Genomic DNA, 72089 nt, shown 5'->3' on the forward strand with positions numbered 1-72089 from the left:
CGAGGCAGTTTCGACCTGCCACACCTTGCTCACTGCACCGCTAGATTCTTCTCAAAGCATAATCGTCGTCAGCGGTGAAACAGATATATCCATGTTGTAAACTGACTGAATGGCTCGCTGTATACCAGACACCAGAAGCTATGAGATGACTATGGATTTCATTCACTGTGCCTTGTGAGTGTATGTGTGACATTTGCAGCTGAGTCTAGTATAATCTCATAACGCAGCTGGACAGGTGAGAAAAATCATGCACAGAAACGAAGACATCTTCAACTAAACATTTCATCCACAGTTATCCCAGCCTGTGGCTCCAACCAGGGCTGGAGGTTTTTTTGGGGGTTCTGAGGAAGAGGCAAATCTAGTCCAAGGTTATTATAAATGAGCTTCATTTGTCTAAAATCTAAGAACATCAACTTACAGGAGCACCTCCAAGCTACAGAGACATCTGCAGGCATAAAATGTACAGTATTTCAGGTGACTCAATGGGAAAAACAGCCTGCCAGTGGTCTGAGGGTGAATGTGTTAGGTGTTTGCGAACTACGTTTGTTTACTGCCTTCTCAGTAAATCAGATCTAATTAGCAAGAATTAGAGTAAGGGCCTGATCCAGAACAGCCAGCCCCAGCCCTGGATTTCAGGGCTGTAAGGCACACCTGTGATGCTCAGTGCTGGCTCAGTGTCAGTTCGTGCTGAAGCCGCGCCGGCTGGAGGTCTGCTGCATGCCACCCAGAGCAATGGGTGAGCTCCGGGTCGCAGAGAGGTGAGTGGGGGTGCATGGAGGCATTCCAGGGTGGGGGGATGACAGAGAAGACAGGGCAAGGGGAGGAAGAGGAGGGAGAAGGGGGTGGGACTGGTGGATCATAACACCCCCAAATCCAGAATCAAGTGTCAGTCCTCCCAACACTTTGGTGCATTTTGGCACTGCTCCTCTAGGTGCCGGACAGCTCAGGATTGGGCTGCCCATGAAAATTGTATATATTACTGCAAATATAAACTATTGCCCTGGTTCTCATCGCTTAGAAGCATCTTATCAAACAGGTACAGCCAACTAATTGGCTGAACTGTCACAACAAGGAATGTTCCCTTTGGGAACATTTGGGAGAAGAGCTATCAAGATGATCCAGCTAATTTGATACATGTGAAGCAGAAACGTAGCCGTGGGGTCTACATGCATCTTCCCATCTCATTCTCATAAAATCGGGCAGATGCAGCTGCAGTTCAGGTCATTGTTTTGAGTCCAGCTTCTCATGCTTCTCATGGGAACAGCTCAGTGGGAAAGCAGACAGTGTCTCCCAGGGGATGGGAGACACACAGAAGATAGCTGACAGGCATACAAGATGGCTGCTAGACCTTGCACTGGTTGTCACAACAGGTAACAAGAAACTATTTACCTCATCCTCCCTCCTTAAAAACAATATCCAAAAGTCATATTCACCAACACATCACTCCACACGCTGGGCAAGGAGGATGTAAAACGAGCTTGCGGATTAACTCTCTACTGCCACTTTTCTGGAACAGAGTCCTTCTGGGGATCAGACGGCTTATCTCTCACCGAATGCCAACTGGTCCATGTTACACCAATCATCACCATGACCGATCCTTTCAGTAAGGCAGAAGGAACTCCCTTCCAGTCTCAGAATCCAATTAGCTAGGGCTTTCGGAAAGAATGAAAACCTGACTCCTAACAATGAAGTATCATCTATCTATCCACCCATCCTTTACATGTGTCAACTCAGTGTTCTTCAACCTTGGGTTCGGGACCACTATGGGGTCGTGAAGCCACAGTTGTGGGATCGCGGCAACTTACAGGAATGGAAAAGGTTGAAGACCATTGGACTAGAGCACCATCAGGTAAAAGGGGAGGCAACTGGTGCACCCTTTCAGGTACCAGGAGATTGTGTCCCAGTCCTGTTCTGGTCCTTAGCAATTGTGCTAAAAGTGCTTTCACTAGTGCCAGGCTTCATGGTAACTTTCTCTGCTCTCTCAAATGAGAATATTTATTTACAGTGAATAGTGCTGGGAGGGTGCAACAGGGGAGGGGGGTGGGTAGTGATAGGGACAGGGTGAGGGTGGATAGGGCACCAGGAAGGGGGTGGGAGCAATGGTGCGTCCCTAGTCTCATTGGGGTTGTGGCACAACAAAGGTTGAAGCCCATTGCCTTAACTCATGGCCTATGACCCTGTTATCCAAGATTTTGCTTTTTCATCACGAGATGTTACCTTAAATTGCCCTATTTTTTTTGCAGTTTTGCAAGAGGAACAAGTCTGCTCGTTGTGAAACACAGAGACGTTTTTGCAGTGCTTTAGTGGTAGAAAGATTTAGGGGCACATCTTGCAGAAGAGACTTTGAAGTGGATTTATCTGCTTGAGTATGAATTGCAAGGTTTCCCTTTGCCTGTATATGTTCAACTTTATAAAGATTTACATGCTTTCTGAAGAAGACGGTCAGCACTTTACAAGTGAGTAGAGCTTATTCCAAATCTCTCTCTCTTTCAAAAACAAATAGCATAAAATAAAATTAAAAAAAAAACCCCTAATAAACCGAAGTGCTTTTGTCTTAAAGGTAAAATTATACTTTATGCTTGCAAAGAGAAAGGAATGGGCTCAAGGTCGTCAAACTTGTTTTAGATCGTGGGCCAAATACCATTCATGGCGCACACTGGAGGCTGGAAGTGAGCAGCCATTAAGCAGATGATGGCCAGAAATCAGTGCTTTGTTCTCACATAGAAACTCATTAGCTGCAATTGACAGAAAAAGATACAAACCTTGTTCATAATTTCAAGGTATGAGGGAGCCCAATTACTATGGGAGCAAGATAAATTGCTTCCGGGGGCCACATCCGGCCTACAAACCTTATGTTTGTTGCCCCTAGACTAGGTAAATGAACAATGGTCCCATTTCAAAATGTTTCAAGTAAGATAATTCCTACTGAATTCAGTGAAAAAAACAAATGTTTTGTTACCCTGCAGTTGCCTGATCTTGTCTGATCTTGGAAGCTAAGCAAGGTCAGGTCTGGTTAGTACTTGGATGGGAGACCAACTGGGAATACCAGGGGCTGTAGGCTTATGCCATAGTCTTTCGAGACTGAAGGTTGCCAACCATTTTCCTGAAGATTTGTAAAACTTAAGAATACATTGCCAAAATCCACAAGTTATCCTGCACAACCCGGTTGCAGATATGCTCTTGCGCAACTCCCCTTAAGTTTGGAGGTGGTCAGTGAATCAGGCCCAACATCTTTCAGTTGCTGCATTATGAAATGCTGCAATTGGCATAATTAAAAGCTCACTTCAGCTATTAATAAAGGGGAGATATCCCTTCATTTACAAAGACATTCTATCAAATGAGGCTGTACAGTGTGGATGCTAAAATACTGTGGATTGTGGCGAGGTTCTTAGCCGTCTCCAATACTAATTATGCACCAAAGTTCTCCTCAGTCAATTACTGTCACTATTGCATTCGAATCAGCCCAATCCTATTGGTTTTAACACTGGCAGAATGAGCATTTTGACAGTGTGTGAAGGTGTGCACTGCTGGAGTGCCAGGGGAAAGATTGGAGCCTTCCCCCACATCACCAAGGACCTGCTGATGCAGCTATGGCAGTGGGACAGGTGGGACATGTTTGTTACCTTACCTTGGGACTGCATTGTGGCTAGGTCAGTGCTGGAAAGTTGGTTAGGACTGCACCCTAAGGGCGCAATCCTAACTATATATTAGGCTGGCACAAGGGATGCTTGCACCTCCTTGAGAGTTGGCTGGACCAACATGGGGACACACGCTGGCCCACAGAGGCTGCATCCAGCCTCCACGCTGATCTGGGGAGGGAGGATTGCATCAGCCGAGCTCAGCTGACACAGGGGTCTTGGGGAGGGTGGGAAGGAGGAGGGAGGGAGGCATTCTGGAGCTGGAGGAGGATGGGTGGAGGGCATTCCGCGTGCGGATGGGGAATGGGAAGCATGGCTGGGACCCAGCAACTGGGACCCACATGTAGTGACTCGAAGCCGCTCTGTTCTCCTCGGACTTGCGCCACCTCCTGAAGAGGCCACCTCTCCTGTAGAGGCCACCCTGAAGAGGAGACCCATTAGGGCTGTGGTGGCTTACCCAAAGTAAGGGGAAAGGTCTCCCTTTGCCTCCGGCTGAGCCACTTCTGGCCCCAGTCTTGCGCTGGATACAGCACAGGTCTCCTGACCTGCCTGTTCCAGCACAAGATAGGATTGCGATGCATTATGTCAAGAGCCAAAGCTTTACTGCAACTCTATGATGTACGTGCTAAAGAAACATGTCTGTGTTCCTCTGCTCAGTCAATGTTGCTGTTTTGTGTCTGGATATGAGGGAAAATAGAGGTTGGTATACAGATGGGAAAGGAATTAATGGGGTACAATGTGCTCTTATGACTAAAACGTCTTCTCTCTTTCTCATCTTGCTTGCCATTCACAATAAACCAACTTATGCTGATTACATAATGATTGATGAAAGACACAACAGTCATCTCTGTACACAGACATAGGGCAAGGATCCTGCACATGCCGGATCTTGTCTGATCTCGGAAGCTAAGCAGGGTCAGGCCTGGTTAGTACTTGGATGGGAGACCAACTGGGAATACCAGGGGCTGTAGGCTTATGCCATAGTCTTTCGAGACTGAAGGTTGCCCACCATGAGGACCACCAGTTAGATACAGAAAAAGTGCCCCCTTCTCAATTTACAGAGGCTCGAAAAGGAGACAGTAGTACCAAGGCCAGTCCAAGAAGTCCTGACACCTGAGCTAGCATGACAGTGCTGTCCCCTGACCTGGTAATATGCCAGTCTTTTCTCCTCTCACTCTCCAATGTTCTGGGCCAGCACTCCTCCCCTCCACATTTTCTCTTTCTCCCCCTCTTCCAAAGCAGGGGGTGGAAGGAGAAGGAAGAGTTTCCCATTTTCTGATTTTGACCTTTTCCCTCAGATGCCAACTCCACGTCAATACATTTGGTTAACCATGACTTAGCCAGTCCGATGCACACTTTCATGGGAGCAAACCCCACTGGACATAATGGGATTTACTTTTGAGTAGACCCCATTTCGGATTGGGCTGTTAGGCCCCAATCCCATCCAACTTTCCAGCACCGGTGCAGCTACAATACTGCCCTGAGGTAAGGGAACAAATGTTCTCATACCTTGAGGAGGCCTCTGTGACTGCCCCACCACAGAATGCAGCACATGCCCCATTAGCACAGCTGCACCGGCACTGGAAAATTGGATAGAAAGATAGGAACCTCAGAAAGGTTCAAGCAGCACTGATCTTTTTTGGATGCACCAGTGAGTACCAAAAAAGCTTGCTGAAGTCAATAATGGGATTGGAGAATGGGGACACATAAACCCTGCTCTGGAAAATCAGCTTCACACCATGTAGCCTTGGCTTCAAAAGAATATTTCCGAGTACCCACACCAAGAATCAAAGGCTAATTTATTCTTTTTTTAGTCTTCTTAAGGGAGTAGAATTAATATTTTTTCATTGAGCATTATGAATAGGAAATGACATTCAAAGTAAAACATACTTAAGTCTTTAGCTTGGTCTTAATTAGTGTCCCTTATGACTGGAAGCACACGGCAATAACCTGCAATTTATAGCATTTGCATACCAATGCATTCTTAACTTTATGAAAGCACTGAGCATCCTTAAAAATACATCAGTGTGTCGCATTCTCGGCTTGTAATGCTATCAGCCTCATTTCAGCTTATTCCATGTACACTGCAAATGGAATCTGACATGTCAAAATAAAATGAACGTCTTACTTATATTTTTCTTCACTAGTCCCTTATACGTGCCAGAGACGTGAATTAGCTCTCCATAAAATGGGGAATTGTTCCAATTTAATATATAATATAAAATCTAATATAACCATGCACACCACCCTGAGCTCCTTGGAGGAAGGGCAGTATAAAAATGTGAAAATAAATAAACAAAAATAAAATAAAATGATGGGTTCTAGCCAAAGAAAGTGAATCACAACTAATGGCCCAATTCTATCTCCCACTAGCCCAGACCATGCAGCACCACCAATGCGCACCAAAAGCTATGGCTGGGGTAGGGACCAGACAGCCCAGGAGAGGTAGGCCTTAGGCAAAACTGGTCTCCAACAGGTCTTCTCTGACCTACACCATTTTGTAGGTGTGAGGCCTCCCTGTGGGGGGGGAGGGGAGGTGACTGGCCAGCATGGCCATTCCGAGGGGGACCCCCTTGTGGAGGCCTCAGACTAGTTCACCAGAAGCAAAGGGGGGGTTGTGTCACCCATTCCGCCCTTTTTGGGTTGGCAGCTTTTGCCTGGGTCAGGAGCAGGGGCTGCTGTCAGCACATCCTCCTGCCTGCTCTCCCAACTCCCAACTGCCTTGTCATCTCTGGCCTCCTGGTTTATGTAGGGCAGGCTGTAGAGATGTATGTAGAGATGGCTGGGGAGGCTGCTGTCTCTGCCTTGGTCTCTGCCTCTGGGGGGTGGGCTGGCCCTGCCCACCTGTGACTTAACAGGAACTCATGAATGTAAAGAACTCGACCAGATTAAACCGCCACCACAAATCCACCTTACCATCTCTTCCCTTCTCTGTCCAACAAACCACACTGTCAGTTGCCCAGGTAAGCTCTTCCCCACCTGTAGACTCTGAGGGAGCATTACCCCAGCCGGCCATGGACATCACAATTCCCCAGCATCTTATTTTAACTGGCAGAAGGGATGTCATTAATTGGCATTAAGTGGCATTCTTCTGGCTACTCCAGAGCACATGAGCACACCGGAAAGCTCTGACCTTTCTGGTGGCATTCCAACAGCGCACCCTTTGGCGCACTGCCAGATTCCCGATCACCCAATTAAAGAGGTGGTCGGAGTTTGTTTTGCCTGACCAGGGCACAAGAGTCCAGTCCCTCCCCAAGGGGGAGGTGAAGGGGACTGGGTCGGGTAGCCACAGCGGACCTTTAAAAGGGGGGCAAGACCCAGCCCTCTTGCTCCTTGTGCACGTGGGCACCGTGGGAATACCCGCCCGCCCGCCCTAGAGGCAGTCTGAGTTTAACTGGTCGCCGTTTGGGGCCGGGTAGGAATTTTTTGCTGCCTGCCAAGATTGGCCAAGGGGCAGGCAGTTTTTTCACCTACCCCAGACTGTTATGGGCCAGGGGGTTACACCCCCCCCTGTTTGCAAGCTGCCATTGGTCACTTTAAGAGGGCAGGTGGTGCGGGTTAGAAGGCGTGAATGGGACTTTGGCATGCACCTTCAGGCGGCATAGGCAGGGCAGAACCCTATTTCAGTCTTCAGCGGCTTGGCGGCACAAGGACGTGGACGGGGCCCTGGACGGGACCGCGGGGCACACCTCAGAGGCTCAGTGGCTCGGGGTGGTGCAGTCTGCGGTCCAGCTGCCTTCCCCTTAAGGGACAGACATGGATGAGATGCGCCGTCCCTGCGGTGGGGCGCGACTCGGAGTCGGGTGCATGGGGCAGAGGTTTCTGGTACCGCCCAGAGGTCCCTCCCCGCACCACAGGGGCTTTCGCTGCCTCGGATACTGCAGGTCTCAGCCTTTGCTCCTCTTGTTTATGTACACTAAAGTGGCCCTTTCTCCCATATCTGTTGTCTCGAGTGTTCATTGGACAGTGCGGAAACAACACTTGTTACTGCTGATGCTGACTGCTTTATGGCCATAGAATTGGGCCAGTTGGTCTTTGAAACGCAGTCTTATAATTTCCATTCACAAAACCCACTCTAGTGTGTGATAATTCCAATAGCACAAAGGTTTAAAAAAATTGCACAGATCTGTTAATGTGGCTTGTACAGCGTTTGTTCAGAATTATCACTCCTGTGCATTCTGTCTGTGCAAACGTAATTGAACTTTAATGCAAGAGTTAAAAATATGTGTTTTCATTTCAAATTATGTAAGTAATCTCAAACTACACAGTAGCTTTTATGGGGAATCAGTTTTTAATTATGCTAGATAAATGACTGCAATACTTCCTTCTTAAGAATTTCATTTTCTCAGATGGAAATCAAATTATATGTAAGGAACAATTTGTGATTTAAAAAAAAGTCCTCTCAGTGTGCTAATATAAAATTCAAGTTCTTTGAATGCTTCTAATAAGTGTTCCATATGAAAATAGTTATGCGTGGAAAAAGCATATTTTATGACATATTATGGCATCTTAAATATAGCTAACTTTAAAATATAATAATATAGCTTAAATGTTTATTGCTTGAAGAGAATACAGTATCATCAAAGGTGCACGCATTCCCCCAAATCTGACATTCGTTTTATTGAAGAGAATTATTTATGCCAGCAATGCAAATTTTGGAAATCAAAGGCGGAAAAAGCATTTTATGTAAATGGTAAAACTCACATCCCATTTTAAGTACACGGGCTCTTAATTCCAAATGCAGCCCAACTGGCAAAGCAGTTAAAACTTAGCACCTGAATTTGTGTTCCAATGCTAAGCTTACCTTGCGCCAGACAAGCACATGCCCTGCTGGTGCTTACTGTCGCAAAAGTGCCATTAAGTACTTTGTGAAAATACAGCTTCCACCAGCACTGACAGGAAAGCCAAAGCCTTCCCACTGGTGTGCATAGGGTCAGAGCTGGGGGATGGGTGGGAGGAAGGGAGAGGTGGAATGGGGCAAGGAGAGGATGGTGACAAGGATGGGGTGGGCAGGTTGGGACCAGGAGGGGATGAGATCAGCAGCACTGGCACATGCCTATCCATACTGCCTTCCCAGGCCTGAACTGCCTTGCACAGATCAATACAGACTTGCACCAGTGATATTGCTGGTGCAGGTCTGAGTTGACTCAATGCAGCTGCTGGGGCTTACTAAGGGGCAAGGGGAAAAATATGATTGGAGCTTTACTTGTGGTAAGGGGAAAAATATCCCTTACCCCAAGGAGGCCTCCTGCTGACTCTTAAGCTTCTTTGGATGCAGTGCAGGCCATGTAGCCTGGTTGGGCCAATGTAGCTTAGGATTGGGCTATAAGCTATTTTCAAATAGGTTATTCAGGAAGGTCTACTTCAAATATATCTGACTGAATCTCATGTTGCACCTGAATAGGCGGAATTTCATGCGGAATCTGCAGATCATGTGGGAAATTTCCATGAGAATGCTGTACCACTCTAAGTAAATGCTGGTGCAACAGCTGGACTTTTCGAAGGGTGCAAGCCAAACCCTGCGTTTGACTGGCCAGCCTGGGAGAGTCACAAACGTGCTGTACAGCATGTTTGCGCCTCCTCAGGAGGAAGCCAGGCCAGCGCTCCCAGAAGCGACAACCTGCGGAGGCCGATGGAGGCCCCCGCGTTGGCTTCCTCCCCGCTCCTTGGGTCAGCTCGTGGTAGGCGTGGGGGAGGCGTGGGGGAGGCGGGGATGGGGAGGGAGGGAGGTGTTCCTGGGTGGGGGGAGGGAAGGCGATGGGCGGCCCTGGGGGCGGGCACACGAGGAGCCAAAGGTGGGGCTGGGATCCGGCACTTATGCCGGATCCCAAACCCATTCCTGGGGAGAATGGAACGGTTTCAAGCCGCTCCGCTCTCTCGGACTTGTGCCACCTCAGGAGGTGGCGCAAGTCTAAAGAGACCCATTGGGGCCAGCAGCCCTTACCCAGGGGTAAGGGGAAGAGTTTCTCCTTGCCTCTGGCTAAGGCGCTGTTACATGAAAATCCCCTTTTTCCTTTTAGTTGTGATTTTCTTTCTATATCTGGTTATGTTACTATGGACTAAAATATCATGCAGGCTAAACTTCTCCCAGCACACATGCCACATTTCCAGAATCAAGTCAAGTCACAAGCTCATGGTTACACAACCACCACCACCCCACAGTCACACATTATGGGAGGAAGTCTGGCATCTTAAATCATTGTTTAAGTGTCTCCTACATTACTGTATTCATTGTATTGTTTTAACCCAATCACTGTTTAAGTACTGTATGCAAACTTGAACTGCCTGCTTGTGTTGCTGATTCATTGTATTGTTTAAGTTCCCCCATCTAGGAAGCCAGCCATTAGACCCCATTGAATTTTGCTGATAACTGACATCCTGATCCTCTTTCAATGTTTTACACACTCCAAGCACCCTGCTGTGTGGTAGTAATCCAGCTACCATCCAGCTCAGCACTGTCTGCAAACCCCTTTTAAGTGAGGGCTTCCTCCCACATGTGCTCTCTCTCTCTCTCCAAGGACCAACACATCTGTGTTGTGTCAGAGGGTCCTCTACACAGGACCCCCCCCCCCAGCTGCTCTACAGGAAAGGTAACTATATTGCACCTGGAACTCTTTCCCTTCTTCCCCTCCCCTTTTTCTCCCCTTCTCTCCCCATCTTTAGTTAGCAGCTGGAGATGGCAAATCAGGAACCCCTAAAATCCTTCCCTACAACCTTTCCTTTTTCTAATTTCCTCAGATGCACCAAATACTCTTTACACGCAACCACCATGAAAGCTAGGTACACTAGATTCAAGTACTAGGACCAAGAAACATATACTTACTCATTTCTCCATGTGCATTATGTTTACCTTTGTGCTTTTGTAATAAAACTATAATCTTTTATTAATAGTTATCTTTCTCTCAGTCTCTTCTTTAAGCAAAAGGGAATTTCTCTGCATTACACCGTCTTGTTATCCAGCCTACGACCCTAAGGTTCCAATAAGGGCAGTGTAATAATTCCCCTAAACAAAACAGCCCTTTTGGTTACAGCACTGCTGTCCACAATCCAGCGCTAGATACAGCACAAGCCTCCTGGCTTGCCTGTTCCAGCATAATTTAGGATTGACCTCTAAATCTTGTTAAGGCCTAATGTGAAAAGGAAAGCTTTAAGAAATAAGTTTCAGGGATGGATCATGAGACTTTGAAGATCATTTGGTGCAGCAATGGATTTGGAGGAAGAGCACACAGCACTCAAGCCCACCCCATTCCTCTCCTCCACACTTTCTCTCCTGCTTTGCCCTCCTCTTCATTTTCCAATTCAAGGAGTGGAAAGAGCACAGGCTAGTGCATCTGTGGTATACTTGTAAATGTAGTTGGTACACTGCAGCATTTGGAGTACCACCTTGCTACCAGGCAGTAGCGTGCTACAGGGGGGTGCATGTTGCGCTGCAGGCACCGCAACATCTATGTTGGCCCCTCCCACTCGCTGTTGGAGCAATGGCTGCATGCAGGAAACACTGTTTGGTTCAGTGAGCACTTGCGTATTGTGGGAATAGGAGTGCTGCTAACACAACTCACTGCAGTGCCTGCAGTACTTCCCACACCACCCCTTGTAGCTTTGCTGCTGCTGCCAGGATGGCACATATGGCCTCATATGTAGATGACGATGATGCATAGTGTGCAACAGATAATTGCTTCATGCGTTCATTCTACTCCTTTTATTATCTGATCAATTAGAAGAGAAAAATAACTCTTCTCCTTTCCCATGACTCCTGCCTTTCCCATGACTCTCCTGCCGTTCCCATGACTCCTGCCTTTCCCATGACTCTCTGTGCACTGCTTAAGGAGCTAAAATGTAAGAATGAGTGCTGTTGGCATGGGTCACTCCAAACTCTTAAGAATGATTTGGGGCCCATCATTTCCCTTACAAAAGATTTCAAGAAAGCATTAAAGCTGCAACGCTATTAAAAGACTGGGAAAGGACCAAGAGCAATCTATCCGCCTCCACATTTGTCCTGAGTGAGATGTCCATGGAGGTATGTGGAGAGGAGACAGGTTCTGGTTCTCTTGTAAAATGTTCATGGTTAGACCAGAACTGAAACACTATAATTTTAAGAACATTCCGTTTCAGTAAGGGATTAGAGTTAGTTGGAAATAATTGCAGTCATTTTGGATTAAGTTCCAGGGCCATTGTATCTCCTCTGTGTATTACTTGCAAAAGACTACTCAAAGTGATGTCTAAAATCTGTTGAAGGGCATTATTATCTAAATAAAGCCTATTTCTGCTTCTGCTGGGATTTTTTTTTTTTTTTTTCCAAATTCTTCATTTCCTAATTTATAATCCTTTGCCCTACTTCTGTGTGAAGTCTCTAGTTTGGCCTCTTGAAGTCCACTTGATGAAGACATTTACAGACATATCGTTGGTAGTTGCTGAACAAATGTTCTGCATCCCATACTTCGTACAAAGCCCAACAACCACACTCAGAGTTGACGAATGATCTTTGGAAAGGCATTTTGCTGTTAGCAATGAGGATAGAAAGATTAGCTGGCTGCTTAAAAATTGCTGGATTTTTGAGTAGTTTTGTTATGAGAGTTGATGGTGGAAAGTTCATTGAGACTTGCCTTGAGCCTTTTGGATGTGGTGGAGAAGACGTGCAAATTTAGGCCCGATCCTATGCAGGGGTAGCACCAGTGGCCGTCGCGCTACCCCAGCAACCCCCATCACAAAAAGTGCCATAAGGCACTTCTGCACCGGTAGTAAGCCCGCTGGGCTGGTGCTGAAGCCAGTGCTGAGAAGATGATGCTGAAGTAGCTCTAGTGAGGTTTTGGGGGGAGGGCAAGGGAAGGGCAAGGCAGGGTGGAGACAGAACTGGGCAGAGGGAGGGCAGGCCAGAGGGAGGATCAGGCCCGGGAGGGGGATAGGAATGGTGTCAGACTCTGCCACTGAATCCTGTGCTCCCTCCCTAACCAGAAAGCCCAACATGGGCCTCCTCAGTTCTGTGCCAGCTAAATAATAGCTGGCACAGCTCCGAGGAGACCTATTGCCACCGGCTGTGTTGTAGTCGGAGTAAGGGAGCAAATGTTCTCTTACCCCACAGAGACCCTGGCAGCTGCCCCACCCCCATAGGATGCAATGGCAGTCATTTCATGATCATTGCTCCTCTGGGTGTCGCCGAGGCTTAGGATTGGGCTGCCCAAATGTAGTTTTAAAACCTGGTGTCACGAAGAAAGCAGAAGTTATGTTCTAGATGTGTAAACACTAGTTGATAACGCTTGTTAGCCTACAATGGAGAACTCTAAATATGATCCAAGGCTAAAGTTTGATTTTAAAAACACTTCACATGTCCTGGGGCCCTGTCCTGGCATTGAAAACAGCTTCCAGGGTTGAGCCCAGTTAAGTCCTAGCTTCTTCTGCACAGTAGAGGTGAAATAACGACACATCCTAGCCCATCTTTGTGGTGGCACTGTGGTGTCAATGCTGGTCCAGAACTTAGAAGACATTGGGCCCAATCCTATCCAACTTTCCAGCTCCGGTGTAGCCACAATGCAGCTATGTGGTAAGGGAACACATGTTCCCACACCATGAGGAGGCCCCAGTGACTGCCCCTCCACCACAGGGTGCAGCACACACTCCACTGGTGCGACTGCACCGACACTGGAAAATTGGATAGGACTGGGCCCATTATTGTCTCAATTATATAGAAGATGAGACAATATAATCAGTGGCGTTGCGAGGGGTGTGTGGGCTGCACCGGGTGACACTCATGGAGGGGGGTGGTGCCAGAATTGGCCAACATTTTCAAATTTTTGTGTTTCTGAATAATACCATCATGTTATAAATCATTGGATGTGTAATTTCATACAGAATGCAATGGAACAAACCATGTTGAAATATCTCTATTCTATCAAAAGGTATAGCAAAAAAATAAAACAACACCCCCAAAAAACAGCAAGTGGGGGGCGATGGCATTGCCCCACCCTCTGCATGGGAGGAGGTCCATCATGGGGATGACACATGGGCTTCCAGGTGATGCAACCCCTAGTGATGCCACTGAATATAATCGACCTTCTTTGGAACAGAGACTTGAAAATTCCTGGTCTCCAGTAGCCTTACAGAATGGGCTTTTGCATCTATCATTGTTTGTGAAGCAATCAAACAAAACACCGGCTTCTCCCATCTGGTTAATACAATTATTTAATCGAATCTCAATGTTTTTCAGACCAGACCTGAGATACCTTTTTCTGGTAATTAAATTCTGTGGCTTTATCCTTTCCCGATGAGCTTTGGCAAGAGTTGAAAAGTTCCCATTTGAAGATTAAAGGTCTCTGCTTCTTCAGAAGGTATTGTTGATTTGTCCTTTAAATCACAAATCTTCCTTAAGTCTTTCTACAGTGACAGGAATTTCATAATCCTTTGTGATATGGCAGGTAATATGCATGAATGGGATTTCAGTTCCAAATGACTCACATCTTCTTTTCCGTTTCAAAGGAACATTTCATTAATCCATTAAATCCCAAGTAGAAATTAAGAACTTGGGGCAAATTCTGTCTTCTAGCAGGCAACCGGGCATTTGAATTAGATTAGAAATCACTTGGATGTGCTTCTACTGCAGTGGTATACATTTTACCATTTGGAAGAGGGCAGAGAAAATGAGAGATGTCAAGAGAAATTGCTCCTGGGAGCCTGAACAATCAAGTTCTCCTAATAGATCCTTGCAGGATTCCTCTGGGTTGGGGTGAACGCAACCCTGATGGAGTGAAATGAACACAGGAGAGTTGCTGCTATTGGTGCCACACTGCTTTCCCCCAGCCCTAAGTCATGCTTAAAAACTTGCCTTGGGGACGGTACAATCATTAGCCAAAGATGGCCAGGACACTACACGTCCCAGCAGAGTGTTTTGCACACCACTGGGATTTCATTGAAACTACGGGTGCCAGAAGCCCCTGCAAGGAAAAGATGCTCTGTACACCTTTCCCTATAACTGGTTTAAAAGCCCAAGCTATTGGGCTGTCCTGCTGGCAGAACGCAGGTTCAGCCAGGGCTGGCAACTGCGAAGTAGCCATAAAGCATACTCCAGCACTGCTAGTGGCCAGACTGCCAGCGGAAAGGCTGGAGCCTTATTGCATGTGCTTGTGGTTCCCAGAGGACAAGGTGAGGCAGGTAAGATGGCAAGGGAGGTGGGAGATGGGGGGTGGGAACAGGGGCTAAAGAGGAGAATGGGGCAGCAAAGGTAATGGAGGATGGATGAATCAGGCCCAGAGGGGGCAGATGTGGTGGGAGGGATGCCCACCGAATTGCAACCTCCTTCTCAAGACTGATTCACTTGCACAGATCAATGTGGACTTGGGCTGGTGCTATTACTAGCACAGGTCCCGTAGTGGTGGCTGGAGCTTACACTGGGGCAAGGGGACAAATGTCCTCTTACCCTGAGGAGACCTCCAGTATCCAAAACTCCCTTGCCAGATACAGAAGAGTCTGTGCTACAGCTGTAGTATCGCCGCACTGGGCATTAGTGAGGATTGGGTAGTTAGGTTTAGCAAAACGCATAGGACAATTGTTCAAACAAACTTCTCTTCCCACCCCCTTGAGACTGTAGAAACTAATCTAGGGGCAAGCAGGAGCCAGAACATGCTTGCACTATAAACACAAAATCCATAATCTCATGAGATCCATTTTTGGAGGGAGAAAAACCATTAAAAAAAACAAAATAATTTCTTTAAAAGGAAGTTATAGTTTGCACAAGCTATAGCCCCTACAAACCAAAATTGGAAAGAGTGACCAAGCCATGATCAAACCATGGTATGGAGCCATGGGAACGTTTTGACCCCGATGACATAACCTTTCTAATGGGGATATTATCTTTCTGTTAATTTGCAATAAAAGCCCTTTTACAACAAGAGCAGTCCTATATGTATCTTCTTCTTAAGTCTGCAGCAGATCTCAGGTGGCATGCATAGTTTTGGAAATACAAATCAAGGAGGAATTTCTTGTTCAGTAAGACAGCAATGCCGTACACTCATTTTTGACTAGTGGCATTAATGTATTCTACTGAGCTGGGTGCAACATGCTCAAGTTTTATTAATGTGATAGGGCAGTTGTATTCAAACTGGGATGTTGCGATGCCCCAACCTGAGGGTCCTGGTCCCTTTCCCCTTAGGGGGTGGGGGTAGCCAGAAGACAAGGAAGAGGCAGTGGCGCGATCCCCAGGATCGCGCCACTCAGGGGGGCTGCAGGGGCTTGGTGCACTTGCCCAAGCCCCTGCAGCCCCCCAGGGGTACAGGGAGCCCTGTACAACCTTCGGCAGGACTCCCCAGGTGAGGGAAGGTGACAGCAGAGCAATTGTGCCCCGCTCCGCTAACCCGGAAGCGGGGCGCGATTGCTCCATGTTCCCTTTTGACTGGGCTGCAGGGACTGGGGTGCTCCCTCCAGTCCCTGCAACAGCCCAGTCCCTGGGTGTGGGGAGCCAGGCGTGAGCAACTGCAGGGCTCCTTGGATCAGGGAAAGTGGGAGTGGGGCAATCGTGCTCCACTTCCCGTTTTGCGGAGGCGGAGCGCCATCGCTCCGCTGTCACCTTCCCTGACCCAGGGAGCCCTGCCGAAGGTCGCGCAGGGCTCCCCGCACCCCTGGGGGGCTGCAGGGGGCTTGGACAAGTGCACCAAGCCCCTGCAGCCCCCCTGAGCTGAACCCTTGAGTTGAGTGAACTGAACCCTTGCACTTTATTTACTGATATACTTATTTAATTTTTAGAACAGTAAGCTTTGGTTCAATCACGGAGGGCACGGCATACACAGAATCTATATCAGCAATTTTCTACCATTGTGCTGTGGCACATTGATGTGCCATAAAAGGTCCGTAGGTGTGCTATGGGAGTTTGGAGAACAGCAGAGGAAAATCTTAGGAAAATCTGGGTTCTGTGGCTCTGTTTCTAGGGCAACTGTCTGTAGTAATGAATTATCTGCTCCTCTTCCTCTCCTGGCAGAGACCTAGAAACTGAGCCGCAGAACCCAGAAGGGTCTCTCGAAGCTGGAAGAGACATCACAAGAAGCAAAGACCATAGAGAATACCATAGAGGTCAGTGTTGGTTAAGAAGAAAAGCATTGAAAATGGCTGGTCTAGATCAAACCCAGCCAGCTGGCTAAAATGCATTCCTAAGTGTTGGGGCAACATGGATGACCCACTGGATGACTTTGTCCTAAGGCCCCCATCAACCTGGTGCTAACACCGCATTCATAGGTAGCAGCCATCAGATGTATGCATCATTAACAAAGCAAGGTCCAATCTTGCAGACAATATCACCTCTAATGTCTTCACTCACTTTGAGTAACAAACTTATGATGCGTTTTATGAATGATAACTTCATTTCTTAAACCAGATGCTTCCCTCCCCAAGTCAGCATCTGTTTCATGATAATGTGAGAATTATACAATAAATGACTGATTTCAGGTACAAGGACACCTTGTCCAATGTTGCTAATGTCTATATTTTTCAAGCGCAGGCTCAGCATTGGTTATCATTATGGTATGCAGAAAAGATAACTTCAGTTGTACTTTTCCTTAATTAATCTGACTATCAGTCATGGGAAAACTCAGTTATAGCTGATGTGATAGCAACATCTGTGGTCCATAATTTGCAGGATGAAAAGATCAGACAGTACCACATCGTATGTGTTCCTGAATACACGCTTGTGCATTGTAGTGCCGTGCACGCCATGTGTGACCCAGACAATCGAGGCGGTTGTTGGACAGTCAATAATTTTTAACTCCCATTGATTTTTAAATTATGCATTATATATCCTATAGATGTGAGTCAAAAATTAACCAAGTCACAATAAAACTAAAGGACTCTGGTCAATACTCAGCATGGAAAAATCTCTTTTCAGTGGTTCTGTCTGATACTTGATGGCATCATTCAAGAACACAGAGCAGAGCAGCTTCTCATATGGTTGGGAACCTTCAGTCTCGAAAGACTATGGTATAAGCCTACAGCACCTGGTATTCCCTGGCGGTCTCCCATCCAAGTACTAACCAGGCCTGACCCTGCTTAGCTTCCAAGATCATGGTATAAGCCTACAGCACCCGGTATTCCCAGGCGGTCTCCCATCCAAGTACTAACCAGGCCTGACCCTGCTTAGCTTCCAAGATCAGCACTTTACCCTCTCCTCTCTGCTATGGTGTGTTAGTGTCTGACACATGGCTATCTGACTAAGATCACTAATGGCTCAATCCTACTGCACTTTGGGCTGTCATGTGGAGCCCTTTGCAACTTCCATTTTGGGGGGGGGGCAGCACTCCCAGTTTACCAGCGCATTGCCAGCCACCCACTGGAGTGGGTAGAGCAGCAGCAGGGGTGGGGAGGGACATAACGGAGGGAGGGAGAATGCGGAAGGGGGTAAGATTCAGTGGTGATGGTGCATATTGGGTCCTGCCTCCCTTTTCCGCAGCCTCAATTTTTCTCCTCAGGCTTGCACCAGCAATTTTATCGGTGCAGGTCTGAGGAGCCTCATAGTGGTTCAGGAGGCTTAAAGAGGTGTAAGGGGATTTAAATCCCTTTTCACCTCTGAAGACTCCCACTTTGCCCTTCCCTCTAGTTGCGGCATGCCTGTTTTTGGGGCGGCTGCACCAGCGGGGTGTGTGTGTGTGTGTGTGTGTGTGTGTGTGTGTGTGTGAGAGAGAGAGAGAGAGAGAGAGAGAGAATAGGATTGGGTTCTATGTTTTCATATATTAGTCACAGAGGCCTTCCTTCCCCCCTTGCCATTCAGACATTACACATCCTTAACCGCTATAATGCTAATACAACCTTGTGTAGACCCATGTCTCTTATTCCTGTAGAATGAGCAAGTCTATGTTTTCTCCAACTTACCATATGGTGAATGAAAGGCTCTGTCTGAACAGCTGTTCTGCCTGTTCATGGAGCTCAGGCCATGATACCTCTGGAGGGATATGTTTGTCTGGAGGGAAGTCACAGGATCCTGGAGATCTCACTTGGCCTCAGTGCCTTTTACAGACCTGTTATTTTATACTTAAAAAAATAATAATTCTAGAAATGTCTGTTCTACCTTTTACTGAGACAAAAGTAAACTGAGCAAGTTGGACTGCTGGGAAGAAGTTTTCTCCATTGAATCACAAGACAAACATTTTAATATTAACACCAGTGTATCCTGAATTTTGACAGACAGACATTTTGACATACATTTATCAGCAGTTTCCCAAAGGAGGAAGGAGGTTTGCCTTCTCTCCCCACCCTCATTTTGCCTTTATTGCCAGCTAGGCCCTCCACCATCATTGCTTGGCCATTCAGTGCCTGCCTGCCTGCCTTTGAAATCTGCTTTTACAATGCGTTGAATATTAAAAACGCTTAAATCTGTGTAATGATCTGAAAATGCCAGGAATTTGTCTGTGGGATGATATCACCAGGATCCTTTGTAAGTGGCGCTCTGTGGGAATAAAATTGGAAATATTCAAAAAGGGGGAAAGGATAAAAGAACAACCCTTCTGCCTCACTGTATTGAGAAGGCTTTTTTTTTTCGTTAGAACAGAAATTTTCAGTGAACATATTCTGTGTGTTCAGTAGCAGACCTCCCCAGCCCACACCCTGGGGTAAAGGTCTGCGATGGCACCCCCTGCGGGATGCCACCACCCTTGGCACGCAAATCCACCCCCACCCCACTTAGCTGGAGTGCACGGAGCCTTGTGCAACTCCAGGATGTTTTGGGGAAGCCTCCTGAAGCTTTTCCGATGCTTTAAACTGTGCCTCCTGCAAACCGGAAGCACAGTTCCATGCAGTTCCATGCCCGGGGCATTTGGCCATTTAAAGGCAGGTCCGCTACTGTGTGTTTCCTGACTTCTGATGAGACCATTACTGTTGTGAAAATAATGATAAATTTATACAATTTCTTTGTTAAATTCTGATGTGTGAGACGGCAAGACCTTTCGAGTCTGAGTCGTTTTGAAGTTCCTAATGACTTGAAAACTCTGAACTAGAAAAAAAAACTAGAAGCTATTACCATCCTAACCATAATTAGGTGTAGGGTAGGAACATTTATTTGAAGTTTGCCTTTGTTATGAATTCCCCACCCTGCCCCGTTTTAAGTCGGTGACTTTTAAATAACATTAAAGTTATGGTGATTTCATCGAAAGAATAGCACAGCTGGCTATCAGCTGACAAATCATAATGCAGAATAATATATCGCTGAATGTTTTACACTGAGAACAAAACGTGAATATAAGCACTAAGTTATAATACTGTAGTTCTCGGTGGGAGGGGATGTAGCATAGATGTATCCAATAGTCCCCCAGGGACTGGCCTGACATTGGTCTCTTCTGTGCAGCAGAGCCGTAGGAGCTTAGAAAACCTGCCTGGTGAGCAGAAGCTCTTTAATAAAATAACATTCTCAAAGCTATTAACTAAAGAGAGGCTAATTAAAGCTTCACGCTGTTCATCTTAAATATATCCAGCTGTTTCATATGTTACAGTACGTCAGAGTGGAGAACAAGCATATTTTAAAATGAGGGTATAAGTATTTTTTTTTTATTAACTTTTATTTTATATGATCCTTGTACCTTAAAGTCCACTCTTATCCAGCTTGGCAAATACATAGTAAATTGTATCATGTATAGACCCTCCATATCTGCAGGCCCGACATCCATGAATGATGTGCCTGCAGCTGGAGGGCCTTAGATGACTTCCCAGATGTGAACTTACAGTCATGTCTGGGATGACTTCTGAAGGTTGCATGCAGCCTCCCTGTGCCTCAGAAGGCCTTACAGATGTTTCTGAAAGGTACTTCTGCTTTGCTGATGCAGCACTCCATGGATTTCATTATCTGCAGAATTCAATATCCATGTGGGGTCCTGGAACAGATCCCCCTGAAGATACCAAAGGCCCACTGTACATTCTTTTTATATATATATTCCAAAGTGCCTTTAAAATATAGCATCAGCTTCATTCAACCTCCTCAACGATTCTGTTAATAAGTTCTTGTTGGAATGATCAGGCTTTGACAGAGGGAAGATAATGGCCCTGATTCTCTTCCTACTTGCACCAATGAACTGAAAAAAATAGACTGAAATCTTGGAATAAAAGGCCGTAAAATGGAATCCAGCTCATTGCTCTACTCAGGTCTTAAACGATCAGTGAGGAAATGGTAAGTAATGTTTTGGATAAAGTATCTTATATATAGGAAGTCTTTAGCATTATGCTGCTGGATCTAACTACCTTGTGGCCTGCCTCTGTAATTTGGAAACAGCAGAGCAAAAACAATCTAGTTTTCAGAACAGATCAGCTTAGTAACCATTACAGCATGCTGAGAGGAGAGAGAGCGCGCACCTTGAAATAAGAGCAATTTGCTAGACTCTATATCAAGTGGGCTGCAACTGACCAGTAGGTTCTGACCTGACTGTTGGTGGGTCATGAAACTGACAAACTGGTAGCCAACAAGAAAAATTTATTGAGCCCTATGGAAAGTGAGACTGAACTGCACATGTACATCTACTCATGAGTAGGAGAACTTGCCTCAGTTTTGAAGTGCAGGCCAAGAGGAACGCGCCACCAGAATGGTCCTGATCCGGTGAACGCAGGCCTCAAAAAGTGCTCAAGAAGGATGTCCCCCCATCCGAGCTGACATTGAGTCCAATGGAAAGCAAATCTGAGCCACATGTTGAACACCAAGCAATGGAGGATGCAAGAACTCCAGAATGTTTCCAATCTAATGAATCTGGAGCTCAACAAATTGGTGGTTCTGCCCACTGTAGTAAAATGGGTAAAAACACAGGCTTGAGCTGCTGAAATCTTTTTTTGAATATGAATACCCTACTCATAAAGCTAGGTGGGTCCCAATTGAATTGTTAAAAGTGGGTCTGGTGCTAAAATGTTTGAGAACCACTGGTGCCCAATGTTTGGGAATGATTAGAAATTACTGAACTGGGGCACCTCCCTTATGAGGAAAGGCTACAGAGTTTGGGGCTCCTCAGTCTAGAAAAAAGGTGCCTGAGGCTGGGACATGACTGGTTGGCAACCTTCAGTCTCGAAAGACTATGGTATAAGCCTACAGCACCCAGTATTCCCATGCGGTCTCCCATCCAAGTACTAACCAGGCCTGACCCTGCTTAGCTTCCAAGATCAGACAAGATTGGGCACGTGCAGGGAAACAGTTGCTGCTGTGACATGACTGAGACATACAAAATTATACAGGGGATGGATAGAGGGATGCTCTTTTCCCTCTCACACAACACCAGAACCAGGGGACACCCACTAAAATTGAGTGTTGGAAGAATTCGGACAGACAAAAGAAAATATTTCTTTACTCAGCATGTAGTTAGTCTGTGGAACTCCTTGCCAGATGATGTGGTGATGGTATCTGGCCTAGATGCCTTTAAAAGGGTATTGGACAAATTCCTGGAGGAAAAGTCAATCATGGGTTACAAGTCATAATGTATAATGTGCAAACATCTCTTCGATATCTCTGCTCATTTGTTTTATGGCATCCTAAGGGCCAGATTCAATCCTTGGCATCTCCTAGGGAAGGCTGAGAAAAATGTCTGTCTGAAACCATGCAGGCAGGGTTGACAATACTGAACTAGGTGGACCAATGGTCTAATTCAGTATAAGACAGCTTCCCTTGTCCAATGGTTTCAACCATGGATTTCTCCTAGGACCATGGCATCAACTTCATTTAGATACCATCTCCTCTTTAAAGTCCCCTGCCTGGTATCCATGAACTCATGCTGGGGTAATGGTGACCTGCAGTCCTGTAATGTCATGAACACCCCATTATTCATGGCATCAGATACTTCTGAATTGTCTAAAACAACTATTTTCAGCCTTTTTCATCTCATGGTATACTGAGAAGGGCTTAAAATTGTCAAGGCACACCATCAGTTTTTGGGCAGCTGACAAGGTGCATTGCACTACTAGCCAGGGGCTCCCATCTACCAATGGCTCTATCGTATGACCCTCCCTGGGTAATGGGTTATGTCAGAATGCCAGATGCAAGGGAGGGCACCAGGATGAGGTCTTTTGTTATCTGGTGTGCTCCCTGGGGCATTTGGTGGGCCTCTGTGAGATACAGGAAGCTGGACTAGATGGGCCTATGGCCTGATCCAGTGGGGCTGTTCTTATGTTATGTTATGTTTGAGGTTATGTTATAACCTCAAACACCCACAGCACACCTGTAAACTATTCATGGTGTACCAATATGCTACAGCACAGTGGTTGAAAATTGCTGGTCTAGGACAAACCACATGGCCCAATTCTCTCTCAACATCTGGACAAAGAAAATCAAGTAAAGGAACAAATATAATCTCAGTAATATGTTGAATAAAAAAGGCACATTGGTAGGGGGCCTAGAAAACTGATAATAACATCTAGAGTATGAACAACATTAGCTATGATTTCTTTTCCTACCTTTTCCTAAAAGTGGAAGGTGAAAACAGAAAAAAAATATTTGATTCAAAAATAAACCTTAAGAGTCGGCATTTTGAAACTGCAGTCATTAGCCATAAATTTGAGGACATAAGTATCTTTCCCTACGAAGGGGAGAAGCACTTGTCAGTGAATGGCCTAGTAATTTTCTTTTCTGTTTCACTGGTCGAGTGGACGTGCAATCAGCTCATAACTGACTGAGTCTTTTGGGGAGACCTTTTAACACATTTAAACGCAACTAGATGGGGCAACAGAACATTGTGAAACAAATCTTCTCCTCTGGTAATGATCTCTTAATGGTAGAATTTCAGTTTCCACAATAGTCAAAAGACCTAAATTACAAATCATTTCACCCAACTGTGTCCTGTCTTATGTATTTGACTATTATTTGGATAGAGCCGTGGTTCTCAGAGAACTCAGCATTCACTGACCACACAGAGATTGGTTGCAAAATAATACGCTGCACATGCCTGATCTCGTCTGATCTTGGAAGCTAAGCAGGGTCAGGCCTGGTTAGTACTTGGATGGGAGGCCGCCTGGGAATACCAGGTGCTGCAGGCTTATACCATAATCTTTCGAGACTGAAGGTTGCCAACCAATAGGGATGGTATCTGGGATCAGCTAGGTTGGGCAATGGCTAACCCACCAGATGGATCATCAGGCTGTGCTGAACCCTGAAACCTCAGTAGAAGAGATAGTGCCCAAAGCACCATCGGATGGTGAGAGACAGATATCGTATGAGCCCAATGCAAGGGACTTGCCCAAGAGCACCCAGGAAACAGACACCAGCATAAACAAGTACATCTATGTTATAGTGACAGAGAGCCCAATCCTGAGCTTTTAACACCGGTCCATTGCTGGCGCTGAGTGTCGCAAATGTGCCATAAGGCATATTTGCAACTCTCAGTGCCGGCCAGCACTGGGCTAGCGCCGGTGGACTGCTGCTGCTCCGCCACTCCGTGGTCGCCCAAATAGCTGGGCGGCGGAGAGGTAGGTGGGGCATGGAGGGAGGTAGGGAGGAGGCGTTCCAAGGTGGGGGGAGGCAGGTGGAGGGTGGGAAGAGGGTGGGGAAGAGGCATGCCGGGGGAAGGGACAGAGGCAGGACCAGAGGAGCTCCTCTTCTTTGTGGTCTGCCCGATCTGTTGCGGAAACCCAGTTTGTTATGATTTGTTTACACCTGTGCAAAAACCACAGTTGTTTTACAGCGTTAGCCAACATGCGGAAAAACCAACGTGTGGAAACTCAGTTTGTTTTACCGGCAGGGGTGAGGTTACCATTGAATAATTATGGTTTGAGGGTCTTACAGCATGTGGCCCAGGTGATTGACAAGGAGGGTTAGCCAGGCTGACACCACCCTGGCCATATGGAAAGGAATGTGGCAGACTGAACTGCATGTGTTAACTGTCCAATCACGTGGTTGGGCAAAAAATATTTTAAGCTGCTGCAGGCAAGTTAAAAACTTGTAGTGGGCCAGATGTGGCCCCAGGCTGTAGTATGGAGATCCCCGCTATCATTGAAAGATCCTTGGGTATACAGGACGATGCCCCTCACATGGGATCAAGATTTATGGGCATTTAGATTTGGGTCCCATCCCCAAGATATCTCATTATGTTTCTGTAATTACTCCAAAATCCAGAAAAATCCAAAGCATGTCCATTCCCAAGCATTTGGAGAAGGTATACTCAACCTGTATTAACATGTTAACAGAAAATTGCTGTTGGTTTTGAGTTGAAAAAATGCTGTACACTTTGATCCTCTGAATAATTATTATGCCTTCATGAGCCTTCATCGAAGTCCAGCTTTTCATTTCTAATCTATATGAATGGCCTGCCATCTCTAGGTATCAGATCATTAGGAGAGCTTTATTCAGATTATATAATGATTTATTGTAGGCCTGTTAAGATCCGTACTTGTGGCTGATGGCTTGATTTCAGGCTTGAGCAGCATCAGTGATTTGCCTGAGTTTAATAATTTATCGCAAGAAACAAAACAGAGATTGACAAACTGGGCACTTGATAGTGAGTAAATTAATCTTATAAGTGGAGATTGGGTAAATTCTCCACACACCGATCTCCATTGCAGAGAAATAATTTGTTCAATAAGTCAACGAACCAACATAGAGGATGTTCAGCAAATGTGGTAGTGACTGAGTAGGACTTTGTCATTGAAGAGAAACTACATGATACATGACATCTGGTTCTTAATAGTTCCACATTACTAATGATCGATTTGCTAGAAGATAAAGTTGACACTGAGTACCGTGAACTCAGCTGCACCCAGGGATGGATCCAGTGTTTGTGTTTGGAGGGGGGGGGAAGTGATCATGAGCACTACCTTAACACCAGAGCCCAGGTCATCAGGTGGGTAGACCTGGGTTCCCAGTTGACCTTTGGCCTACATGGTTGAGGTTTGGAGGGCAGGTAGATCTGAGCTCCCACATGGACTTGGAGCCCAGATCTACCTGCAGGGCAGAACTGGACTCCCATTCTGACTGTGCTCTGGAGACACCTCTTCCATGTGGGTAGACCTGGGCTCCCAGTTGAACCTTGGCCCTTTCAAGGTGGGCACCCTTCCCTGCTGGAGTTACAGTTTGGGGGGGACACGCACCCATGGCCCCCCTGGATCCGCCCCTGGACCATGGCATTGAACTATTTTGGGAACTAAACAAGGTGTGATACTGGCAAACAAATTTGTTTAAACCTGGGTCCTGCTTAATATCCTAAGTTAGTAGGTGGGGTTGGTCGTCAGTGAAAGAACATCTGCTTACCACACAGAAGGTCCCAGAATGAGTTCTTGGTGTCTCCAAGGAGGCCAGACAAAGGTTCATCTAAGCCACCAGCACCTCTTTCTCCAGTCAAGACCCAGAAGTGACATCATGATGTCATCTGACATTGTGACGTCACTGCTCCAGGCACCAGGGCTTCTAATCATGCCTCCGGTATTTCCCCTGGTTCTAGATTTTCACTGAACCCAACACACACATGTGCACAAACACACAGAGCACCCTCATGCACACATGTGGAGGAATCTAGGAGGACTGAATAGTTTAGCGTGTGGCATGCCTTGCTGTTTCTAAATAACTACTTTTGATGGAACACTCAAGATTGTTGCTCATTCAGATTAGATTATTGCAGTCTCCTGATGTATTGCTTCTGAAATTTGCATGTGAATTAGTGACCAGGGTGAAGGGAACAGGGATAGCTATTTCTTCTCTGTACAATGGAGTGTGCATTAATGTGCACTGTGAAATACCTGCTCCTGCCTTCAGCCACTGCATAACTTGTGCTTTTAATTAAATTGCTTTCACAAGGTCCAGAGCAGAAGCAAAAGGAGCTGACTCGAATATCGGGTTGGATTAGATCCACTGTGATGAACAATTTGTGCATGCAGCCAAAAGTGCCTTATCTAATCCGACAGGATAAAAAGTATTACCTGCAAGTACGCCGTTCCCTGGGACACAATAACTCTGTTTTGATAATCTCCGCATTTATATCAAGAGTCGTTTTTCTGCTTTTCCTCAGTCGTTAATTACTGCTTTTCTGTAGAAATAGATGGGCAGAATTTGGTGAATGTTTTCAAGTAGCAATCTTTTTTTTTTTCCCATTTGTGGCTGAAATCCTTTAAATATCTAAAGGTTGGTCAGATCTCTTCTTCCAATTGATACAATGGCTTGAATATCAAGGTCCTCTTTTCCACTTTTGAAAATAGGAGAATTCCATTTCATTCATTGTTAGGTGGATTATCCCTTGGACCTCCTAGATGTCGCTCACGGCTAGTTGCTCACTACTAGTCAAGGCTTTTAAATTTCATATGTCAAGACTTTTACATTCCAAATGCATTTAGAAAAATTTCTGTGCTTTGCATGCATCCAGTCTTCTATGCTATTCCCTCATATTCATCTATGCCAGAGTGCAGGTTACACATTCAAAGTTCCTAGAGGAGAAGAAAAAAGGAGAGCGGAGGGTTTGCTGGTGTGAGAAGGAGGGATGGCTGCTGGAGCTTTGTGAAGAAGTTAGTACACTGCAGTCCATCTGGGTGATAGTACTGCAGAGGGCACTCTGATTTAACGGCTGTATTTCAGAAGTTGCACTGCTGAAATAGCAGAACTGGGAGGAGAGCCCAATTATCATTCAGGCCACCTTTTCATCAGTGCCACTTCTGATCACTCCTTTAGTACTGCTAGGAGAGAAATCGAAGGAGGACGCAGAAGCAATGATGACTTGGAATCACATTTTCAGGGTTCATGAAGGGAGCAAAACCAGGCTACTTTTCTGAGCCTGGTCCCCTCTTTTATTAACCTCCGTTTCAGCCTAGTACAAAGGTCAGTAGGTAAAGCAATGTAAGTTCCTTAGGGGATTTTTCATTTTGTTGATTCAACCTGTTTACTCAGTCTGCTTCCTAACTTGGGCATCACCCAGTCTGAACTTGGGCATCACCTAGTCTGCTTCGTGACCCGGGCGTCACCCCAGAGTGTGCTCCTGAGGGTGGGGGTTAAGTGTGCTCACTGGCCCATCACGTAAGCAAAAGGATAAGGTCCGGGTAAGCAAAAGGGTAAGGTCCAGTATTCCCCTGATCATTTCCTTCAGACTCAGAAGGTGAGGAATGATATGGGGAAGGAGGCAGACCAAGAGGGTGAGGGAGAAAGGAGATCTGGTGAAGCACTGGGAGAACCTAGTTATTATGCAAACTGCCCTTTCAGCAGTGCCACTTCTGCCAAGGCATCACCCCACAGAGCACCTCTCAGTTATTGGGCTGTGAAGTGGCACTTCAGCAGAAGTGGCACTGCTGAAAGGGCAGCCTGTGTGATAATTGGGCTGTCCCATATTTTGAAAATCAAACTAAGGCTGCAAGCCTAACCATCTTTCCAGCACCAAGGTAAGGGCAATGCAGCTCCGAGGTAAGCGGACAAACTTTCCCTTATCTTGAAGAGGCCTTGGTGACTGCCACCCAACTGCAGGATGCAGCACATGCCCCATTGGCACAGCTATGTCAGTGCTGGATAGGATTTGGGCCTAAGACATGTATATTTTCTCTTCTGTCATGTGCAGCTAATGAGTCTGTAAGAAAAAAAAGTGCTTATTTCTGGTCATTGCCTGCCTAACGACATCTGCTCTTACTGAATGATGTCATTTCCAGCCCTCAGGAGGTGCCATGAATGCTATTCGGCCCCCTGTATGAAATGAGTTTGACACCCCTGTTCTAGAGCAAGCTGGGATGTGGTGAGGGGGCTGCAGAAAGAAGGGGATTTGCAAAAATTCACCCTCTGTTTTGTGCAAAGTGCCTTCCATGCATGCTGATGGCACCAGGATGCAGGTCTCTTGTTGTCTTGTGTGCTCCCTGGGGCATTTGGTCTGCCACTGTGAGATACAGGAAGCTGGACTAGATGGGCCTATGGCCTGATCCAGAGGGGCTGTTCCTATGATCCAGGCTAGGATGTAACCTACAGCAAAACTAACTGAACACTAAAACCCACAGTAAATGGGAAATGAAAATACCGGCAGAATTTAAAAGCCTTGAAAAAGCTTTTAAAATGAAAATGACTTGTTGGACACTTCCCCATCCCAAAGCCGTCCTGCATGTGGAAAAGCAGTAGATCACAGAAGAGCTTCAGTCTAGCCTGCTCCCTGACATGCTTGAATTTGTAAGTGCGGGAGCTTTTAACCTGTCTGTTCCTCCACTTGCATTATCAAATGCCGCAATTTGGCGATGCCTTTATGAGCACTTGACAGTTCATATTTTTCTCCTTTAGAGTACCATCTCCCAAAATTGAAATGTTGCCTTTCATATGTTTGGTGGGGGAGGTGGGCTTCATCTTATTATTGTCAGCAAGAAACATCTTAGGCCATCTTCACAGATGATACACGCTGCACATCTTGAATATCAAAATAAAAGGTAAAAAAGAAATCAAGTTGTGTGAGAGCAATGTGAAATCGGGAATTAACCTAGGACAGTTGCTGCTTTCAAAGATTGGCATCAGAAATCTGGACGGTTTAAGTCTCATTAGAGTCTATACCATTCCCATGTGTCTGAGAGGCACATAGGATTTGGTGTAATGGAAAAGGATTACGGCGAAGGAAAGAAGGAAGAAAATGCTTACGGACCATTTCTTTTGAAATGAGAATGTTTCTTTTTCACTGATATAATAATAATAATAACTAGGTATTTATATACCGCCTTTCTGGTCATCGGATTGCTCCTCTGACTTTATTGAAGGCGGTTTACATAGGCAGGCATTTTTAAATCCCTCAAGGGGATTTTTAATAATAATAATAATAATAATAATAATAATAATAATAATAATAATAATAATAATAATAAAACAGGTATTTATATACCGCCTTTCATGGTTGTCAGATTTCTCCTCAGACTTTATTTCAAGGCGGTTTACACAGGCAGGCTATACTAAATCCCTATAGGGATTTTTACAATTGAAGAAGGTTCTGTCTTTCAAGAACTACAACATTTCAGATGGATCCTTTTATGATCTGGTATCACATTCTGGCCTCCAGTTTTCCTCCCATGCAAGCTGACAATCCTTCATATCTCACTTGAAGGGCGGCTGTGATATCCATTCCTGGGGTTGACTCCCTCCCCGGGGTACCTCGCCGCTTACCCGCCGTTCGAGATGAAGTAGAGGCAGCAGTCCAAGTTCTTTTTATGCGGTTTAATTTGGTAAGTATTTTGACATTCATGAGTCTGTGTCTTTCCCTTGCCTTAACATGAATTTCTCCTCATTGCCTGCCCCTGTTTACTTACAGGTCTTTCCCAGGCTGGACGTAAGGGATAGTTAGGTCGGGATGACTCCGGGTACCATCTTCTGGTGTTTGGGTCTTTTCCCGGCCCGTCTAAGCTTCCTCCGGGGTGATAGGGCCTCCCCTTTCCACTCCCTCCTCCTCGCCCAGCCAGATGGACGGGAGCCAGTGTGCTCCACAGGTCGCTTTCTCCCCAAGGCTCTCCTGCTCTCTCCTTGTTATCCTTCCCCTCTCGGAAGCGGAGGGGGGTGGCCTCGTTCCTCTCACGGGCCCTCCACCTCTCCTCCTCTCTCCCTTCTCCTTTTATCCTTCCTCCCCAGGTCTTGCCTCCACCCTCCGCCAGCTCAGCCCGGGTCTTCCCTCTCTCTCCTTCTGTTTCCGCCCCACCTACTCTCAAGCCGGCGGGGAATCCCCGCCCCTCCACGGCACGCCCATCTGCCGGACCGCCGGGTGCCTCTGTCGCCAGCCACCCCCAACTCCTGCCATCACCTGAGCGGTCGGGAGGGGTGTCCTGCCTTCCCGGTGGCGACGATGTTCCCAATCGGGGTCGCGTCGTGGTGGAGGCGGCGATCCCCGTCGCTGCCGTTGTCCACTGGGCTGCGGGCCCTGGGCGTCCACCCCAGCCGCCCATCGCTCCGGAGGAGGCTGCCCAATCTTCCTTGTCAGATGAGCTCCTCCTGCCTTGCCGGGTCTTCATGGGTGCGTTATTCCCCTCGGGGTTTAAGCCCCCGTGACAGCGGCCAAAGAGCAGATGGAAAAACTCGGCTTGGTTTGTCAGCTTCTTCAAGGTCTCGCCATTCACAGTGCTGGTGGCCTCGAACTGGCGACCTTCAGCTGTTATCTTCAGGCAAACGGAGGCTCTACCCTCTAGACTAGATCTCCTGCCCTATAATTTTACAATTATAGAGGTTCTCTCTTTCAAGAACCAACAACATTTCAGAATGGATCTTCCTGGTTTGGTCTCACTTCTGGCCTCCAGTTCTCCCACGCAGGCTGACAGCAGCTCCATCTCTCACATGGAGGCAGCTAAGACACTTCTTGCTCACACCAAGAGCAGGTGGAATTACTCAGCTCAGCTTGTCAGCTGCTTCAAGGTCTCGCCGTTCTCAGTCGTTCAGGGAGCTGCCAGTGTCCTTGAACTGGCGACCTTCTGATGTTATCTTCGGGCTAACGGAGGCTCTAGACCAGGCCTCCTGCTGATATAACTGCATTAAGGACAGTTCCCACGCATATCAGGAACTGGGCACAATTCAGATAAACACAAAAATTCTGTTAAAAGATTAATTTTATTTATTTGAATAGAAGTCCACTTGCATAAGTACATCTGCATTATTTACGGGTTTGGAGCCCGCAGATTTCTTCATCCACGGGTCCCCAAACCCATGGGGGCCGGCAGACCTTGACCCTCTGGACTGCTCCGGTCACCTTCAGAGGTTTAAATGGCCCCAGAATCCTTGGATAACGAGAGCAATTAACATACAGTTCAGTCCTGAGCTGCCCAGCGTGCAGGGCTTCTGTGTCACCAAAATGGCTATCCTGTACACACTGGGCAGCTGGTGGCAGCTTCTCAGGAGAAGGGGACATTCATTCCCTTCCCCTGAGTAAGGGAAGTAGCTCCCCAATGGGGCCACTGGACTCTATGGTGGCTCTTTAGCCGGTGCAGAATCAAGAAGCCTCATGTCACGCCATGAGGCCTGACACGGGGCTCCAGATCCAGCGGCGTGGAACTCCGCCTGTCCCGCTCCCCTCCCGCTCTGCTCCCTCCCCCATCACACCTTCTCCTACCCTCCATTCCCTTCCCTGCCTCCCCCCATGCCCCAACTTACCTCTCTACCGCCAGGCGCTTTGCGCAGAGGACGTCATCGAAGGTTGGATGAATTTGGACGAAAGAGGAAAGCACCTGAACAAAATTTGAAATGTGGTTATCATTGTAAATGATGAAAGAGCAAAGCGATGAAAGGCAAGTAGATCAAAGTCAAGGTACTGCTGTATTTTAACTTCACATAATAACAGTGGTTGACTGCATCTCTTTTAACCTGTAGCTCTTGGACCCCACCTTTTGCATATTTTCCCCTCCTTCTTCGACCAAGAATGACACTTGATGCACCTGATAAACTGGTTCACAATAGCAAGAAATGTGTTTGTCTTGAACATGCTCCAAGCAGTAGCGTAGCTAGAGGGGGGTGCAAAGCACTAAGTTTTGCAGGCTCCTCACTGCGTCGTGCAAGGGTCTGCTCTCCTTCGGAGCCATTCCAGGCTGTTAGAGCAAAACAGAGGCCCGGAATGGCTCCGTAGGGGACGGAGAAGGGTAGCTTGCACAGCACGATGAGGAACCTGCAAAACTTAGTGCTTTGCACTCTAGCTACGCTACTGGTTCCAAGATCATTTTCGTTTTTGCTGCCTCAAAGTAACACAGCTACCCCTCTGAAAGCCTTGACAATAAACTGACTGTTAATACTAGGTTGTCCTTATACCATTCAAGTTATTCTTGTTTCTGCTTTTTTAATTTTAATGACAACTATGTAATATTTACTAGAATGAATTCCCCATGCTTGTTTTCAATGCTGCAGTGGCCAAAATACTAGTTCAACATACTTTTTCAATGCAAAATGAGTGGTCCCTGGATAAAGTAGCATCTGAAAAATGTTTAAAGATGCTATCCCAATGAATGGCAGTCTATTAATCTCAGTTATTTATGGTTATAATAAAGTTAAGGCTGTACTGTACACTTCATGAGGACATTATAAAATGTGAGGTCCGATCTTAATAAGATTCCATAAGGATTAATAGGTGTTTACGATATCTCAGCTAACCTTTTTTTTTTTAAAAAAAAAACCCATAGATTTACGATTTCTTATTAGATTATCATTTGTAAACCTGCAAGATTTATATGAATACTATAATATTCAACTCTAGGAAGACAGATCTTGAGCAGCACTATCATTAATCACTGTTGTTTGATGACGATTGGCCAGAAATAGTTGCTGATTTAAAAAAAAAAAACAACTGTAAAAATGGTGCATTTCTGTTTGAGGAAGAAGACCGTCACAACATCTCTGAAAGTGAAATGAAAGCCATCCATCAGGCATGGTGTTAAGGTAATTGTATTTGTTGCCATTTAAAACTCAGCACTTTCTAATTAGTCACTTGCTCGACTTGACAGTTTTCTTTCAGGGCTATCAATCCCCATTCTGTCCTTTGGCTAGAATATGCGTTGAGAATATGCAGTCAAGAGAGGTCTAAAGAAGTGCTGTACAGCCAACATCCTACACCTACAGAGGCATTGGGTAGCCCAACCCACCAGTCTCCAGCTTGCAGCTCTGGCAACGGCCATCACAAAAGTGCAGAGGCAGTTGCTGGTACAGAGGACAGTGTGGGCGGGCGCTGGGTCTTTGCATGAGTCAGAGAGATACTGGGTGGCAGTGGTAGCGGTGTGGAGACATTCCTGGGCAGGGGGGAGGATGGGGAGGGTGGCAAGGGGCAAAAAGGGTAGAAGAAGGTGGCACAGATGTGGGCGGACTGGGCCTGGATGGGGGCAGGGATGGCAGCAGAGGCTGCCACTAGATCCTATCCCCCCTCCTGGGCCTGATCCACTGACATGGGGCTGCATGCGCCTGTTGGTGCAGAACTGAGTAGCCCCATAGCTGCTGCTGGGGCTTTCTCCAGGGCAAGGGGTCAAAACTCCCCTTACCTAGCGGAGACCTCCAGCAGGCTTGTTGCCTGCGCTGGATGTAGCTGCAGCCATTTCTGCACTGCCGTATTGTGGCACAGGCAGTTCAGATAGGGTTGGGCTGCCAGATTAAATCAGAGCAGAAATGGTGTAGTAGATGTAAGACACCTTTTTGCCCAGAGTGCCTCAAGGTCCCAGTCAGCAAGTCTTTCCTAGCCTTACTTGGAAGTCCATGCGGTGAACCTGGAACCTTCTGCATGGGCAGCGTGTGCTTTACCACTGAGCTATAGCTCCACCCCAGGGCAACTCCAGCTCACTGCTCCTTGGATTACAAGGAGTGTACTGTCCCTCTAATTGCCACCTGGCAACCATGACCCTTTAGGGCAGGGATTCTTAACCAGGGGTATCTGTTCTCCTAGGGGGTATGGGAACCAAATGTTGGCAGCGTGGGACTCAATGTCTGAACACTTTTAAAAAAATGTGTTTTTTTTCAGATTAGATCAGCCATTTTCCTGAACTTCTGATTTACAGCCCAGCTCCTGATTTACAGCCCAATTCTGAGCTGCCCGGCACACTGGGCTGCAGCAGTGCAGAAAATGGCTGCTACTGCATCCTGCGTGCTCCAGGCAGCCAGTAGCGGCTCCTTGGGAGAAGGGAACTTTTGTCCCCTTCCCCCACAATGGGACTACTCGATTCTACAGCGACCCAAAGGTCGCCATAGAATTAAGAGCGTCCATGTCAGGCAGCCAACCCGACATGGAGGCTTTGAATTTGGTGGAGTGAAGCTCCACTGGCCCCACCGCCCTCCCACCCCGCTCCCTCCTCCTGGCACGCCTACTCCCTGCCCCCTCCCCACCCTCCCTCTGCCTCCCCTGCCCCAGAATGCCTCCTCCCTGCCTCCCCACACACCTCTACCTACCTTTCCGCTGCTTGGCGGTCTGCGCGATCACTGAGTGGTGATGCTGGGCTGGCACTCACCTGGCGCTAGCCCAGCACCGGTCAGGGCTGGGCTAGCACCAGTGGAGCACCAGCGCTAAGGCCCATAAGTGTGCCATAAGTGTGCACTGGCTGTGAGCCAGCGTGCAAAGCTCAGGATTGGGCCTCTAGGGGCTAGTGCTCTGTACTCTGTGTGTGTGATACATGGCATGTCATTCAATTTGATCCTTTCTCTTTTTGCATATTTCTCCACCCAAAAAATTGTACTGCATGGCATCCTTATCTTTGCTGCTCATCCTTATTAAATGCCAATCCATGAAGGTGTGTAAAGAGCCATTGCATTTAGATCCTTGGGCACTTCCAAATCCCTCCATGTGCACATATAGCATATCCAATCACAAGCCTATGGGACTCCTTTGTGCAAGAGTTCTGTGCCTGCAACAGACTGGATCGTTGATGCCACCTATGTGGGGAAATTGGAGATGCAATAGCTGTGTGAGTAAAGATAGCATCTCCTGGTTTGCCAATAGAAACCCAAGACTTTATTGTTGTGTAATCTATCAGCAGATGTGAAGTATAAATGGATCCTAAATGACATTACTTTCTTTTTTCAGATTTTTCCATTTATGGCCTATTTCTCAACTATTTCTATCCAGATATATTTTAAATAACATGTCATTGTTTTCTCCATTATAGTTCTTCTCATTTTTTTTGTTTCCATTTTGTTTTCATTTTTCTTTCTCTTGAAAATACCATATTTAAAAAATGTTACAGTAATCTTGTTTTAGAAAGAAAGAGAAAAAATAGGTCTCATGGAAGAATCATAATACCTCCCATTTCGGTGCCTTTAGAGTTTGACCTATTCTTGGATATATTTGGGGCGCTGATTCCAAAAATGGCATCAGTTTTGCCCTATCAGCTCTAGTTTTGCCCTATCAGTTTTGCCCTATCACACAGTTTTGCCCTATCAGCTCTAGTTTTGTAGATACAGTATAGAAACTTTGTATTCTGATTCAACCAGTTGTCTGCACATCAGCGTCAAAGGGAGCAATCCTAACATGCGCTGGAACAGGCAAGTCAAGAGGCTTGCACTCTATCCAGCGCAGGGTAGGTGCCCAAAGTGGCTCAGCCAGAGGTAAGGTGAAGCTTTTCCCCTTACCTCCGGGTAAGCCATCCTGGCACCAGTGGGTCTCCTCGAACTTGCACCACCTCCTGAGGTGACACAAGTCTGAGGAGAGCTGAGTGACTTGAGGCCGCTCCACATTCCTCAGGAACGGGGGTTGGGATTTGGCATAACTGCCGGGTCCCAGCCCTGCCTCCCATTCCCTACCTGCCCACTGCCTGACCTCCCTCCCCCTGCCCCGGAATGTCTCCCTCCCGTCTCCTCCCCACCTCCTCTCCACCCACCCCAGAGCCTTGCGTCAGCCTAGCTTGGCCGATGCAAGGCTCAGTGCCTCCGTTGGCATGGAGACTTATGTCAACCTCTGCAGGCTGGCACGCCTCTGCGTTGCAACCTAGTCAATTCAAGAGGAAGCGTAAATGTGCCTTACAGCATGTTTGTGACCCTCCTGGGCCGGTGCAAGGGACTTGTGCCAGCACAAGGCGCAGTTTGGATTGCGCTGTAAGGTGAGTCTGCTGGATGCAACTGGCGCTTCCAGTTTGTGCAGCCTGCCCACCCCTCAGAACACCTCTCACTCATGCTCCTGGGGGTGGGGGGCACATGCCCCAAGGCACTATGCCTGTGAGACCTATGGGGGGGCGGTACCATCGCTCTTTCCCACTGGAGCCCTTCTAAGGCAGGGGAGGCCTCACGCGGTGTCCTCTGGTCCTTTGAAAACCTTCTGAGGCCTCCAGAAGGCTGTTAAAAACTACTCCTGTTTTTCTGAAGAAAATCATAAGTAATGTTTAAAAGTTCTCTGGAAGCCTCAGAAGGCTTTTGGAGGGCCAGAGGATGCCGCATAAGAATCTGAACTGACCATAAGCAGGGGACATGGCAATCTCTTGAGGGGGTCATTCTGTGGTCTTGGCCCCAGGCAGCAGATGGGCCAGGATCTCATGACACCTCCAGATAGAAGTTGCCATCCCAAACCAAAAGTGCCTTCTGGTCATGTCTAGGACATCTTCTGAGACCCTCCAGCCATGGGCTCAGAATCTTTGGAGGTTCAAATCCGTGGATGCCTAGCCGCACATAAAGAGGGCCCACTCTGGAAACAAAATTAGATTATGCTGAACTTCAAAATGCAGAGAAATTTCAATGAGTATTATCATGTCTTTGATAAACACATTGCTACTGTATTTATTGGCCTGGGAGTCCTAGCCCTCTATATGGCTCACTGACCAAGAGACAAAAGTTTCTTTTTATGTCTATTATTATGGAAGCTATTGATTGTGAGCACTCAGCAAAGGCAGCCATTCACCCGCAATTCTCTGGAGCACTTAAAAATCACTCACTTTCTTCATCCCTTCTTTTCAGCCAGCTTCCTCAAGAGGTTTGCCATTTACGTTGTTCCGTTTCCCCCATAGCTACTTTAATTTGAGGTACAAAGTAAGTTAGAAAAGTTTGGTGACCTTCCCATTGAAGACAAATGACATGACCTAAATTGCTTTCATTGTCAATAGCAAGGAACATTCTGGCAACACAGCGTTGGCACTGCCTAAAAAAATTCATTCTGCCTGAATTCTGTCATTGTCACCAACCTTTCTTTTCAAGATCGCACTGGTACTTCTAACAAAATGGTCTGAAGGAAAAAGATAATCAGTGAGTTAAATATACTAGGAGAGGATTTATCTCAGCAGCTATCAAAGAACTTCTCCTGTCTCACTGCAGGAAAATAAATAATGGCACTACTTCTGAAATTCCATTTATTTCATTAGCAACACAACCCTATGCATGTTTACTCAGAAGAAAGTCCCATTGCATTCAATGGGACTTATTCTCAAGTAAGCATGCATAGGATTGGAGTATAACAGCCCATTCCTATTCTTTCCTTCCCTGGCCAAGGTAGTGTGGCGAAAATGGCTACTGCTGCATCTGGTGGACCGAGAAGTTGAGGAGATCTCCTCTAGGCAAGGGAATGTTTGTTCCCTTACCTGGCAGTAAGCCTCCACAGCATGGAGGGGTCTGTTCAGACCTGTGCTAGCGAATTCACTAGTGCAGGTCTGTGTGAACCCACACTGTGGGATCAGGTCCAGGTAGGGGGCTAGGATCTGGTGGCCTCTACTGCTGCAAAACCAATCCTGTCACCACCTTGTCATACCCTCCCCCACCCCATCACTGCAGTGGTGTATTTGGAAGGAGTGCCACTCTGGGGCATACCTTCAAGGGCTTTGCCCTGATCTGGGTCTCCCCCCTACCCCTACCCCTCTGAATGCTACCACTGCTGAGCTCTTGTTGTGTCCAGAGGGTGTTCTGAGACCTGGGGTGGCCTCCCCAACCCTCAGAAGGCCTTCTAAGTCCTCTGGAAGGGCTTAGAATGTCACTTTTGGTTTTTTTGGGCAAAACCTTTTAAAACCTTCAGAAAGCCTTCTAAAAATGTCACTTCCAATTTTGCACAAAAAAACCACAGAAGTGACATTCTAAGGCCTTCCAGAGGACTCAGAGTACCCTCTGTATACCTCTTGGAGCGAGGCTGGCCAAAGTGGGTGGCCTCGTTCTGAATGGCTCAGATGTGAGAGAGGGTCAGGACCCAGCGGCCATTGCAGGAGTGACACTAATCCCCCACGGAATGCTGTCTGGGTTCACAACATCTCTGTGACCCCCCCTCAGCTATGCAACTGCATCACCACCTCTCCCTACCCTGTTCCACCTCCCCTGCCATCCTACCTGCCTCGGTGGGTCCTTGGGAATCCTCTAGCAGGCTCAGGAAGGCTCCAGCCTTCCCCCACTGCTCCTGCAACACGTGAGTTTGCATGCTGCCAGAATGTATTTTATAATTCTCATAAGGCAGTCTACCCTGGTGGAAAGTATGTTCTGCCAACATTCAACCCAAATAGGATTGGACTGTGAGAATAGTAGCTTTAGGGCCCAATCCTATCCAATTTTCCAGTGCCAGTGCAACCATGCCAATGCATGGCATCCTGTGGTGGGGGGAGAGTCACATAGGCATCTAGCTTAAGTTATGTGAACACTTGTTCCCTTACTTTGGGGCTGTAGTGCGGCTGTATCGGTGTTGTAAATTTGGATAGTATTGTGCCCTCAGCCATTGCATAATTTTTCTTTAAAAAAGAATGAGTGCTGAGGAGATGTTTTCAACACTTTCAGGCTAAATTGAAACTTTAGTGCGCATTGATGTAGACTTGCTGAATGGCCTGCAAATTATAGTTCATTGCAATGCATTTTGCATTAGAATGAAGTTAAACAGCACCACTGTTTTGAAGTAATTTCATGGCTTGCCATCATAAATTTTGTTATACTTCTATGACATACCAGCCCACCTTGGAGGCTGTTACTATCCTATCTACCCAATCTACAGCATAGTTAAACTAAAATACTTGGGATCAAGTCAATTAAGTCACACTGAATGTCAGTGTTAGTATCAAATTGCTTCCGTTCCAGTGATATCTTTGGGATGTACAGATCTACAGTATAGTGTTCAGTGCCTGTGATATTGGATCAACGTCAAACTAGGCATTTCCTCCAGATAAGGCTGGAGATAAAACCACATTTTCTTTAATTTTCACTACGCTAAGACTTTTTTTAATAGAATCAAACTGAATATACCTCCTTTTTCTTCTGTTTCAGCTGCACATTCACAGATGCCACTGGGAGTAAGATAGAAACCCGTGACAAGTAGAGGTTAGTCAGAGTGTTGACTTGGATCAAGAAGACCTTGGCTGAAGTCCCCGCTCAGCCATGAAACTTGGTGGGTGGACCTTGGGCCAGTCAGTGTCTCTCAGCCCAACCTACTTCACAGGATCAAAGGAGGAGGGGTGCAACCTATGAAATCACTCCTAAACAATGGCATTGTTTACTGCCATTGTAAGGAAATATATGAAATATTTACAGGATAGACATCTAAATAATTATTCTTTCCATTGAGAAACTTTTCTATCAGTTTACGACCATCATTTGCATAGGTTTTGATACTTTTGAAAGCCTTTCCATTGTATTTTCTGAATATATCCCACTACTAGCATATCCTCCTTACAAATTCACATCATCCATTGGGATCTGAAGGATTAAGGATGAAATCCTGATCTAAATTACTCATTCCCTGTGTTTTATTATACAGACCGGAATGCATCCTAAGATTTGATTGCTTGGAGCAGATTTCCTTTTGTTTGGTTAGCGAAGAAATATTAGCCCTTGTAGAAAAATTCACTAGGAAATATGATCAAAGGTAATAAATCACCTCTTCTGCAGGTTAAATTTTGACCTGAAAAGTAGCTTAAAATGGTAAGGCCCTCCTAGTGATTCTTTTTTGAAAAGGTGACAATATTCATTTGATTTGAAATTGTATTTCAAAACAGAGGTGGAAGAAGGGATGAAAATAGGAATGAAGGATGAAATTCTGTCCTGTCTTTTGGGCCCCTTCCCTTCTCCATTGGATTATAACTTCCTGTCCCACACTGGGTGACACCTGAGTGTACAATGCCACAGTTATGTGGTTCAAATGTGCAGCTAATTTATTTTCAGTTTCACTGGGGGAAAAAGGGCTTTGTACTACTTACTGATTTAGTTGTAACAACAGAAAAGGATGTGATCAACCAGCACTTCATTTAACTCCTGCAAGTTTAAAAGGTCACTGCATATGGAAGATTAAAAGACTCTATGAGCACACAATTATTTTCTCCTGGAGCAAGATTTGGCCTCTGAAAACAGAGTAGGGTGCCACTCCGTTCTAGCAAAAAAACCATTGAGTCATATTTTCTACAAATTACAACATATAAAACTACGTAGGCTTACACGAAATGTGAATGCCAGTTTTCACACCATATATCCAAACATTTTCTGAGATCCCAGGAAATTCCCAGCTCCTCTCCTTTGGCTACCAGATCTCGTTTTTTACCCTTGTCCCATGTACAATGTAACCCCTGCACCCCCTCCACCATGAGCTCTGCATACCAGTACAGACAAACTAAGTTTGGCCTTGATAGTATTTAATTCAGATCCCATTCCTGCATGATATAACACCACAGCATCACAAACAGTCAACCCCAACAGTGCTTTTCAATACTCACTGCCTTCTTTCAACAGACATTTCTGTCAATATTTGGGAAGCTATAAAACTACAGGATTTTTTTTTTCCTGACATAATAACCCTTCAGTCTTTTGAAGGAAGCATTTTCCCCTTATTAGTCCATATAGTTCTTTGCAATCATTCTTTGCATTGGTATATTTATTTATTTAAAAGATCCCACCTTTCCTCTGCTGGAGAAGATGCCCAAGGTGGCTTACAGTTTATAGAAAAGAAAAATAAATAAATAAATACAATTTATAAAAACGATGAATAAACTCAAAAATAAATAATAAAATGAAATTAAAACCAACTTGGAGGAGGGCAAAACTATTAAAATTCAAGGAACTGCTGTAGAGGCACAGGAGGCAGACAACCCAAATGTCAAATGCAAGCAAAAGGTTTTGAGCCCTCGCTGAAGCACTATAAGGGAGGGGGTAGGTCTTAAGTACCCTGGTAGGGAGTTCCATAATTGTGGTGCCAGTACCAAAAAGGCTTGCCCCGTGCCACCATCCCCCTAACTTGGGAGAAAGGTGGCATTCACAGGAGAGCCCCTCAGATGACCAAAGAGGGCGGGCTGGAAAATATGGGAGAAGGAGGTCTCGCAGATAACCTGACTCCAAACCATGAAGGGCTTTAAAGGTCAAAACCAGCACCTTGAATTGGGCCTGGAAGCAAATGGGCAGCTAGTGCAGTCAGCTAGTGCTGAAGCAGCGGTTCGACAGAATCAAACCACATAGTTCCAGCGACCACCCTGGCAGCCACATTCTACACTAATTACAGCTTCTGAACTGTCTTCAAGGGCAGCCCCACACAGTGGCGTACCTGGGGGTCCCGGCACCCGGGGCAACCCCCTGTTTTCCATCCCCCACCCCACCCCTTTTCTGCCCCCCACACTCATTGCCCCCCACGCTTTTTCCACCCCCCCCATGACCAGGTGATGTCATTGTCACCAAATGAGACCTCCACGCCGCTTACAAATAGCGCAGATGGCTCCGTTGGGGCCCGGGAAGCCTAGAGCGGTAACTTCTTGCTGCCTCTCCAGGAGTGCCCCTGGGTGCCCCTCCTCCATTGGGAGGAGGCTTTTTTTAAAAAAGGAGAGAAGCTGGTAGAGCGTGTATGGCTTGTACAGCCGCAGCTGGTGCACCAGCCGGAGCTGGGCAAATGCACCCCTTTGAAAGCAACCATCGCTTGCTACCTTGATAGAATGGCTTAGTCCCACATCAGTTCTCCTACGAGAACACATCTTCTCTACTCCCCAATGTGCCTTGCAATGAGAGCGCTTTCTCACTCAGAGACTAATACACACTTCAAGAGGCAGAGTGCAAGCATTTGTGTCATTTTCAAGATAGATACACCTTGCCGGGATGACACTGTATGCTGTAAACCAGGGGTGCTCACACTTTTTTGGCTCGAGAGCTACTTTGAAACCCAGCAAGGCCCGGAGATCTACCAGGGGGGAAGGAAGCGTCTGACAGACACCCCCTTTAATGTATGGAGCCCCTGCTGGAGTCTAATCAGTTTCGTCAGTTTTGTTGCTGCATGCCTGAAGAGCAGCTAAAGTGTCAGTTTCAGTGTCAGTTTAGTGTCAGCTAAATATGTCAGTTTCATCTAGTCACTAGACAAAACTGACATATCAACAGTTTGGAGAGACAGGGCTCCGTGATCTACTCATTTTGCCTTGTGATCTACTGGTAGATCGCGATCCACCTATTGAGCACCCCTGCTGTAAACAAATTCCTAAGTGCAGCTGGGGTGAGGAGGAGTTGATTGCACCAATCCAATGCAATACAGCAGTAAAAACAGGTCAAGGTGGCCTAATTATACTAACTAGCAACAGAACGTATGCCTAGTAATATCTAAATCTATAGTCAAAACAGCATTTATATCTGCAGCGAATGCTTCAGGATCATTTTGGTTTTGTGCGCATGAAAAGAAAGCTTCCTGTATTTGGTTTTTGTTGTTGTTGTTGTTGTTGCTGTTTGTTTTCCATACCCAGATTTCAAAAACCTAAGTGTACAAGCAGTGGCATCACTAGGGTTTCCGTCATCTGGTGCAGGAAACCAGTGCATCAATCCTATGATGGGCAGTGGGCAGAGCAATGCCCCGGACAGTTGGTGCAGTGATGTACTCACTGCCCCACTGGTTTTTTGGCTATAACTTTTGATAGAATAGAGATATTCCGGCACCGTTTATTTCATTGCATTCCGCATGTAATTGCACATCAACTGACACATAACATGACAGGATTATTCAAAACTACCACGATTTTAAAAATTTTGGCCAGTAGTGGTGTCAGCCCCCCATTTGAGTGTCACCCAGTGCGGCCCACTCCACCCCCCTACCCCCCCCGCAAAACTATGCCACTGCTTACAAGGCACGGACTGCCAAGGAATCACAGAATGGGGACAAAAGATAGGAGCAGCAGCATAGCTACAGGGGCTGGTGTGGTAAGTATTGCAGGCTCCGCAACATGCCAGGTAAGTGGCCCCTCCCACTTGAATAGACCCGACAGCTCCATAAGCCATATAGGGATCTCATGGTTACTGTCTACTTCCTCTGTAGAATGCATTTGGAATCAGGAGTTGTAGGAAAAGTGTGAAAGGTTTCAAGTTTGCATGACTTTTTTAAATTGACTGATGGATTTCAAATAGTTAGCTTTTGCATTTCCCCATCTAGCGGGGGTGGGGGTGTGGGGGGGTCAGCTGCCCAGTGCAGCTTACATCAATAACAAAAAAAGCCCAAGAAGTCCCATATGTGAAATTCTCTCCCCTCTCTACAGGGGAATACATTGGTCCCCTCTCTACAGGTGTATTGCTGGTGCTTGAAAACTTTGTTGTTTTCACTCTGTTTGCTATTTTCTTGTTTTACTGCAGTTATATTTTGGGCAAACTTCTTGAGCTGCAATCCAGAATCTCTTTTAGCGTGACCTCATCCATTACCCCTGGGTAAGTGGATTGTGACGTCTAGCTCACGCCTTTCTCTTCTTATCCTATTTGCCATGTTTCTGTCTGGCTCTGTCCTTTACTCACATGACCCTGTAGGGTTGGCTACATGGTATGAAAAACACAACGGATAGATAGATAGATAGATAGATAGATAGATAGATAGATAGATAGATAGATAGATAGATAGATAGATAGATAGATAGATAGATAGATAGATAGATAGGAAATTACTTGTATCACTTGTATTGCTAGTCTCCCATTGTAACTATTATATTTGAGGAAATACCATCAAATCTGTGCTCATATAATATCACAGCAAGAAGAAGGAATTTCCCATATATTAAAATATTCTATTTATAAAGAAAAGTCTCTCTTATCTCAGCCACACTGACCCTGACCCTGGGGGGGACAAAATCCGAATAGCATGGCTTAAGGCACTTTTGTTCAATGGGGAAGGATGACAAGCGAAGCAGCAAAGACTTCTGGAAGGTTTTTTTGCTAGAAAGGAGTGGCACCCTACTCTGTTTTCAGAGGCCAAATCTTGCTCCAGGAGAAAATACATTGTGTGCTCATAGTGTCTTTTAATCTTCCATATGCTTCCAGTGGCCTTTTAAACTTGCAGGAGTTAAATGAAGTGCTGGTTGATAACATCCTTTTCTGTTGTTACAACTAAACCAGTAAGTAGTACAATGCCCTTTTTTCCCCAGTGAAATTGAAAATAAATTAGCTGCACATTTGAACCACATAGCAGTGGCATCGTACACTCAGGTGTCACCCAGTGTGGGACAGGAAGCAATTGCCAGTGACACGCTGACGTCATCACAGGTGACATCATCACATCACCAGCAATTACTGGTGTTGTCTGAATCACTCAGCAGCCAAAGACCGCTGAGCTGAGCCAAGGAGGTGACACTCCCTTTGCTCGTCTGTCTTTGGCAACTCTGCCTCCCAGCCGAAGACAAATCACTTCTTTGCAAAGAAACAACTTGCCTGTGACTCAGAGGCAGAGATGTCACCAAAACAGCTGAGCCAATGGGGCATCACCCCTCCCTGGGAAGGAAGTGACAGACTTGCTCAGCTTTTTTTGGCCGCCGTGTGTCACTTCTTTGTGTTCTCATGAGCTTTGTGAGAACACTAAGAAGCAACGTGAAGCGGTGATGGAAGACCACAGAGCCTGGGTATGCAGCAGTTGTGATGCACCCCCAAAATTGATGTCACCTGGTGCTTTCCACACCCCCTTAGCGATACCGCTGCCATGTAGCACTTCTTTCTCTTGTGCTCAATTTTATCATTCTGTGGCTCTTTCTACCTGCCTTCTTCTCCCGTGATTGTGCTCCTTTTCCTCTCCCTCTTAATGAGAACACTGTCTTCTATAAATCAACCTTTATGGCCATGCTGAAAATTAACAGTAAAAGTGTCAACAACAAATTTCCCTGGCCCTCCAGATGCAATCAAGAAAAACAGCCCTTGCTTTCCTTGAGGTGCTGCCTTACGGAAAGTTAGCAGAGGAGTGCTTCTCATACAATTCAGTGACTGCAACACATGAAGCAATGCACTTTTACTTAGAAGTCACTCTCACTGTACTCAGTGAGGCTAACTCCCAGGTAAGTGCCTATAGGATCACAGTCCTATTCAGTTGAATTTTGAGAGTTTGGTATTGGTGATGTGCGGTGCAGGGGGGGAAGGTGAGGCAGAACTGCCCCACCAGTGGTCTTTGAAAGTTCCTCCATTCCAGTGGCTGTTATCATGCAAACACTTACAATTTACACCCTCCAGCCACTCAGAGCACATGGATTGTCAGTGTTTGCACATTTACAGCTTTGTTAGCAGTGGCAGCACTTTTTGAAGACACCCTGGTGGAGTGTCGCTGCCTCACCTTCTGCCCCCACACTGCACATCGCTGTTTGATACTAGAGATCTTCTCTGAACATGAATTGAACTGTGATGTTCTGCTACTGTATTTTTTCTTTCTGGACTACCTGCCTCTTGTCAGGAGCAGATCCAGTGTTTGTCTTGGGGAGGTCAGCACTACTTTAACTCCAGAGCTAAGGTCAACGAGGCTGGTAGACCTCAGCTCCTGGTTGAACTTTGGTTTCCAGATTTACTGGGCGGGTAGATGTGGGTTCCTGCCCAGACTTGGAGCCCAGATTTACCTGACAGATACGCTTGGGCTCCCATTCTGACTCTGCCCTCTGGAGCCACCTCTTCTAGGAGGGTAGACCTGGACTTCCGGCTGGGCGCGATCTTGCAGCCAATGCCCCACCCAGTGGAATCTGGAGCCTGACTTTGCTTCCCTGGAGCCTGACTTTGCTCCCATCTCGGAGGGTGCCCTTCTCCACTGGCGTGACAGTTGGGGGGGGCACACACCTATGACCCCCCCCCGCCCCGGATCCTTCCCTGCCTCCTGTTGGGTACTCAGAGTGTGTGGCTGGGAAATCACATGGTATGATATCTTGGCCCCTCTGGGGCAGAAAATGTTACCCAGCGAAAGCCAATTGCCATGCATTGCTGCCACAGTGGATTTTATTAGTAACTTTTTCTTGGGGATCAGCATTAAAAATTGTGTAATAGTGTGTGTAATTCTCTTTGTCCCCTAACCCGCAGGTGTCACATGTTTGATGACCCCCTAACCTGCAGGTGTCATTTGTTCACATTTTTGTTTAAAGCAAAAAGAACTTTTCTTACATTATGATACTTTAATGCAAAACTGTTCTTATTACACAGACCTTAATTTTGTGTTTGTTACTTTTCTAACTTACAGCCCAATCCTAAACTGCCCTGGGGCAGAGGGGCTGCAGGGCCTACGCTGTATCAAATGCAGCTCAGTAGGTGGCTGTAGGTCTCTTTGGGGTAAGGGGATATTTTTCTCCTTGCACCAAGTAAAACCCTAGCCATCCCTATGGGGCTTCTCAGATCCACACCAGCTATATCGCGAGCACAAATCTGGGAAGCCCCACACAGGCTGCCTGGCCTGGGAAGGGGGTTTGGATGCGGCATGCACCTCCGCCATCAGTCCCACCCCCTCCTCCTGCCCTCCTGCCACCCTCTCCCAGCCCTTGCCCATCCTAGCGCAACATTGGCAGTGCCACCTAGTGGTGGGATGGTGTAGGCCAGTGTGCCACCCCAGTTGGCTCACAAGTTGTTCAGATCTGGTGCAGACTGAACAAGTTAGAATTGCTCAGTCAGATTCCTATTGGTATGTTTTCTCCTTGTATCTAATATTTTATCTGGCTTGGGGGGGGGGAAATGTTTCAGAAAGCATATGTTTAAAAAAAGAAGAAAAGATAAATTTGCATCTACTTGGGTTGCTCATATGCAGTTACACACATTGAACAGATTAAAGAAAAAGTTGGAACAATATTTAAGCAGAATCCAACGATGTAGACTTTTGACACTCAGCATCCATATGTCATAGTGATCGAAAACTCTCTTTTGGGGGGAAAGCCAAAATGGCAGCTCCTTCTTTTAATGAATAACCTGGGCATTTTTAAAACCATAAAATGAAAGAGGGTCACCTTACAAATGTGATGATTTCCCCTATCAAGCAAGGTAGAATGATTTCAAACCATCTGCAGCATGCATTAAAAATGTAAACACTAGTGCACTTGCCATCTGGTTGGAGTAACTTTTATGATACGCTGAAAACTATCCTCCAATGGATTCTGCCACTTCACCAATGGTGGCTGATGTTCGCAGTTACAATCAATGTCATACTTGCCATCTACAGTGTCAAAATCGGTCTGGCCAGCCTTTCAAAAAAATTGGCCAGTGATTCTGCTAGTATGGCATTAGTCATAAAGAAGCTGTTAACATGACATTGAATTTGAGAAGCATCCCAGTGGAATTTGTAATGCATCTGTGTTTTATCCCCGTCTGAGAAGGGATGGAATGTAGTCCATGATGCAATGATAACATCAACCAAACTCTACATAGAAAGACGCAGTACAGGTTTCTCCAGTAATCATTTAAAGATATTCTCTGTAACAAAGTCCCATCAATGTTCTTAGTACACATGGCCATTTGTCAAAGTTCTAAATTGGCAAGTTGGGATGATGCTCTAAACTGCTCTTCTCTACCCATGGAGGGGAGCAGCACTGTGAGCATCTATCCCACCCTGGCAGTGGCATCACTAGGGCATCATCCAGGCAGTGGGTGGGGGGATGCACCACTACCCTGACCCGTTAGTTTTTTGCCTATAACTTTTGATCGAATAGAGGCATTTCAACACAGTTTGTTTCATTGCATTCTGCTTGAAATTACGCATTGAATGGTGTACAACATCATTATATTATTCAAAAATACCAAGATTTTAAAAATTTTGGCCAGTCGTGGTATCACACACCCCTTCCCTATACACGTCACCTGGTGTGGTCTGCACCCCCCTACCCTCCATGGAGGTGACACACTGGCCTCCCACAGTCCTAGCAACCCCACTACTCCCTGTTTTGCTGGGGTGAGCTGTAGCATTGTATATTAATGTACTACAATAAGGTACAATTGAAAGTAGTAAGTACTAAAGTAGTTTAATGTTGTATTTGAACAACATATAAAAAAGTGTAAAAGGGAAGTTTTGTGGGATTCTTTGTGGGATTAAGAGCCTACTGAGTGGGGTAGTAGGTGCCCCTTCCCCCCAAGCATAGAGAATAGCCAGTTCAGATTATCAAGTCAAATGTTTTGGCAAACCTGATCAAAAATGGTAAGAATAAGAATGAATCAATTTAGATGATTCATTCTTACTCTTACCATTACTGATCAGCTTTGCCACAACATTTGACTTGATAATAACCTCTGTGTACTCCAATGTATCTGTTTCCAGGAAATCCAAATCTAGCTCATGAGACAGTGCTGTAGAGTCAGTTCAATAGAAGATAGAGACTCAGGTCCCAGCAGCAGAGTTGTGCCCTTCTGGCAGACTAATAGGTTTATGCAACTAAGGGCGCAATCCAAACCTGCGCTGGAGCAGGCAAGCCAGGAGGCTTGCGCTGCATCCAACACAGTTTCGTTGGGTGCAGCGGCTCAGCCACAGGCAAGGGGAAGCTCTTCCCCTTACCCCTGGGTAAGGGCTGCGTGCCCCAATGGGTCCCCTCAGACCTGCGCCACCTCTAGAGGTGGCGCAAGTCCGAGGAGAGTAGAGTGGCTGGAAGCCTCTCTGTTCTCTCCAGGGATTTGGCATAACCGCTGGGTTCCAGCCCCACCCTTGGCTCCCGTGCGCCTGCCCCCGGGGCCACCCATTGCCTGCCCTCCCCTGCCCAGAAATGCCCCCTCCCGCCCCCCTCCCCACCCCCATGCCTACCTTTGCCACTTGTGTTGGAGCCGCCGCAGAGGCTTCTGCCTGCCTCCATACGTTGGCGCATCTAAATGCGCCAACACGGCTCCCACCCACGGAGGGGCAAACATGCTTTACAGCACGTTTGTGACCCTCCTAAGCCAGCCTAAGGGACTTGGGCCATCATAAGGCGCCTTTTGGATTGCACCCTAGGCTAGTGTATGGATGCAAGATCAGCCCATTCATGAAGCCAACCGAGAAGTTGCCTCTGACAGGAGACAGGCAAGGGGGTGCCCATCTCTGTCCACCCTTTCACTTCCATTGCTTGTCCTTCTACCACTCTTTGGAGTGGAAAAAGAAGAGTGGGAGGTTCTATGTCTGGAACATAACCAAGTAAGAGGAAACAGCATTTGGCATGCCATCTCTGGTACCAGGAAGTCTTGGGCCAGCTCTGGACAGAAGGATCAAGAACAATGAGCAAGTACATGCTTTTCTTGCATGAGGTTCCAGCTTCAGCAGCTGCAGTTGAAGTACTCAGGTAGTTGGAGCAAAGTAAAGCCCAAGAGGGGTTTGACTGTGTTGAATTTTTTTTAAAGGCTGCATCTATTTGAAGGTAGCTGTTCCTTACAGCAGACCCTATATGTCACTGCTTCGGTGCAGTAGCATGTAAGATTATGTCCTTCTCAGCATTACATAGGAGAATATAAACAAGGAAGATCAGCATAATGAAAGCTTGTCTTCCTACTGAATTGTGCCGGTATTTCCTAGCTAGTATTATCTTCAGAATGAGAACAAGTCAACTGGCAGAAATAGGTATTTTTAGAATAAGTCATTGGGGGAACTTGTTACTGTCAAAATAGCAAATCAAAATATATAGCAAATATTCTGTTTGTGGAAAAAATTCTGTTTGGGGATAAACATTGGAGAGCTTTTGGTCTGCTCCTTTCTAACTCATTGCAGTCTTGCCAATAAAACTGTTCTGAGACATTCTGAGTCAGAATTAAGATATCTGACACTTTGTCATGAAATATTTTCAGGGTGAGAAAAACCGTATGTATTTTAAGGTATGAAAGACTGGATAAGTCCTGTTCAGTGGGGCCCAACTGGGTGTAAGCAACAACTTTTCAGGATTAACAATGTTAAATTGCAAGCTGCTGCTCTCCTCTTTATCATAATGAGGAGACGAAAGGGACTTCAAGAATCTTGAAGCTCAGCTTCAGCTCAGACGAAAGGGAACACAAGAATCTTGGGGCAATCAACATTTGAGAGATACTTCTGTCTAAGGCTGAAGTGCAATCTTGCCTCTTCCAGTACATCACTTTGGGGTTGTCGTCACACCAGTGCCAATGAGGGCTGAGTGTGTACTATCAGTATGATCTAACAGTTCCCAAACTTACCGTGATCATTGCACCCTTCCATCATGACACCCTGTCATGGCAGCAATTGCACAAGATCTTGTGAGAACTGCACGAGACCTCGTGAAAATTGAGCATGGTCTCGTGAGAATTGCGTGAGAATTGTGCTAGGTCTTGTGAGAATTGCAGGAGATCTTGCAAGATCTCACGTGATCTGGGCCCAGTCAAGATGGCGGCACTGGGAAGAGCCATTAAGAAGAGGCCCCCAGGGACATCCTGCTGTGCCCCTGTGTTTGCTGTTTGCCCTGGGGAGAAGCCCATGGCGCACAGTTTGGGAACCGCTAGCATAATCCACCAGTTCGTTGTGCCAATGTGGTAGGAAGTTGTAGGGTGCCCTGTTGGTGCAGATAGGTCCAGTAGTTGCTCTCAGACAAACTTAACTGTACAAATGGAGCCAGGATACAAGACATGCCCACAGGAAACCACATCAAGGCCAATGATTCCTTAGCTGTATGTGAAAGCAACTATTTCAGAAAGGACCTTTAGCTTATGAAGGATCCTTCTGTCAAGTACTTACCATGAGAGTGAAGATAAGATCCAATTTTTATTCCTTCATACATGCGAATATACCCTTCAGTTCAGCAAAGAAAATCCTTTTCAATCACCTTTTCACCACACTACAAAAGAGCTGCATATTAAAAGATACATATTCACAGAGGGTTGTTTGTGTACATATTGAGCCTACCGATAGCACTTGAGAGCTATTTAGATTTTGACTGAATCTCAGGTTTCCATTGATTCTTTAAGTCACACAGTACTTTCTGTTTTCAAATCATTTTACCTTATATTTGTATTTGATTTATGCAAGGGGAAGCTTTTTTTTTTTTTTAAAGGCCATTGCACTGACATGGTTTGTAATTCAGATTTTGGAGGAAAACTTGGGAAAGCTGACCATTATACATTGTCATGTCTGTTTCAGGAAGAAAGGAGGTGCACAATTTATGGGACTGAGGACCCAATCTTATCCAACTTTCCAGTACTGATGCAGCCACAATGCAGCCCCAAAGTATCATTTGTTCCCTTACTTTGAGGAGGCCCCCATGACTGCCTCCTCAAAGCAGGAATGCACCACATGCCCCAATGGCATTGTTGGATTTGTGCTGGAAAATGGGATAAGATTGGGCCCTGAATGATCTTTGCATTGTCTCCATACCTTTAAAAAAAAATTCTGCTAATTTTCTTGTTATCCAGTTTGTCTTGAACATATCTGTTCAAGACTAGGGCTGAATGGAAATATTCTTTTTTTATTTTCTGGGGTGGGGTGGAAGGAACAGAATGGAGCTGTTCCAAGTCACATAGCTTGAGAGAAAGTTTATGCAGGGTATATAAACACTGCCTCAGTTTCTGGAGGGTTGAACACTATTTCAGCCATTGGTTGAATCAAGGGCTGGGAGACTGGTTGTAGCTTAGTTGTAGCACACCTTCTTTGAACGCAGAAGGTCCTAGTTTCAATTCCCTAGTTCAGTGGTTCCTAAACTTTTTGGCATGGGGACCCACATTTTTTTACTCTGTTGGGACCCATCTAGGTTTTAAAAAAAAGAGATCTAGACAGAAATATTTATTTATAAAAATAACCAGAAAAAGACCCTCAAACATTTATCTCCCTATATTTACCCATGCTTGCAAACTGCAGGAGCTGAGCTCTTTGCAGGGTAATTAGCAGCTGCAGTATCTGATTTTTGAATAGCCTGGGGACTTGAGGCAATTAGTTATCTGATATTTCCATCACCCTGTGGGGACCCACCAAAAATCAAGTTGAGACCTACCAATGGATCCCGACCCACAGTTTGGGAACCACTGCCCTAGATCATTCGTTCCCAAACTTACCTGGCTCACAATGCCTCCGTAGCTCTTCTTCCTGGCTCAGTCGGGAGCTGCCATCTCGGACCTTGTGAGATTTTAGAAGATCCAAGATGGTGGCATCCAAATCTTGTGACTTCCCTTACCCAAAGGAGACTTGTATAACTTAACCCCCCCCCCCCCGGCCAGATGCATCCTTTTGCTCTTTTGGCATCTGCATCAGCTGGGGGAAAGCATAGAATTGGGCTGTGTACGTTCTAATTGGACGGTTCATGAGTGGTTGGCAGAGGGACCTGAACTCATGATGGAGCTTTCAGGCATGTGCATGATAGAGGGTGCATGATATTGCTGCTGGTGACCTTTGACCAGTAGCGTAGCATGTGGTCTGAGACATCAGCCTATATGCTGCTCCTTATACAACTCATTTGACCATCACTGAAGCCTACTGGAATATTCTGTGACTGCTCTGAAAGGGCGCTTTATAGATACAGCTTCTTGAAAATGAAGCTGTTAATAGCATGTGTCCTGAATAATTCAAGACCAAGTTTCAAATAACCTTACAATAATGAAGCATATGATCAATGTCAACACAGAAATTGCCCCGTTTTCCCTGAATATGCCAAGGTTAGCTTATGGGCAGAAGGCAAAAGCAAACTGGCAAGTCCCCTTACTGTCCAACTGTAGATCTGATTCCAAGGTAATTATACACCTGGACCATTTCATTTATGTTCATGGAAAATGAATTACAATGAGGTGCTTAATCCAGCACTGTGTGTGTTTCTCAGCAATTGCAGCAGCCACTGGCCTTGGCAGCATAAAATAATATTTGAGATCCCTTTACACATATATTAAAATGTCATATACAACTCCCAAGTTCACAATTTTCAAAGCTGTGATCACATACAGATCATATAGTCCTAACAAGCAATTTTTTTCAGGCATTTAGGGCCCAATCTTACACGTGCCTGGCGCTGTGTGCTGTAAATGTGCCGAAAAGCATTTTTACGGCATCCAGAGAGTAGGAAGTACTGGCGCAGGGCTCAAGCCAGTCAGGTACTGGGCTCAGCACCGGAAGGAAGAGTATGCACCATAACTGGGGGTGAGACCCCTAAGTGGCAGTGGAGCCTCTGGGGGCAGGGGGAGGGCAGAACAAGGGCGGGATGGAGGCGGAACCAGGTCGGGATGGGGGTGGGACAGGCGGGGCCCTGCTCCACCGGATCCTGAACTCCGTGTTGGCACAGATGCGCTTGCGTTTGCACCAGCAAAATAGCCAGCAGAAATGCGAGAAGAGCCATTGCCGGGGCTTTCCTCAAGGGAAGAGGACGAAAGTCCCAGCAGCTTCCTGGCACCTACTGGATACATTGATACCTGCTCCAGCAGGCACTTGGAAGCATAGGATCGGGCTTTTCATCAGCTGGCAGGGCAACTAATGCAACACCTCAAACTAGAAGATTTTGGCTGCAATCCTAACCAATCCTTACCTGAGAGTAAGCCTCACTGACTATCATAGAACTTACTTCTGGGTCGACATGCAAAAGATTGGGCTCTTACAACATTCAAACATACATTCAAACATACATTCAAACATTCAAACAAGCCTCTGGTAGAGGCTAAGTTTACAACCACTGCTCTTCAAGGCTGTTCTCAATGGTGAAATCTGGTTCCCAATGTCTCTTTTATGGTACCTTCCACCAAATATCTTCCCCTTTGCTACTTTCCCCTCTGCATTTGTATAGAGCAGGGGGTGGGCAAACTTGCTTAAAGTAACAGCCACAAACGATAAACTTCAGATGTTTAAAAAGCAATTCAATTCTTAAATCATTCTTAAATAGATTAATATTAAATGTATTTACTCACTATGAACATTAAATTTATATTTTAATCCAGTGGACTCTCAGTTTATATAAGTAATTATAATGCTTGAAAATTTCTTATTCACCTGTTATTTGCCTTTCAAATCCATGTTCAGCCATGAAGCTTCCTGAGTGACCTTGGGCCAGTCACTGTTTCTCAGCCTCACCCACTTCACAGGGTTGATGTGAGGACCAAAGGAAGACAGGAGCCATGTGCACTACCCTGAGCAGCTTGGCGGAAGCAGTGGTGTCACAAGGGTTTGCATCACCCATGCGGGAGACCAGTGCATCACCCCCATGACGGACCGCCTCAAAAATAGTGGGTGGGGCAATGTCCCGCTGGGTTTTCGGCTGTATCTTTTGATAGGTTATTACATTCTGCATGAAATTACGCATTGATTGATATATAACATGATGGCATTATTTAAAAATACAAAGATTTTAAAATTTTAGCCAGTAGTGATGACAACCCCCTACCCAGTGCACATCTCCCGGTGTGGCCCTCACCAACCTAACAATGTCACTAGCAATGCCACTGGGTGGAAGGGTGGTATAAAAATGTGAATGAATGTGGGAAGGAAAAAGTGGAATGGCGATAGTGGAAAGAAAGAAAGAAAGAAAGAAAGAAAGAAAGAAAGAATAGCTAAAGTAATATTCATTAAGAAAAAAATTGCAAATTACAGTTGTGGTTCTGGTTCTTTACTCAAAGTTTTCATTGCTAATATTTCAAAGATATATTTGTGATTACTACATTTGAGTCACTTCGACAGCCTGTTTTCAGTCAAGTGGAATATAAATATTAGAATGAATAAGTAAGTAAGTAAGATCAACTCTGCATGTGAACTTTAGCTTGTGTATCTGCCTTATAGGTTTCTGAATAACTTATTATGTTCCTGCAGGTATTTGAATTTTGAAGCGTAGCTCTCAAAAACCACAGTGATGATCTCATGACACATTGGCAGAGAGAGCTGTGAATATTTTGGCTTCCTTTCCTCCCATATTGTTGTTCACATTGTTCAGCAGTGCTAAGTAGAATAAATTAAGCCCTTCATATTTCATTCTCTATCTTGTCATAGAATTGCGAGCATCTCACCAAATGAGAGGATTTGCTTTTCTGTGTTGAAGGATGATCTATTTAAAGGTAACAATTTTGCATGTGGTGAAGAGGTCTTTGTTGTTTAAATGAAGCTCAAGATTCCATCCAGAAATATGAGTGGTTTCACTACTATAGCATTGTTCAGATATGTGCTCTACTGTGGAGAGCCAATGCATTAGGGCAGTGTTTCTCAAACTGTGGGTCGGGTCGCAAGCCAATTTCAGGGGGGGTCCCCATCCATTTCAATATTTTATTTTTAATATATTAGACTTGATGCTCTCATGATTTGTGACTGCATTTGGGGAAATGTGACAGATCTGTACTTTTAACAGGCTACTATGTATATGCTTTTAACAATGACAGTCATTGGGATTTACCCCTGTGTAAGTGTGGGTAGGATTGCAGCCTAGGATTGTCAAAAATTTTCCTACTTGATGATATAGCTTCCAGTCGTGACATCACTTCTGATGGGTCCTGACAGATTCCCATTCTAAAAAGTGAGTTCCGGTGCTAAACGTTTGAGAACCACTGCATTAGGGGCTTCACCAGAACATGTGCACTGGCTTAGCCCTCTGCCAATGATATATTTGTCAGTATTTGTCTCTGCAGAGACTTATCCGGAATGTCAGGAGAGTTTCTCCCATGATTGAAATCAAGGAACATAGCCCCCATCACATCAGGATGGGGAGGGGGTGTCTGGGATCACGGCCAAAGGCTTGGTTGGCTATGCCAGGCTGTTCCTGTGCTTCCATGGGTGCCTAAGTGAGTAGCAGGCAGCTTTGCGGTCCATTGTGTAGGTCTAGGAGTGCATCTGTGTGGAGTAGTAGCTGCACATGTTCAGCAGTCATGGAAGTGTCCCCACCTTCACAGACATTTCAGGAAGTGAGAGCAAAGCGGAGGCATTTTTTGTTCTCATTCAGATTATAGGTTAAGACAAGCCATGCCTAAAGTGAATCAGACATGCTTAAAGTGAATCAGACTCTTCCATTCCCAGATGTTTCAACTGACCTCATTTCTCTTTGATCACTGCCCATTATCCACTACACTTCAAACACCATTCGTTGTCTACACCTATCATGAAACCATCATCCCCGGAGGTGGCTGACTGATATAACCCAGAGGTTCCCAATCTTTACCATGCCACGACCCACCTCATCTGATGTGATGCTCTTCTGGGTGCCAGGGGAGGCAAATGGGGCAAAGCTATGGCAGGGGGAGTAGGGGCTTTTTAGCATGCTGGCTCCTCCATGGTCCCAATCCCAATCATGTGCACCTTCTTCTGCTATTTCAAATAGGAAAAAGAGCAAAAAGAGAAATAGAAAAAAATTGCTTTTCTGATATATAGAAAAGCAGTAACATTCTTGGAATAACAAAAATTAATATGTATGTTGCAGATTGTTATATCCTCTCAGATCCTTCGCATCAGCAGTGTCAAGTGCAATTTTATTTTTTTAAAAATCTGGGTTAAAAAATGTTGTTTGTGTAATCAAGAGTGAAGAAATAAGAAATAAAATCCCATCATACTGCATTAAAAAAAAAATGGGAGCATCGCATTGATTTTATGTTGCCAATAATTGTGCAAAAAATGGTTGGCAACCTTCAGTCTCGAAAGACTATGGTATAAGCCTACAGCACCCGGTATTCCCAGGCGGTCTCCCATCCAAGTACTAACCAGGCCTGACCTTGCTTAGCTTTTTGTGCAAACTCCTTTTTAATTGTGCAAACTCCTTTTTAATTTTTGAGGCAGTTTATATTTAAAGGGGATCCCTAACCGTCTCCTATACCTTATTCTCTATCCTGCACATCGTATCGATTCATGCAATATCCTTGGTTGTGTGGTTACAGTTGATGCACTCCTTGCTAGTTTAATTCACACAGAGAGCAGATGTCATGATGTGGTTACGTGAGCGAGAGGGAAGTGCCTGAAGGTCTGTGCTTCAAATTTTTGCTCAGCAGTTAACAGAGTGAGAGGCCCTGGACAAGACACAATCTCTCTGTCTCAATCTCCCTTCGGTGATGCGAGGACAAGTTTCCTATCTGATCACAATGTGCCCCCCCACATCCAGAGTGGTGAGAAGTCCAGGTGCCATGCTGAAGAGTTTATTTCCATAGAATGAGACAGCACTGGAGACTTCCTACATCTTTACTTGCATGCAGAGATGTTAGAAACAGACTCCTAAAACTAGCTAGCAAAAGCACTGACCCTATAATCAATTCAATTAATATTCTTTAGGTCCACTCTGCCTTGCATTCCACCCCTCTTGAATTTTAGCTTTCTAAACTTCCCAGAATTGGAGCAACACATGTGATAGCTTTCAGTTCATTTTACAACTTGTCATCCCCCCCAATATCTAGATTTGCCAATGCAAATGTAGATTTGCCAATGTACACACACACACACACACACACACACAGATTTGCCAATGCATACACACACACACACACACACACACACACACACACACACACAGACAGACAGACAGATAGATAGATAGATAGATAGATAGATAGATAGATAGATAGATAGATAGATAGATAGATAGATAGATAGATAGATAGAACACTGCAGTAAAGCAATCTCGCAGTCCACCACCATAAAGCCTGGACAGATGGCACAGTAAGTCCTGCTGTTCTGTGGACTGCTGCCTCCAGTACAAAGTTGCTATGAGTTCCAAATAATGAACTAAACATAACAGAATAGTTTGCACTGTGTTCTGGAGATTGAGAAAAGTCGGGTTTTCAGGTGGTAATGACACAATTAATGCCATTTTTGCAAATAACAAATTATCGTGTTAACTGAAAATTAGTGGCCCAGACAAGGAGGATCCATTGGTGTATTGGGTTCAGTCTAAAAAAAGAATAATGACATTGGCTACAATTTACCACACAATTAAGCATGGTTAAGTAAGCGCAATTGAAATCAATTTCACCTATTTAGGGTGTTCATCCCTGCATGGAGTTGAACAAAGCTCTCTCAACAAGCATACATGTCATCTTTATTCAAGTCCACTCTACGCTGAATGACAGCCTTACTAGTGGCATTCCCAGTGGGGGGGGGGGCAAAATGCTAAGTTACACCTGTGTAAAGTGACCCTCCTCCTCTCCTTCAGTGCCATTTGTGGCTGTGAAAGCAAAGCAGAGGAGGCCCCAATTCCTCTTCTGAACCCGCAGTGGAGGCAAGACCTCAGCTCCCTTATGCAACTGGAGATGCTCTCTAATCATGTCTGGGAGCCTTCCTGAGGACCGCAGAGGCCTCTGCAGGCCTCAGATCACCTCCAGATGATGACCATCACCGGTTGCGTCATTCTCATTCATTATCTGGTTGCGTCTGGAGATCCTATGGACTGGACCTGCAGATTTGTTCATCCACAGGTTTCCGTATTCATGGCGGGGAGAATGTCCGGGAACAGATCTCCACAAACACCGAGGTTCGACTGTATGATCAATATTTGCATATTTTCTTTTCTGTCATTTGCAGCTAATGAGTTTCCAAGTGAGAGTTCCTAAGCCAGTGTCAACCTTTTTCATCTCACGGCACACTGGCAAGGCACTAAAATGATCAAGGCACACCATCAGCTTTTTGACAATTGATAAGGCACACTGTGCTGTCAGTTGGGGCTCACATCCCCTAATGATCCTATTGATAAATGACGCTCTCCCAAATTCCCGCGGCACACCTGGGGACCATTCACAGCACACCAGTGTGCCATGGCACAGTGGCTGAAAATGTCTGTCCTAAGCCTTAAATGGGTTGCTGAGCTTATTTCTGGTCATGACCTGCTTAATGGCCTCACTTCCTGTTTAATGACATCACTTCCAGTCCTCAGCAGGTATCATGAATGCCGTTCGGCCCGCTGTATGAAATGAGTTGGACTCCCCTGCATCAGAACTAGCCACTGTTTATATCACATCAGCAAGAGCAGGCAAGTAGTAGCAGCCTGCCGTTAATAACTTCAGGGCAAAGACACAGCAATCAGGAATCAGAAGTCTCACAACGCCTGGGAAATAGTATTTTACCCTGCGACAAGCTGGGAAATTCTGAAACAGTGGATGATCAGCACCGACACACATGAAACGCAAACAGAAAGTAGGTTAAACTGGTCAGAGCTGTCATAGAGGAAGCATGAAATATTGATTCATTCAGATCTATGAGCACCATTGGCATGATACTGAGCTGGGTCAGGCGAGCGCAGTGCTATGTATTGCTGTGCTTCCCCTGTCCCCACTCAGCAGTTTGTCACCCATGCCCACTGAAGCAAATGCACTCATACCCGAGACTCTTAAGCGGATCAGGCTCCCAGTGCCTGCCTATCCAATTACGATGCAGGCCAGCTTGACCTGTGATGCTCCATTAGGAATTAGTTTTCTGCTTCAGGAACCCTGTGTCTTCTCTTTCCTTTTACACATTTCCCAGTGCTGCCATGGCCCGAGTCCCCCCAACCATGTAGTGAAACAGCTAACAATACGAAATGTTGAGGTTTCTCTTGTCAGGGGACATCCACTAAAATTGAGTGTTGGGAGAGTGAGAACAGACAAGAGAAAATATTTCTTTACTCAGCGTGTGGTCAGTCTGTGGAACTCCTTGCCACAGGATGTGGTGACGGCATCTGGCCTGGACGCCTTTAAAAGGGGATTGGACAAGTTTCTGGAGGAAAAATCCATTACGGGGTACAAGCCATGATGTGTATGCGCAACCTCCTGATTTTAGAAATAGGTTATGTCAGAAGGCCAGATGCAAGGGAGGGCACCAGGATGAGGTCTCCTGTTATTTGGTGTGCTCCCTGGGGCATTTGGTGGGCCGCTGTGAGATACAGGAAGCTGGACTAGATGGGCCTATGGCCTGATCCAGTGGGGCTGTTCTTATGTTCTTATGTTCTTATGTTTAGAGGTAATAAGAAGACTAGCCTGAACTTTTTCTTCTTTCCTAGAGCAGTGGTTCCCAAACTGTGGGTCAGGACCCCACTGGTGGGTCAGGACCTGGGGTTTTGGTGAGTCGCCACAGGGTGATGGAAAGATCAGAAAGCCCTGAGGCTGTTCAAAAATCAGATACTGTAGATGCTAATTACCCTGCAAAGAGTTCAGCTCCTTCAGTTTGCAAGCATGTGTAAATATAGGGAGCTCCATTTTGTGGGGGAAGAAGGGAGGCTAAAGACACAACCCTAACCAACATTCCAGCGCTGGCATAGCTGTGCCAATGGAATGTGTGCTGCATCTTGAAGTTGGGGGGCAGTCATGGAGGCCTTCTCAAGGTAAGGCAATGTTTGTTCCCTTATCTCAGAGTTGCTTTGCCCTAAGTGCTCGGAAGTTGGTTAGGATTGCGCCCTAATTAGTCTAAAGAGGGCATAAAACCTCTTGAAAAAGGTTTTGATGGAATACTGTCAAAGGTTTCCTGGATGTGTGTGAAACAACACCTGTGTGCACAGTTGTAGAGGCACCTGCTTGTATATCATATTCTGCCAGCAGAGTCTGGCAGTGCCCATTTACTCTGAGCAAAGCTATTTGCTTGCTGAGCCTGGCAAAGTGTTGGGTGCCCACTGCTGTGTGCTCCTGGCATCTACTTCTTCCTATATTTATCCATTCGACAGCCTGTATCAAAGCTTTTCTTTTCCCTTCATGAATTATTTTGTCCTTTGTTTTGTGAGATTTGGCATACAACCTTAATTACGATAAAATCTATTCAGAGATTCATAGTCTTCTTATGATTATGGGCACATATTATCATTTCCGTATATTTAAAAAGTGGTGGGGCATTTTCATTCTTTCGGTGTGCTGAACTTCTGGTGTGTGTGCACCCAATGGCATTAACACCGGAAGATCATGAACAGCAGAACATCAAGATGGCCATGAGTTTTGGAACCACAGAGAGCCTCCTGTAATGGCTCCCTGGGATTGGCTTGCCTTGTGGGTTCTCGACCCATGTGCTGTCAATCCCCAACTTTTCACCAGGCAGCCACAGCTCCAGAGATTGCTTTTCTCACTTGTCTCTGACACTGATGCCACATCAGGTGTGACACTGATGTCTTCAGGTCTTTCTTGAAGACCTGAAGGATGAAGATACAAGGCTGGCCTTAGGAGCTACAGGGCTCAATGCGAAACATTTCTGCGGGGCCTGCACCTCCATGGCCCCCCTACTCATCAGAAAAAGCAGCAGCAGTGGACCCAGGGCCAGTGGCACCTCACACAAGGTGCAGCACCCCAAAGTAGGTTGTCATATCACTGCCAACTGCTTGGGGGGGGGCAATTTAGAGTCAATCAGAACCAGGGGCAAGTGGGATGGCTGTCCAGCAGCAACACTCCACTCCCTGCACTCTCTGTGCAATGCCTTGGCATGGAAAATTCCATGCCAGGGAGTCAGCTACAGAGTGAGGTGCCAGCTGCAAGACTGTATCTTGTTGCCACTCCCTTGCACCTGTCATTCAGAGGTGGGTTACCTCTAAAACCAGGAGGTTGCATATAGTCATCATGGCTTGTAACCTATGATAGACTTTCCCTCCATAAATCTGTCCAACTCCCTTTGAAAGGCATCTAGGCCAGACACCATCACCACATCCTGTGGCAAGGAGTTCCACAGATTAATTAGATCCTAGATAAAGAAATATTTTCTTTTGCCTGCCTGGAAGGCTTTTTTATTTTTATTTTTGTACTGTGACTCCCTGTCTCTGGAGCATGTTCCTGGGGAAGTTTGCTCAGGGCCCCTACGGATGCCATTCCAGTACCAGGTGAATAACTTCATTTTCTCTGATCTTTCTTTTCTTTTCTTTTCTTTCCTTTCTTTCTTTCTTTCTTTTTTTTTTTTTTTTTTTTGCCTTTTTGCTGCTTTTGATTGTTTGAGCGTCTGTGTTTTAACGGCTGCCTTCTCCAGGGGATGTTTTGAGATTTTTCCTGCTGCACTGCCATTGTTTGGGGTTTTATTGTTTTGTCTTTTGACTTCATCCTTGCAAGCCTTGTGGAGAGTGTGAATGTGTTGAAGGGCGGGATATCAATTTATAGAGCAAATAAGTCCTCTGCTTAAAGCAGTGAACTGTAGTCACCCATTTGAAGTACATTCACCCCTTCCTCTCTTCCTTCCTTCTTCCCAGGCTCTGTCCTTTCTACTCCAACATAATAGCATTTTAACAATGCACACTGATGTTTTCTTTTTTTTCAAATCCTACTTTCATGCAGCTTTTTACCATAAATGGAACCAACTAGCAGTGGGATTTAAGGGCACTGTGCATACTCATACATGGTTCCCCCTATGCACAGGGACTCTTGATTGCTGCCCAAAAGAATTCTTTTAGTGCGTCTTTGTCAGCGCACCCAGCATACATTAAGAACTGTGAAATATACATGTCGTTAAAGCTCTTATTCTCTCTTTTGAGAGAAGGAACAAAGAGCAGGGAGAATGGGAAGTCGGGGCAAATTACCATACTTCTAGGCCATTTACATTTTGAAATTCTGGAGAGCTTAAAATTAAAGGGCATCCATTTTACAGGGCTCAGAACTGCACACATTCATGGCAATATGGAGAATATAAGTGAAAAGATTCCCCCCCCCCTTGGCCTCTAGTATTTGACACTGCTTAAGACATGATTGCTTGTTCCAAAGCTATAGACCAGTGATTTTCAACCTTTTTTGACTCACTGTGTCAGGGGGTCAAGACCTTGCTCTTCCCCCGCCTTACCTGGCAGCTGGCCAGCAACAGAACCGCCAAGCCACAGAGCCGCCGCTGCCTCGCTGGCTGACCAGGTGAGACGCGAGGTGGCTGGGTGGGAGGGCTAGTCTCCCCAAGGATCAACTGACCAGAGCAGTGAGCAGGGCAGGATCGCCATTAGCTACCAGAGAGGAGAGAAGCAGGTTAGGCCAGGGCCCATTTAAACCTGGGGAGGGCCAAGGATGTGGCTGGGGAGGATAAAAGCAGGGAAGTCAGTGATGGCAGTCAATTTTGGAGAGGTAAGGTAGGAGGCTGGAGCTGAAACCCCTGCCTGAGGACCTAGGACCTCAGGTCCTGTCTCCAGGGAGGAGGACAAGGGTGTCGTGAACCCCATCTCCCTGGTTGCGTCTGAGGCGTCCCCTGCAGGAAGCCCTAAGGAGGTGGAAACCCCTGTCCAGGGGACCCCAAGAGGCCATCCAGCTGCCCCTTGGCACCCCACCGGACAACCTCCAGAGACCCCCTTCATGAAGCAACCCTCACACACTGCATACTGACAAGGTATTAAAATTGTCCAGGCACACCATCAGTTTTTTGACAATTGACGAGGCACACCATGCTGTTGGTGGGGGGCTCACATCCCCCACATCCCCCAATGGCCCACTAATAAATGACCCTCCTCCAAACTCCCAGGGCACACCTGCAAACCATTTGTGGCACACCAGTGTACCAGGGCACAGTGGTTGAATATGGCTGCTGTGGACACTTGGCAAGCACTTCCCATCTGCCTACATTGTCTGTGCAAATTACTGGTGGTTGCTTTCACCACATGGAAACAGACAAGAACTTGCAAGTAAGCACTGTGGATGCCATCCACTATAATGGAATGTCTTCTTTCTTCTTCTTTAGTTCTTAGCTTGTACTTAGCTGGGGACCAGGTCATCCTCTCAGCCAATGCTTTAGGTACCACTGGAGTCTGTATGTCAATATGCTTCCACTCTAGGCAATTGGTGGTGATATTTCTAGTCTCACTGATGGTCAATTCTCTGGTTCCTTCTATCTTTTTCATTGTGTTTGAGCCATGATTTCTTTGGCGCTGTTCGTTGAACCCTCCAGGAGGTAGTTCGCTCTCGCCAGAGAAGATAGTGTGACAGCCAGCTGCCGCACAAGAGTCTGTGTAGAACAGAGCCACCTATAAGCTATTTATGTTTTAAAAACCCCAAACATGCAGACAACCACCACTCAGTTACCATTGTGTCATTTGGCTCTTAATGGATGAAATTGATACGACACCAACTGTGCTGTGAAAGCTTCCCATGACGAATTTCACCATTTCGTGCAAGTGTTCAAAAGGACAGTTGTTCTTTGCTCCTTCCCCTACCATAACAACATAAGGAGAGCCCCACTGGATCAGACCAAAGGCACATCTAGTCCAGCTTCCTGTATCTCACGGTGTCCTACCAGATGCTTCAGGGACGACACAAGACAACAAGAGACCTGCATCCTGTTTCCACTCCCTTGCAAGTGGCATTCTGAGGTCGCCTACTTCTAAAACCAGGAAGTTGCACATATCCATCATGGCTTGTAACCTGTAATTGGCTTTTCTTCCAGAAATCTGTCCAATCCCTTTTTAGAGGCCTGTAGGCCAGATACCATCCCCGCATCATGTGGCAAGGAGTTCCACAGATTAATTACATGCAATTACAATGGTTGTCCTAACTGGCCAAGAGTCACATGAACTGAGCAACAGATCTGGAATTATAGTTCACTATTTATGGATTTCTTTATCTTTTTTTCCCTACAAAGTGAAGGAAAACAGGACTGGGGTGTGTTGGGGGAAGAAGGCCAATTACTATACATCCCAAATGGAGAGCTGGTTGAAAAATGGAAGGAAGAAAAAGAACAGTCAAACAAGAAATGAATGCATGCTTCTCTATGCTCGGGGAGTATATGATTACATCAGAGAGGGCTCGGTGATTTCCCCATGACTGTTTTCTATTATTCATTGATTTTCATGACTGCCTGGTCGTTCAATCCTCCTGCTGCCCTCACTTTGTGTAACATTATAGTATCATTATTTCTCTTGACAGCAGAGCTTAAGATCAAATTCTTAAAGATTGTTCTGATAATTTTGGAGCTCTGAAAAGTCAAAGCTAATCTGTCCACCGGCGGAGAGAAATGTCCCATGCATCTTTTGTATTTTCTATAAAAGACTCTCGCATTATCTGGCGTAGATATTTCAATTGCAGCTTCTTTTTTTGCATCTAAAGCAGAAGGAGTTTTTGCCACTGCTTTAAGGGACTATAGTATGTGCATGCACTTAAATGATGATGAGATAAGCCAGTTAACATTCAAACATCTACCCTGTTTGTGAACCAGTCAAATAGGAACCCACCTAGCTGTATATTCATTCACATATGAAGCCACTCCTCATCCTAAACTGATATCAACTGAAGAATAAACAATCAAATGGAACTCTGCTAGATAGTAAAATACTATACACTCTGATAAGGGCCTCTTTATCAGGATTACAGATACCAGCATAGATGCTTCCAAAATTCTCCTGGTCTACTTTTCTCCCTGGCTTTTGGAGTTTCAAATTACCAGGTGACATTTCCCATGTGGGAATAATGCATTAGGAATGGTCTATTGTTCCAGTTTTATTTTATACAGAAGGCCACGCCAGCATGCTTTTCCAGAGCTTTGCAGTCCTTTTATTCATGCATGTCTTTCCCTTTTATACTGATAAAATAATCCAAAAATGCAATTAGGACTGTGTGAATGATAGTAGCTATATTTGTGGGTGGGTGGGTGCACGCCTGCAGCCTTTTACCAATAAAGTGTGATTTGTGTGGACTGCCTCCGAAGCATTCTCGGCATCACCTGGCAGGACAAAGTTCCGAACAACACAGTCCTGGAACGAGCTGGAATCCCTAGCATGTATGCACTGCTGAAACAGAGAAGCCTGCGTTGGCTCGGTCCTGTCGTGAAAATGGATGATGGCCGGATCCCAAAGGATCTCCTCTATGGAGAACTCGTGCAAGGAAAGCACCCTACAGGTAGACCACAGCTGTGATACAAGGACATCTGCAAGAGGGATCTGAAGGCCTTAGGAGTGGACCTCAACAAGTGGGAAACCCTGGCCTCTGAGCGACCTGCTTGGAGGCAGGCTGTGCAGCATGGCCTTTCCCAGTTTGAAGAGACACTTGGCCAACAGTCTGAGGCAAAGAGGCAAAGAAGGAAGGCCCATAGCCAGGGAGACAGACCAGGGACAGACTGCACTTGCTCCCGGTGTGGAAGGGATTGTCACTCCCGAATTGGCCTTTTCAGCCACACTAGACGCTGTTCCAGAACCACCTTTCAGAGCGCGATACCATAGTCTTTTGAGACTGAAGGTTGCCAACATGAAACATGATGTGTGCACTGATAAAACACTGCCAAAAGGATTAATGATTTGTGTGATTGTACAAATGCTTGTATCCATAATTTTTTTTTTCCACAATTTTATACCACTCTTCCTTGAAGGAGCTCAGGTTGGTGCACATGGTTTCTTCCCTTCCCCCCCTCACAACAACCCTGTGAGGTAGATGAGGCAGAGAGATAGTGACTGACCCAAGATCAGCCAGGAAGCTTCATGGCTGAGCAGAGATTTGAATCTGGATCTTTCTGGTCTAACGGGCGCCCCCGCACTGATACAGGGATGCCAAATGGCTACCGTTGCATCCTGTAGGGGGCAGTTGCAGAGGTCTCATTTGGGCAAGGGAACATTAGATCCTTTACCCAGGAGGGGGGAGCCTTCACAGTGCGGAGGGGTACTTGTGCTAGTGAATTCACTGGTACAGGTATGCATAGACCCACACCTCAGAATTGGGTCTGGGAATGAGGTTAGGAAGGCAGGGTAAAGCAAATCCATGGATAAATAATAGAGTGGGGGAAATTTACCCACGGGACTTGCCTTCAGGGAAATTATGTATAGGATTGTACCCTTAGATATCGTACAGTCATATCATGAGCTTAGGCTGATGGAAGCCAGGCTGCCATCATGCAGTTTGGAGCCACTGATGCAAATGACTGGAGGCTCCACATGTGCACCAGTAGCTCCCAGATGCCCCCTGGGGCAGGTAAGGTGGCAGCAGGGGCAGTCTGGGGAAGGATTGAGTTGGGGAGTAGGCTGAACTGAAGCTGATTCAGAGGTGGGAGGGGGAGATCTCAGTGGCAGAGACATACACCAAAATCCTATTTCCCTCTTTCCAGTCCAACGTGATTCCTGTGCTCCTTGGACTTACACTGAGAAGTAAGATTTTTCGTTACCTCCCCCAGGCCATCTTGTTGTCCCCCCCACTATAACATGCAGTGCGTGCTCCATTGATGGTACTGAAAGCATGGGCTCTCAAGTAACAGGATTGGGCCATTAGAAACAAAGTCTTTTTAGGGAAAATCAATACAAAAAGATATGATGATCTGGTTTACTTCAGCTAATGTTTCATTGTTGCCCACTAAGCCTGAAGAGTATGTTTTTATTCTGGCCTCATATCCCTAATAAATATTCACATTCTACTACAGTCATACATCATACCCTTTATCTAAAAATATTATTAGACAAATGCCAGAGGGCGTAATGTCACAAAATTCAATAAATTTAAATTATCACTTGTGGCTGATAGTTCTCAGTAACAAATTATCACTGTATTCATCAGGGAGATTAGCGCTTATAATCACAGAATTAAAAAAAACAAACGTGCACAGACATAAAACCCATTTCAATTCGTGCAGCTCCCGCCCCCCTAAAAGTTTGCCACAAGCAAGATGGATTGAGAACAAGATTCTAAAGTATTTTATGTTTTGGTTTCAACTTGCTGACCTTGCATCACCAAGTAAAATATTATGAAGAATCTGCATTTGTGCTGAAGAATAATTAGCATCATATCTGAAATTCTAATGATGCCTCCCAGTGCAATCTATTTGCACCAGATAATTTGTGCAATCAACTAACCACAGGCCCAACTAATTGCAGCACTGAGTAGCAGCCCAATTCTGAGCTGCCCGGCGCGTGGGGCTGCAGCGGTGCCGAAAATGGCTACCACCTGTGCACTCCGGGCAGCCACCACTTTCGTCCCCTCCCCCTGGGTAAAGCAAGTAGCCCTGCAATGGGGTTGCTCGATTCACTGCCAACGGTCAGCAGTGAATCAAGAGCCTCTATGTAGGGCAGTGAGCCGTCCTTGCTCCCTCTCCCCGGAATGCCTCCTCCCTGTCCTCTCCCTGCCTCCCTCTTCCCGGAACACCTCCTCCCCACCTCCCCCCACATTCCCACTTACCTCTCCGCTGCTTGGCAGTCCGCCCGACTACCGAATGGTGGAGCTCCAGTGGCTACCGGCGCTCACTTGGCGGTAGGGCCCAGAAATGCGCCTTACGGCTCACGGGACGATTTTGTGCCAGTTTTCTTGGCTGCCCTCTTGCCTTTTGAAACCTCTCTCTGTCTCATGGCATTGAAGCCATACTAAGTATGGTCACCCACAGAATGGTCAAGACTAGCAAGGTAGTTATTTGGTCCTGCTGCACTGGCAACCACTCACATTCGCAAAACATAGTGGCATGCACTCCTAGAGCAAAACACTGTTACAGTGTACCCCCCCCCCCCGGTTTCCACGGATCCAGCATCAGCAGATTTGACAGCATCAGCAGATGCTGGGGATACCTGGGGAACTCATTCCTGTTTGCTTGTCAAACCAGAAATGGTTTTCTGAGACTCCAGGACTTCTGAGGCCCGCAGAGGCCCACAGAAACTTCAGTGACTTCGGAAAGCCACTTCCAGATTGGCAAATAAACCAGAAGTGACTGTAGATTCACATATCCATGGCTTTGTGGGGCATCCTGGAATGGATCCCAACAGATGTAAAGGGTGGACTGCATGTTAAATACTAGAGAATGTAGTAACACCAATGGGGCATTTACTAGCATCCATGGCAACACTGTCAACACCTACCAACAAAGGAGATTGTAGAGGTGATGCCCACACAGGAGGAAGGAACAAAAGAACCAGTCCATACAAAACAACAGCAGAACAGATTCTTGATATCAACTTAGAATAATAGAATATTAGATTTGAAGGGGATCATGGAGTTCATCTAGTCCAACCCCTTGCTCAGCATCCCTGACATGTGGCCATCCAGACTCTGCTTAATCCCTCATGAGGGAGGTCACTGAATGGTGCCAGGGAGGAAGAGATAACTCTGGCCTGACAGAGAGGTGATGGTCACAAGGAGGAAAGACTGACGCAAGCAGCTATGGCATAAGGTCTGACAAAAGGAGGGGTTAAAGGCACAGCCAAGAAGAACAGATCAAGAAGTGTACACAAAGAAAAGACCACTAACCCAACAGACAAGGCAGCCTTCCAGAACTCTAGCCTTCAGAAACTAACTGCTCTAGAGCTGACCATCTTGGGTTGTATGCTCAGGGGAGTATGATTTGCATAGAATTCAGCTGCCAATAGAATGATTGGGCAATGTACCAGAATTAAATTCTACACCTTTCATAATTCAAATAAAGCTTTCATAATACTCATTCTTGTGTTCCGAGACTCATTCTGGAGTGGTGACCAATCCCCACTCGGAAAAAGGTCCCTGGCCTGGCTTGAGTCCAATCACTACTGAGCCAGCCGCCATCCACTGACCCTTGGTAGTGGCCGTGTTGCCCACTTTTGCAGGGTTTCTCTTAATAACAGATTCTATAAGCAATTAATTATTGTACAGTATGATCAAGAATAGCATGCTCATTAATTGGCTTCACAAAGCCACCTTTATTGAGGCCTTGTAATATTAATGTAATATTAATATTAATGTCAGTACATTAGTTGATATACCAATTCATTAGAAGTGTTAAACAACTAAAGCCTGATCTGGGTTGGTTGCTCAAGTTACCAGCACAATTTGAGGTATATACATGTTCAGCAATATTACAATCATGTTTTATCAGTGGAAGTCACAAGCTGCCAGATTATTACAGTATAATAGAGGTGTTTGGATCCTATCTTGAGTAAGATAGGCTTACAGCCCAAGTCTTACTGAACACAATGGGCTTGCTTCTCAGGAAATAAACATCATTTTCAAACACCTCTAAGTATAACAGAGACAACTGCTCAACAAATCCAATATCACAAATCCATGAGGGATATCAAATTAAAATAATTTATTACATCAAGGCATAGTAATCTCCATCATCATATTAAAATATCTCTCTCTCTCTCTCTCTCTCTCTCTCTCTCTCTCTCTCTCTCTCTCTCTCTCTCCCTGTGCACAACAATTAATGGATTCTTCAGGTTAAGCACACAGCTAATTCCCCTACATGATAATTCTACGAATGTCTACTCAGAAGTAATTCTTGTTGTGTTCAATAGGACTCACTCCTAGATAAGCGGGTGCAGGATTGCAGCTCTCATGACTGAAATGTTTCATAAAGTAATTGCTGAACTCAATGAGACTGACTTCCTAGAGAGTGTTCAGGGCTGCATCCTTAAGTTATTTTATTTCTACAGCTACAAAACACCTGATGTCCTATTACATAAAAGAGCAAATTCACTGGAGGAGTTTGCAGGATTCAGGCATGCACTTAGCACTCAGAATATGCTTCATTTTAAGAGGCACATTCCAGTATGATGCACACTCTGTATCCCTTCACAGGTTGTACATCAGAGACATGATTCCACTGAAAGCAAAAAACCTCAAGGGTCGGGGAAGTACATGCTGTGAATTGACGTACTAGAAATGCTTTTATTTGACTTGCAGTGATATTCCATGCTCTCTCTCTCTCTCTCTCTCTCTCTCTCTCTCTCTCTCTCTCTCTCTCTCTCTCTCTCTCTGTGTGTGTGTGTGTGTGTGAGAGAGAGAGAGAGAGTTCAGTGGTGTCACTAGAGGGGTGCAGGCCACACAGGGTGATGTGCACAGGGGGTGACACCACTACTGGTCAAAAATTTTTAAATCTTGGTATTATCAAATACCATCACATTATATATCATTTGATGTGTAATTTCATGAAGAATTCAATGAAATATGCTGCATTGAAATATCTCTATTATGTCAAAAACAATAGCCAAAAACTATTGATCATGTATCACCACGAAAAACTATTGATCGCCCATTGCTCGAAGCAGTGTGTGTGTGTGTGTGTGTGTGTGTGTGTGTGTGTGTGTGTGAGAGAGAGAGAGAGAGAGAGAGAGAGAGAGAGAGAGAGAATTGGAGGGGGTTTTCTAAAGAACAACCCCAGACATCACCTACGTAAAAGACAGGCAAAATTCTCACTCAGGTTGAACAGACAAACAGCTTTCCTTACAACCACTTCTATCATATATTAGGAATACGGCATATGACATCCAGTTTCTCTTTAGATCTGCGGTTTTCAAAATCTCTGGGAGTTTGAAACCCGCCATAAGTCTTTGCGGGGGCAGGGGAAGGCAGCAGGGGCAGGGGAAAGGCAGCGATGCGAGTCGCTCAGGGGGCTGCAGGGACTGGGATGCACTCAGTGGAGCGATCTGCTCTGCCTCCGCAAAAGCAGAAGCGGCGCGCGATCGCCCCAATCTGCCTTTCCCTGACCTGGGGTGCCCTGCAGGTGCTCGCGCAGGGCTGCCCGCACACAGGGACGGCTGCTGCAGGGACTGGAGGGTGCACCCCAGTCCCTGCAGCCCCATCATAAGTGACTGTGATTGTGCTCCGCTTCCGGTTTTGCAGAGCAGGGCGCGATTGCTCCGCTTTCACTTTTCCTGACTTGGGAAGCCCTGCTGAAGGTTGCGCAGGGCTTCCTGCACCCCCGGGAGGCTGCAGGAGGCTTGGGCAAGTGCACCCATGCCCCTACAGCCCCCCTGAGTGGTGCGATCCTGTGGATCGCGCCGCTGCCTTCCCCCGTCTCCTGGCTGCCCCCGCCCCTTTTAAGGGGGCAGAGGCCAGGACCCATAGGCTGGGGCATCGCAACACCCCAGTTTGAATACCACTGTCTTAGATGTTTGCCAGGCTCTAGGAGTGTATTTTAGATTTTTATCACAGTGCCGGTAAAGCCAATAAATATCTTTGCCTGGGCTATGTATCATATTCTACGCATGGCAGAAGCACTTCCTCAGGGCTATAACTTTAAGGATTTACAAGGCTCCGGACATTATTTATTTATTTTGCCCTTATTTATTTGTTTGTTTGTTTGCCTGTTTAATCAGAATCCAAGAGGACGGACTGTACTTCACCGCTCCGCTACACCAAAGACTGATGGAAGAGGCACATTTGTTTGAAGCAGGGACTGTATAAAGAATTCCACGTGGTCCTGTCAGTGCATTCCCTCCCTTGCCTTACACTCATGCACACAAAACGGTAACTGGGACGTGCCGTGTAAGTGGCCACTCCCACTTGCCGTCAGAGATATTCCGGGCAATGCGCAGGCAACTACTGCAGCCACTGTTCGGTTTGGTTCAATGAGCGCCTGCGTGTTGCCGTCACTGCCCGGAATGGTTCCGAACGCGTGTGGGAGTGGC

General features: G+C 46.0%; 2 pseudogenes; one reads left to right on the forward strand and one right to left on the reverse strand.

Moving 5' to 3' along the window:
• Positions 1 to 21660: 21660 nt before the first annotated feature.
• LOC136657763 (5S ribosomal RNA) lies at positions 21661 to 21780 on the reverse strand (annotated as a pseudogene).
• Positions 21781 to 23482: 1702 nt separating this feature from the next.
• On the forward strand, positions 23483 to 23600 carry LOC136657708 (5S ribosomal RNA; annotated as a pseudogene).
• Positions 23601 to 72089: the final 48489 nt, after the last annotated feature.

The sequence above is a fragment of the Tiliqua scincoides genome, chromosome 7 (genome assembly GCF_035046505.1).
Source record: "Tiliqua scincoides isolate rTilSci1 chromosome 7, rTilSci1.hap2, whole genome shotgun sequence".
NCBI classification, from domain to species: domain Eukaryota; kingdom Metazoa; phylum Chordata; class Lepidosauria; order Squamata; family Scincidae; genus Tiliqua; species Tiliqua scincoides.